The sequence below is a fragment of the Acartia tonsa genome, chromosome 8 (genome assembly GCF_053477335.1).
Source record: "Acartia tonsa isolate MP-2025a chromosome 8, ASM5347733v1, whole genome shotgun sequence".
Taxonomy (NCBI): domain Eukaryota; kingdom Metazoa; phylum Arthropoda; class Copepoda; order Calanoida; family Acartiidae; genus Acartia; species Acartia tonsa.
The window spans coordinates 39882483-39954571 of NC_137267.1; the positions used below are offsets into that span (position 1 = coordinate 39882483).

General features: G+C 33.3%; 4 protein-coding genes across 5 annotated transcripts; all 4 read right to left on the minus strand.

The window, feature by feature from the left end:
• Window positions 1-1520: 1520 nt before the first annotated feature.
• LOC145326934 (sodium/potassium-transporting ATPase subunit beta-2-like) lies at window positions 1521-6480 on the minus strand. Its single transcript, XM_080170383.1, has 6 exons — window positions 6260-6480; window positions 4697-4826; window positions 4205-4272; window positions 3775-3869; window positions 3004-3082; window positions 1521-2429 (listed from the first exon to the last, which is right to left on the minus strand). Exons 1-6 carry the CDS (start codon window positions 6350-6352, stop codon window positions 1932-1934), a joined length of 963 nt encoding a protein of 320 aa, XP_080026509.1. The 5' UTR covers window positions 6353-6480; the 3' UTR covers window positions 1521-1931.
• Window positions 6481-14906: 8426 nt separating this feature from the next.
• On the minus strand, window positions 14907-46413 carry LOC145326936 (solute carrier family 35 member E1 homolog). 2 transcript variants are annotated; one of them, XM_080170386.1, is made up of 14 exons: window positions 46362-46396; window positions 24265-24330; window positions 23712-23779; window positions 23091-23182; window positions 22685-22748; window positions 22170-22219; window positions 21843-21918; window positions 20878-20922; window positions 20235-20355; window positions 19570-19651; window positions 19237-19347; window positions 18361-18490; window positions 17698-17822; window positions 14907-15225 (listed from the first exon to the last, which is right to left on the minus strand). In XM_080170386.1, the coding sequence occupies exons 2-14, from the start codon at window positions 24291-24293 to the stop codon at window positions 15169-15171; spliced, it is 1050 nt and encodes a 349-aa protein (XP_080026512.1). In that variant the 5' UTR covers window positions 24294-24330; window positions 46362-46396; the 3' UTR covers window positions 14907-15168. The 2 variants fall into 2 exon arrangements, with proteins under 2 accessions (XP_080026512.1, XP_080026511.1); XM_080170385.1 differs by having other exon boundaries at window positions 14908-15225; window positions 46280-46413.
• mRpL14 (mitochondrial ribosomal protein L14) lies at window positions 46406-50729 on the minus strand. The gene is made up of 6 exons (XM_080170387.1): window positions 50615-50729; window positions 49665-49732; window positions 49211-49280; window positions 48465-48581; window positions 47722-47849; window positions 46406-47281 (listed from the first exon to the last, which is right to left on the minus strand). The coding sequence occupies exons 1-6, from the start codon at window positions 50694-50696 to the stop codon at window positions 47147-47149; spliced, it is 600 nt and encodes a 199-aa protein (XP_080026513.1). The 5' UTR covers window positions 50697-50729; the 3' UTR covers window positions 46406-47146.
• A 2932-nt stretch (window positions 50730-53661) lies between these two features.
• LOC145326935 (rac GTPase-activating protein 1-like) lies at window positions 53662-64534 on the minus strand. Its single transcript, XM_080170384.1, has 17 exons — window positions 64331-64534; window positions 63580-63781; window positions 62967-63107; window positions 62417-62498; window positions 61651-61769; window positions 60383-60500; window positions 60039-60120; window positions 59622-59692; window positions 59121-59212; window positions 58495-58602; window positions 57748-57834; window positions 56889-57125; window positions 56433-56510; window positions 55905-56015; window positions 55176-55325; window positions 54629-54757; window positions 53662-53882 (listed from the first exon to the last, which is right to left on the minus strand). Exons 1-17 carry the CDS (start codon window positions 64462-64464, stop codon window positions 53721-53723), a joined length of 2103 nt encoding a protein of 700 aa, XP_080026510.1. The 5' UTR covers window positions 64465-64534; the 3' UTR covers window positions 53662-53720.
• Between the last annotated feature and the right edge of the window lie 7555 nt (window positions 64535-72089).

Consider the following 72089-nt stretch of genomic DNA (forward strand, 5'->3'; position numbering starts at 1 on the left):
TCAGACGGTCAACTTGGTAGCCAGTGCCCCAGCCGCTGCCAACAACAACCAGAATGCCCCGTTACTGACCGGCCCCGCAGCGGCTGTGCCCCACACCAACCTGACACCTGCTGGCGCCGAGCTACGTGTTCAACCAAAGCCAGCCTCTACCTTCTATCCCACGTTGGGAGCCCATCAGCCCTGAAAATCACCACTAGGATTCCATTGAATCATTATCGTTTGTATATATCTTAGCCCTAAGGAGCGGGCCGAAGGCCTCAACCACTGTCGGAAGTCTGGCAGGGAGACCCCCTCCCAGCCTTCCGAGGGGAGAGTTGTGGTAACCGTGAGCCATGCCTATGGCAACCCTGACCGGGGTTCGGGGAAGGGCCAAAGGCCCTCCCCCGAGTCCTGGGGAAGGGGTCTGCCGACCCCCTCCCTATGCCTAAAATTAATGATTGATTCTGACAGCCTTATTATGGTTAAGCTGTATTGTTAATTCCCCCCACCCTTTCCAGGGATGGGGGATCATTATTGCCCAAACTGACTATTGTATATGTATTATATTGCTTTTATTTATGATTATTTATTCCTATCTGTGTAGCTATTGTTTGTTGTATATAACTTTAGTAATCCTTAGACCTTCAATAAAGGAACAACTGAATAGACTCTGTTTATTATTTAGTGATTGCTAGAGAAGCGTAGCTTCTCTATAGTATAGGTGTCCACGTCTGTTCACACTGCCGTAGTCATTTGAACTCTGGTGTCTGCCATTTATCCTAGGCGGATACCACACTTACATATTCAGTTTCTTAATTTCATTGGATGGGAATTGTAAACCATGCAGAAATAGAAAATCCACAGAACTTTTTCATGCGATAAAGTTGACATTATGGCATTCCATTTAAAAAAGGCTTGTGTAAGAATATTTTTTTTAATATTATTTCTCGACAATGATAATATGCATATTTTATTTCAAATTTTGATATTTTTCAACATAACAAATATTTAGAAAAATCAAATATTTTTTATTAGTTTGTTTTGATCAAATTTTTAAGTGTTTATTTTACGGAATTTTGTAGATCTTTTGTGTTAATTTTGCAAAATGTACACAAACGGTCATACAAGTAAACAATGTCATTAAATCACGCAATTACACTCTACATAAACATCATTTGATCATATATAATTTTCAATAAAAATTTGGCAAGGGCCTTAGGCTTCTCATTTATCAGTTGTTTTTAATTTTTCTTTTCGCAGAAAACTGTCTCTAATACGATACAATAAACAACTATTTTTGAATTATTTTAAAGACAAAAGGTTGCAGATAAATAAAAAACATAGGATTTAATTCCTTTTGTTCAGACAATTTTCCACGAATATTTAAAAAACATAATATTGATATCAGTTTTGTTGGCACAGGCCTTCGGTCCCTCGGGGCTAACAAAACTGATTTTTATATTATAATTTTTCATTTTATTATTCGTGGAAAGCTGTCTAAAATACGATGAGATAGGTAAATAACTATTAAAACAACAATATTGAATTAACTCAAAATTTATTAATTTAATAAGTTAACAACAATTTTGATAATTAACAAGAATAAACAACAACAAAAATATAAAATCAAACTTAAAAATCATCAGAAATATTCCCTAATGGTACATTTATATCCAAAGATTATAATGAATCTTTAATAAATTCAGGAATATTTTAAATATTATTTTTGATGATATTAAGTGATTTTTAAAAAGAAGGAAATGCTTCAATGGTTTCCATAAAACTATATTTTTTTTCATCATAAAAAGACATTATTTTATTTATTTGATAATGCCTTTTTTTGGTTACAATGGATTTTCTACTGTAGGTAATTAATCTAGAAGGGTTTCTTGGTTTTCATACATAACAAATAATGCCATTTTTTTTATAAATTAAAAATAATGCTATTTAAATTACTTGGCAGTTTTTTCATTATGTACAAGTACCTCAAAATGGGCCTTGCCAATTTTGTCCCTACGATCATAATTAATATTGCCGGCGTAGGCACGGCACTCAATATGGAGCAACCTGCCGGCCTCGGGGTTCAAGAACTGTACAGCCACCAGGGGATTAACGTAACCATCCTGGTTAGTGTAAGGATAATATTTGCCGTGGAAAGCTGCGGACTCGGGGAAGTATTTCAAATCACCCATAGCCTCTCTATCCGCAGGATTCTCGCCGTGACAGTCAATCCAGACCTGGTTCAGATCATCGCCAGTCAGCTTTTGCTCCGCAATCCTGGCCTTGACGTCGGCGGGAACCTCGCTAGGCATGGCGTCAGGGTCGTTGTAATAGTCATGGACAAGGTTGTAGATCTTGTTGAGCTTGAGGAAGATGCAGGGCTTGCCCTTGTCATACCCGTAGTTGCCCTCGCCGCAAGGACCAAGCTGAGCAAGATCGAAGTTGCAAACCTGGAGTATGGAAAAATAAAGTTTATAATTTGTCATTTGATTACATAAATTCACCTTTTCTCTCCCTCTTAATCTTATTTTTCTATCTCATTTTCTTCCCCTTTTTCCTCCTTTCCCCTCTTATTTAATGTTTTATTACTTTTAAACAGCAATTTCTATCTATCAAACTATTTACCTATCTGTCTGTCTGTCTATTCATCTTTCTGTCTTTCTATCTATCTAAGTATCAATCAATCTATATAAATATCTTTATATGAGAGGTTAACTTACAAACAAATTATGAATTTTACATATTTATTTAGACATTACAAATTGTTTCATGCATGTGCACTCTTCAGATGTCAACGTAAATATCTTTCTCGTATTCATTCGAATCCGGTGGATAGGAACCGGTTCTCATCCATACGAAAAAACTATGTCTAGCATCGTATTATATCCAGCTTTCTACGAATATAAAAATGGTTTTCGTCTTATAATTGTACATTCTATATCCGCGGAAAGCCGTTTATAATACTATGCGAGAAATAACTATTATATCTATCTATTAATATATTTATCTATCTATATATTTTACCTGTCCAGCCGCAGGTCCAGATGATGGGCAGTCAACAGCATTGTCTTGTTTCTTGTAGGCCTCCAAAAATTCAGTGGACCTACAAATTGTAGTTTTAGCAGGGATTTCGTAGTCGTTTCGATAAGGCAATGTAGATAAATTATGCACGTTTCCAATTACGATTACACTTGTTATACATTCTGTAAATTAAATTCATGGTTTAGACAGTTTTCGGACAAAACAATACGGATTTTGCGAAAGTACGCAAAGCTGTAAAGTCAACGTAATTTGTAGTCCAATGACCACCCCCCCCCCCCCCAATGATACTTTACTTTAGTGTTAGCACGTTGCGTTGTGTCTGTTTGTCAGTTGTGCTTAATTTAATTACTTGTTGTCGAAAGGTACAAGTATTCTCATTAGCCAAAGTTTGTACATTGAAGTTAAAGTTTCAAAACCTTTGCCTTATAAGATATTAAAATTTATCAAATAGAAAGGTTTTGTGATGTTATATCTTTTATAATTAAATATATACACAATTGAAAGGTTCCGTGATTTTTTTTATTTTTAAAGAACATTGTATTTTAGACTTTCATAGTATAGATCAGTGTTATTCTCTCAAAACTGATTTAACACTTTAAATAAAATGGCCTAAAACTATCCTGGGATAACCTCAAGATATATGTTAAATTTCCCTGAAAAGTAAATTCTTCAGACAACAAATCTTACTACTTTATTTAATAGAATTAATATTAAAAGTGAGGAAAAAGTTAAATAATAAAACAAACCACGTACCTGTCTGCCCATTCCTTCCATCCTGGCATATCAGCGCTGCTGGCCTCATGGGCCTGGTTGTAGATAATCATAGAGGAGTCAACACGGGCCCATTCCTAAATACAGATTTAAATAATAAAGAATCTTCTCCCAAAATCTTGTACACAAGCTTGAGCCTTAGTTATCATAAATTTCTTTTTAAATCTGTCTGTCTGTCGATCTATCTATCTATATATCTATTTATCTGTCTATAAATCTCATAACTGTTCAGGTCTGACCCCCAGAGCAGGACTGCTGCCATTAATACTGTTGTATATATCTATCTATTTGTCTATATATCTATCTATATCTGTTCAGGGCTAATGCCCAGAGCAGGACTGCTGCCAATAATACTGTAGTATCTATCTATCTATATATATCTACGTTATTATCTTTCTATCTATCTGTATACCTGTTCAGGTCTGACGCCCAGAGCAGGACTGCTGCCAATAATACTGTTGTCTGTTTCCCAACGAGGCACCTGACAACAAAATCATTTAAAATCTAGCTTAAGTCAAATATGTAAATATGTGGTAAAATCGTCTCTTGTGAAGTTAAACTCATTGATGGAAAAGTTTAGACACTTTTTTTTACAACATAGCAAGTTATTTAAAGTTATTTAAAAGAACCAAAAGTTTTCCAGCCAACGAATTAAAATCGTGTTTACAAAATAAAACTAATCCAAAAATTGTGCAACGATCGGTCGAGATATTTATGAGATATTTCAAGACATGTTAAGCCGTTAATTTCTGCTTATAAGGTATTTTTAAAATTTTACAAACAAAATATGGAGTTCTACCCCCCCCCCCCCCCCAAAAAAAAAGAATAAAAAACTTGAACGTCCTTTCCAGTTTTTAAAAATGCTGCATTTTGATTACTTTTTTTTGCTAGATTTTGCAATGTTCCTTGTCATCAATAGTCTGGAAGAATATGAGGAGGCAGGCGGCCCAGAAGAGAGCCAGGAAGGTGTAGTAGATCAGGTAGAACACGGTGATCAGGGCCCATGACTTGGGGGTGCGGCCCATGATTGCGCCCTAACATTTTTGTTGGAGTTTTATGTCTATACAGTATACACGTCCCTGGCTTTTAAAAATATATTAAAGTGTGCTTTCAATCAAAACGCTTATCGAGCACAAAACCCCCACTTCCCTGTAAAAAAAATCACTAAAACACATACAAAGGAGACATATAGAGCTTCTTTACAAGGATAACTTGATAGGTCCAGTGGTTAGTAAGATCTAAAGGAACATAAAGACTAATTCTGAATTCAGATTTAACTATTTGACTCTACATGTGTCTTTCTGTAATATGATCTCTTAAACGTTTCTAATAGCTTGTGGGGGATAAGATTTTTTTCTCCTCGATTTAAATAATGTTAAAATTCTCATTTAGTCGCATGCACAGGGTCTTTTTAAAAGCGAAGCTTTTATATAATTAGGGTCGGTCCGTACGTCCGTCCGTCCGAGATAGATAGCTTTTATTCGTTAATTTAGGCATGTTAGAATTGTCCTATCGATTTCAAACTTTGCATGATGATTCCTGTAGTAGTTGGGTACGATTTAGAAAGCGTAGCAACTCTATAATCATTACCAGAATGTCCGTACTTCCATTTTAAACATGTTGATTTTTCTACTTTTTTAACAACAAATTTTCAAGTGTTTTAATTATCCGTTTGATCTGATTTTTGGTATATTGATTCCTGGGACAACAAAGAACAATATTATAAGCGAAGCAACTCTATAATCAAGTCCAAAAATGTAAGTATGTCCATAAACATTATCCTGTTTTTAAGCAGTTTTTCAACAAATTTACCTGCAATTTTGATTCGACATTTATACATTTATGTTCCGATTTTTCAGTTCAGATACTATACAAGTGTTAATGTCCGTTTGTCCTACCGTTTCAGTGCTTCGCTTTTATGGATGTTGTCATCCTTGTTTTACATTAATCTTAAATTTAAGGAGAATTTGACTATTTAAAATATGGAGAGATTCGGGGGGTATCCTTATCAAGAGGGGTGTGTCCGACACTCCTAATTTTGCCTCTGCTATCATTAAAATTATCTTCCTCGTAATACATTATTTTGAGGAAAATCATATTTTCTAAAGCTTTATTCCTACAATTTTTACATGATTAATATCGAAATATATTTCTGAATTTCTTAATGTTCTTGTCTTTTCCTTTTTCAACAGAACGTTTTCGAAAATAAGTTGCCACTCTATTTTTGCACTTTAAAATATTTTTGCAGAATTACTTGTACACAGACTAGGAGTCTTTATCTCCAATGATTCGGGGTTAATTGTCGTTCTTCTCCTCACCCTATCAAAAAGCCTATAACCTTCTCTAGACCAATAGAAAACTTCCCTAAAAATTATGGTACTAATTTCTCAAACAATCAAACAGACATTGTATTATTTTAGTATAAAACACTGGCCGTCACGCGCCCGACATAAAACTCCAAAATTGCCTTGTCTGGATCATACATAAACCACTTGAACGCCTCGAAGCCATGTCTCTCTGGCGGCTTGATGGCGGTGCCACCCAGCAGGTTTGCGGACATTTTGTTGGCGGTTGAGAGAAAAAAAAGCGGCGAGTCACTTAACGGTTGGCGGTTTTGGCAGTCGAATTTTTTTGTTCGACACGCAACACACACGGCCAGCAGAGGACTGAAATGTGAGCTGCTTGGCTTGCTTATGGGGCGATATATGCTGCCCCAAGCTTTCCTTCATATTAAGATTTCTCCAGGGATATCAAGGGATAAGACAATGGAATATATATTTATTAAAATTAATTAAAAAACTAAAAGGTTTAAGCCATAAAATGGGATTTTTATGTATTTTTAAACTTTGGGTATAAGTATGATTTTTATTCCGATGACCCCTTCCTCCCTGAGATTCTCCCCTTTTCCTCCCATTTCTTATTAATCACCTAGGTATATTTCCCCTGTTTTAAGTGTTTTTTCACAAAAGCAAAGTTATAAAACTTTGAACTTTAATTAAAAACTGTAGAACTGTAACTTTTCGTAATTAAACCAAAACCCCCTTACAATTTTTTACACCCCTCCTAAATCAAAATTGAGAGGGAAGTATTATAGAAAACTAGCGGCAATGTCCCTAACATCTAGGCACTTCAAAGCGGTAATAATTGGATTAAAAAATAAGCGTATCCCATCTCAAGGCTAAAATTTAAACATAAAATATCCTATGTGAAGCTTAACCAAACAAGGATGACAACATCCATAAAAGCGAAGCACTGAAACGGTAGGACAAACGGACATTAACACTTGTATAGTTTCTGAACTGAAAAATCGGAACATAAATGTATAAATGTCGAATCAAAATTGTAGGTAAATTTGTTGATAAACTGCTTAAAAACAGGATAATGTTTATGGACATACTTACATTTTTGGACTTGATTATAGAGTTGCTTCGCTTATAATATTGTTCTTTGTTGTCCCAGGAATCAATATACCAAAAATCAGATCAAACGGACAATTAAAACACTTGAAAATTTGTTGTTAAAAAAGTAGAAAAATCAACATGTTTAAAATGGACGTACGGACATTCTGGTAATGATTATAGAGTTGCTACGCTTTCTAAATCGTACCCAACTACTACAGGAATCATCATGCAAAGTTTGAAATCGGTAGGACAATTCTAACATGCCTAAATTAACGAATAAAAGCTATCTATCTCGGACGGACGGACGGACGGACGTACGGACGGACGTACGGACGGACGGACGGACCGACCCTAATTATAGAAAAGCTTCGCTTTTAAAAATAGACACAGTTGTGTATTTTAAAAATCCTAAGCTTTAGGCAATAAAAGCTTACTACTTTATATAAAAGGATAAGAGGGGTGTCATTTTAGTGTCAGGGGTTTGTATCCACCCTTTATCTGCACGCCTTTGGCGTTAGACTAGTTGTGTACAGAATTTTAAAAATTATCATTTGTTTACTGTTCTACATCTTAAAATCAATTTACTATTTTGTTTGCAGAATAAGGTATAGCCAACAAGCGAAGTAAATATAAAATAATAATTGGGGGGGGGGGGGGGGGGCAGATAAAAGGTCGTCAATTCTACCATGTGTTGCCCCTTAACGACAGCTGAAAATCAAATTAATTTAATTGTTGCTATAAACGGATTTTTACTTTTTGTATAAACACCCACCTTCTTTATTTTCCCCTTTTTTAAAATTTCTAACATCCTGTCTCTGGGAGAAACTTTAAGATGGCACCTATTCTGATGTTCATGCAATGTAACTATTATTAGAACAGCATTACTAATCAAACCAGGGTTTCTAATAGTAATAAGAAATGTCGATGTAAACATTAGACTGCCAAAATTTCGACATGCCTGCAATAAAAACCAATTTTGTTCAATTAAGAAAAGTTTGGCTAATTTAATTTTTTGTTAAAATGTATATTATACTTTATTTTAACTATTCAAATTTAGAAAGGAGACATCGAATTTTCTTTGATATTAATTTGAAGTCAGCTATGATATACATATGCTTTTACAGTACGTTTTTCATGGCAAAGAAAACATAAAACCAATAAAAAGCTTTCCTAAAAGTGTAATCAAATGCTAAGTATCCCATAAACATTAAAAAAAATCCAACGTATTACTTATGGTAAAATCCCCCCCCCCTCATATTTTGCTTGAAGCTCATGACGCCGGCAGCTAACATATGGACAGGGATCCTATTCTTCAGGGATAAGACAATGAACGATACATCAGTTCCCCCCTCCCCAACGCCCCCTATCATTAAAAACAAAATTATGTAGATTGCAATAATTAGTGGAAAAAATCAACATTAGACTAATCGAAATTATCAACACAAACCACAACAAATGATCGAACGAGTCAAAATGTGAAAAGTCTTACCTTTCAAGATGCTTCCCCTATAAAAGCATGCCTTATTGTCACAAGCATCATAATACAACCTTACCATATAGGTATTGATCTTGAGTGGATTTTAAAAGGTGAAGAAAGTTCGCAGAGGGTGGTTGACAACCACCCCCCCCCACCCCTCCTCCTGCACCCACATCACTCACGACTCTGGTCAATTAACATAAAGTTGCTACTGAAATTATACCCTACAAGGTTTAAAACCGATAGAACAATTCAGACATACCTAGATTAACGACCAGAGCTGGATTAATTAATAACATATAAACGGACTATGTAATAGTTATCTATTGCAGCTTTCCGCTGATATTTAAATGAAAAATCATAAAATTAAAACCAGATATGTTAGCCATGAGGAGCTGAAGGACTGGTCTAACAAAACTAGTAATAATTTTATGATTTTATCTTGAAATTCGTGGAAAATTGTCTGTAATTTGAAGCTATACAAAAAATTTTATTATATCAGAGAACCAGTTCTAATCTAGCGGATATAAATCGGTTTCTAAGCTATACTGGTTAAAAATAGCACTATCCCTCAATCCATGGAAGCTTCCTCTGAAACAGCAGCTAACATCATTTACCGGTCAACTCTCTCTAAGTACATTTGGACAAATGCCAAGCAGCAGACTACGAAAACATGGCAGGGATAAATATTGACGAAAACTAAACATATTTTTACAAGGCATTTGGAAAAAAATATTAAAAACGAAATTTATTATTTTCAGTTAAAATGGATGCTTTTTTTTGGAAAAAAAGAAAATATATTTTATGATGCAAATGATAGAAAGATGGCTTCCATAAAGAAAATAAACTTGAATTAGCCTAATTAACACATAAAAACCTTGGGTTTAAATGAATAAAAGTTTAAAAGTCTAACTTAAATTTTGCAAACATCATCTAGAAACTATAAGTTAAGTTTCAATGCCAAAAATACAAAGCTTAACAAGTAAAAACCAAGGGATTTTGAGTTTTGTTTTGGGGCTTGAACTGTTGTTAATTTTATATTTTTGACAATCTAAAAATATTGGACGGAAATTTGGAGAACAAGGATGACAACATCCATAAAAGCGAAGCTCTGAAACGGTAGGACAAACGGACATTAACACTTGTATAATGTCAGAACTGAAAAATCAGAATGCGAATGTATAGAGTCAAAGCAAAATTGTAAGTAATTTGTTGAAAAACTGCTTGATACAGGATAATGATTATGGACATACTTACATTTTTAGGACTTGATTATAGAGTTACTTCGTTTATAATATTGTACTTTGTTGTCCCAGGAATCAGTATACCAAAAATCAGACCAATCGGATAATTAGGTCACATACAAATTTGTTGTTAAAAATGTAAAAAAAATCAACATGTTTAAAATGGACGTACGGACATTCTGGTAATAATTATAGAGTTGCTACGCTTTCTAACTCGTACCTAACTATTACAGGAATCACCATGCAAAATTTGAAATCGATAGGACAATTCTAACATGCCTAAATTAACGAAAAAAGCTATTTTAAAAAGTAAAAAAATCAACATGTTTAAAATGGACGTACGGACATTTTGGTAATGAATATAGAGTTGCTACGCTTTCTAAATCGTACCTAACTACTAGAGGAATCACCATGCAAAATTTGAAATCGATAGGACAATTCTAACATGTCTAAATTAACGAAAGAAGCTATTCGTGACGGACGGACCGACCCTAATTATACAGGGTGTTTTTTTTTAATAAGACAAAAATATTACTTAATTTAACCCACTTGCTATTGACAGAAGTTAATAATCTATATCTTAATTTTTTCATTGGGTTGGGGAGTTTTGTATAAAAAAAAATACTTAGAGATTTTCATCAAATTATGCCTTAAAAACCGGTTTTTCCAAAGTACCTATTTTTGGAAGATTTTTGGATCATGACAAATTTAAAGGGTGTGCAAATAAAATTTAAATTGCACAGCTTGTGTTAATAGTAGAAATGTGTTGCACACCGTTAGAATCATCATAAATTCAGGATTTTAGATATTAAAGAACTATTCCTGTTCTACGCATAGTTTAGGAGCTACGTGGTAAAATGTCCCAACTGACTTAAAACTTTTCAACCTTTCTCACATTATCCATCGTAGCTTCTATACTACAAAAAGCATAAGTATGAACCATATATTTCCAAAAACTAGAGTATACGACGATTCTAATGGTATGCATAGCATTTTTCTACTATTAACACAATCTGCGCAATTTGAATTTTAAAAATGTATGCATTTTTGCACACCCTTTAAATTTGTCATGATTCAAAAATCTTCTAAAAATAGGTACTTTGGAAAAACCGGTTTTTAAGGCATAATTTGTTGAAAATCGCTAAGTATTTTTTTCTCAAACAAAACTCCCCAACCCAATGAAGAAATTAAGATATAGATCATTAACTTCTGTCAATGGCAAGTGGGTTAAATTAAGTAATATTTTTGTCTTATTAAAAAAAACACCCTGTAGAAAAGCTTCGCTTTTAAAAATTAGGGAGGGAGGGGACATTGGGCTATTTATTACATTGGTTCCCACGGTTTTTATAATATTTATTCGTTAGCTTAGCAACTTTGGAGATTTAAAGAAAATTGATTGGTTGCGTTACGAATATCCCAAAGTTAAAAAGTCTTGCACTAAAAATTCAAATATCAATACTTCTTTGAAAATAAACACAAAAGCTTTTATATTCGTCATAACTTTAGATACAGTTACAATTTTTAAATTCCTTCCATCTGTATAAAAGCAAAGCTTTTCTATTCATAGAGGGCAACACATCTACTTTATAATTCATTTTGTCTGTCCGTCTGTCAATCCGTAAGGTGAGATGTGGCTTTCTCTGCTGTTTTTTTTTGTGAATATAACTAATTGTGAATTAAAGCATAATTATACTGGAATTATAAAAAGAATGGGGTATAGTCTCTTTCGTGGCAGCGCCCCTTAAGAGGCGATTCTTTTTTTACAGTAGCTTTTCTCTTATTTCTAGCCCCTGCGGGGTGCGGGGGGCTCTAACCCTAGATTAAAAACACCTAAAACAAAAAGAAGCAGATAAAATATATTTAGACGTCATAAATAAGCAGAAAGTTTAACACATTTATTACACCAGTCCCTAAAGTTCTATAAGAAAGTTTTCTTATTCGTTGATTTTAAAACTTTGGTGACTTTTATTGATTGGTTCATTAAGTTTATTGTCTAGACGTTTCCTACAGAAGTATTTTTGTTTATCATCATTGTGGATATGCATCAATTAATTGGCCATTATCTTATCCCTTTAGATCCCTGAATTTTATCATCTTATCCCCTAAGATCCCTGATATTTAAAGTTTCTGTCAATAAAGTCAGTAAAATCCAGATCTATTAATTATATACGTATTTATTTCAATTATTTTGGTTAGCAAGGAGGGGTAGAAAATTGTCAAATTCTCCGCTACTATATGTTTAAGTCAGTTTTTACCTGTTGTGTTACATAGTACATTACATAATACACATAATCCTACTTTTAGCAGCGCCCCTAGCAATTACTCCCCTTCCCCCTAAAGACCCTAGGTGGGGGGTTGTAACCATATAAGGGAAGAGTTTGGGGTAACACCCCCTCCGTGTACTATCTTAACCTAAAAATATATTTTATATTAAATTTTGAAATAATTTTAATCCTTAAAAAATTCAGATTAGGTTACATAATTCAATTGCCCATATCTTTCCCTACTCTACTATACAGAATCTATAGGATAGGCAAATGAGGATTTTTTTGTTCTTGGCGAGCAAAAACCGATTTAAGGTTGGTGTCTGTGTGTTTGGGGGGAGTGTCAAACCGTATTTGAACTTATTTTAAAATTTGTTTAAAAATTTAAATAAAAGAATATAAAATTTATCCATGAATATTTTTTTTTTTTTTTGGGGGGGGGGAATGTCTGGATACCATTTACCCCAATAACAAGTATATAACATTTCAAGTAACAAAAATATTGCAGCTTTGTTTCTAACTAAATGCCTTTTTCATGTGCAATTTTCTTATTCCTTTTTTCTTGTTTTCTTTCGCTGTTTTTTCTCTCGAAATCTTAATAAATGTTATTCAAAACTGCAAAAATTTTAAAAAGATTTTCTGGGAGAAAATTTATTTCTCTTGGGGGTGGCACAATACCCCGCCAAATAGCCTAAAACCTACCCTGGACCTATGGATAACTTCCTTGAAAATTTAGGAACGAATGGCTGAGCCGTTTAGGAAATTTTAGCGGAAATACATACATAGTATATACAATCGAGAGACATCCTGTTATTTTAGTTAATGGGGTTATGCCCAAACAAATCCAAAAAATGCTTAGCTCATCAATTTTTAGTCATTGATAATAACTAACTAAACTCCCCTTTACAAAAATTCTAATTATAAATCCAAGGATTTTCAGGGATAAGACAAGGACAATGGACTATGAATTGAATGATTAACAAAATTAACTTGGTTGATGTAGATTTAAATTATTGGTGAAAAAGTTTAGAAATTATTAGTTTGTACCCGCCAATTATAATTAAATGAAAGTTTTGACTCCGCAAATGAAGAACGTGATTTAAAATTTAGGTTACCAGTGTAATTTACAGTCTAATATCCTTTCCTTCCCAGAATTGAATCATAAAAAATGTATTTGGCTTTTAGCTACTTTACAAAAACACTGACTTTATGACGTCAAAGTAAAGTATGTCCTAAAATTGTTTATTCAAAACAAGGATGACAACATTCATAAAAGAGAAGCTATGAATTCAAACTGTAAAACAAACGGACAATAATACGAAGCAAACAAAAAAGTATTTTACAAATAATATGTATATAGTATTAACAAAATTGAAAGTAAGTTCAAAAATTGCTCTAATACAGAATTATATTTAATGACATACTTACCTTTATAAAACAGAGATGCTATGCTAAAAATAGTGTACCTTATTGTCCTAGGAATCAATGTTATAAATGTTTCTAAATCGTACCTAAATCAATTACAGGAATCATCATTCAAAGTTTAAAATAATAGGACACTTCTAACATGCCTAAATTAACGAAAAGAGCGAAGCATTACGTATGGATGTACAGACGCTTTTAAAACAAAGCTTCGCTTCAAACAAGCGTACTTTTACATTTACAATGGAATTTTTTAGGGAAAAATCCGCCGTTTTCTGTAATTTAAAGTATATTTAAGAAAGTGATTTTTAAATATTCAGGTTAGAACTTGAAATAACCAGGAATCTCAAGGGATAAGACAATTAAGATGAATAGATGTAAATCCCATACGATGATTAACAAAAGTATTCCTGTTGTGTTTTGTAATCATTGATTGAAACTATTGCACTTTGCTAGTTTAAAATAACCAATCAGTGTATTTTAAAAATGCACCAAAAACTTTTGTGTTTATAAAACTTTGGGTATCAGCGTAATTTACAGTCCAATGTCATATCCCTATCTGGTAATAATTAAAATGATTGAGAGCGCAGCTGCTCTACAGATATCCCATTATGCGTAAACAGAGAGGGTGTAAACGATAAAGGAAGTTTTCCAAAAAAAAAGGTCCTAGGACAAACGCAGGAGTTCCAAACTTTGGAGTGGACACTTAACCTAACCTTACCTATTTTAGACAATCTACAGGTTTTTTAAATGCCTAACCCCTACGGGGAGCTTATTTGTCCATTCATATCTTAACCTAATCTAATACGTATACAATTATTTAATTAAATTAATATTTTCACACTCCTGCGTTTGTCCACTCCGACGTTTGGGACTCCTGCGTTTGTCCAGGATCCAAATAAAGGTTTCAGTGACTTGTGTAAAAGGTTATCTAAGTGACGAAAAACATTTTGAATAGGTTTTTTTCAATTATTTTATTGAAAATGAAAAGGCGACATAAAATATTGTCAAATATAAAAGTAACAACATATAAAAATAAAAATATACATTTATCTTTGTAAAAAGTATATAAATATTATAAAAATTGTTAACAAACAAAATAGACTTCTTAATAAAAGTAACTTAAAATTAAAATCTAACAATGAATAATTATAAATATTAAATAAATCTAAATATCACATGTGTTAAAATGATTTAAATATTTTTTTTAACCTAGCTTATTGTAAATTTTAGAATCCTATTACAATTAGGTAAAACTTCTTCACTCAGATTAAAATTATTGAACACCTCTAGTTTGTAAAAAAAATAAAAATTCAATAAAAGAAAAGATTTTTTAGATCAAAGTGTTTTATATATAGAACAAAAAATACAAAAAAGGGCCACTTCTTACCAAAGGTGTCAACAATTTTGAAAATAAAATTACATTTTTTTCTTCATTAGTTATGAGCAATGAAAATGATCTATCTTGAATCTTGATGTCTTTTCATATATAATTATTTTATTTTATAATACTTTTGAAATCACCATAACCTATTAGTTGCAAATATAAATAAAATATTTTCATGATTCTATTGATTTCTCTTTATCTGTGTGTCTAGATATGATAGTGGGGTTGTTACTTGAACCTGAAAATAAAATTTTATTAAAAGCGAAGCTTTTCTATAATTAGGCTCGGTCCGTACGTCCGTCCGTTCAGTAAAACGAATACCCCCCCCCAAAAAAAAAAAAATCTAACATCTGCTAACGTAGGCCAAACGGATGGTGACGTTACTAGAATATCATAAAAACCGACCAAAAATGACCTTTAAAAAATAAGACCTATACCTAGTTAACAAATTGCGCGATAAAAAGACCAATATAACGCTCATATTTTTCTATTAATACGTTTTCTGTTCAATTACGGTTTTTATATTTTCTAGAATACCTCAAGATATTGTGACAATGTAATTTTTGTCGTCAATTTAACACCCCTGTCCTGAATAAAATGTTTATTTAAAAAAACATGCGCATTCAGTTTTTTTTCATTTCCTGATTTATTTTTGTCCCCCGATTCCAAAAATGTCTTTCCTGAAATCCTGGCTGTTCTATAAGATCTCCAAAAATGCTAATTACTTTTGTCACTGATTTTTCAAAATTTGAATCTGCTAATGATGGTTTTGACCATTATCAACTGTTAAATGTCAGGACTTTCGTTCCCCCCTCCCCCCAAAAAAACTCAAGTAACTGTTTTTTTGTGCTTTACCAATAAATACAAAGTTGTAGAACTTGCTAGTCCTAAAAATAATTGACATTATTGGCATTCATCTAGGACAAACTTTTCTGGACATTTTGAGACAAACTAAAATTGTGAAGTTTAACAGTGAATAATGGTCAAAACAGTGATTGGTTGGTTTAAAATCTCATCTAATTCTGTTCTCATTGGTTTGTTCCAGACCACACCAATATGAGTCCTTCCTTTAAAAAGATGAAGAACATCATTGAAACTTGTGGGTTCAGTTACTTTCAACCCAGATAATCTCTACTACCACACCAAAATAAACATCATAAAATCACTCTGTGGCTCTAACTGGGGCTAGGACAAGGAGACCATGACAGCGACCTACAAGGCCATTGCAAGTTTGTTGGAATATGCTTGTCCTATATGGAGTCTTGTCATTTCAGAGAACAGTTAGAAAAAGATACAAAGATCACAGAACCAAGCTTGTTAGGAGAAACCAAGTTTAAGTCCCTACATAGACTACGTTTTGGTTGACAAATGCAGTTGCAATTTGTCTGAGTGTAATCGCGCAACCTTCCCTGAGATGCCCTTGGGTTGTAAGGGGGGAGATTTGTAAAAAGTTAGGATTCTACATATCAAGCAACTTATATCATGCTTTCCCCTGTCAATTGCTCCTCATTCATATGAGAGTGCCATTAACAAGGGTGGCTTAATATAGAACACCTGTCAAAACTCTAGGCCAGGGTGATGTAATAATTGAGTATCTTCCATGATAATTGTGGTTCAGATTGAAATGTAACAAAGAATACACTCAGCTGTGCATAAAGCTTACCAATCTATGATTGGTCAAAGGATTCTCACCTCCCATTTCTGTGTGCATCTGAATCCTAACTTCAGAGAATCAGGGCTATATACATACATACATGTCAATTATTGTTAGGCCTTGCAAATTCTACAACTTTGTATTTATTGGTAAAGCACAAATAAAAATAATTACTCAAGTGTTTTTGGGAAAAAATTCTTACATTTAACAGTTGAATACGGTCAAAACTGTCATCGGTAGGTTCAAATTTTTGACTTATATTCTGTTAGGTCTTTATTGGATTTTTGTCTGATGTATAGGTCCCCCTGTTACGAGTCCTTCCGGTCTAAAAATGGTCACAATGTTGCTAAGCACTGTTTTATTTATTTGTAATGCAGATAATCACTGCCACTGCTGTAACAGTGTGCCTTAGGCATATGTCCTTCTACAAACTATTGTTAGGCTTGGCAAGTTCTACAACTTTGTTTTTCTTAGTCAAGTCTGAAAAACGGCTCCATCAATGTCTTTTCTGGTTAAAACCAAAAATGATGTTTAACAGTTAATAATGGTTAAACCGGCAGATATTTTTTATTGATTCTGTCAGGTCTTGTTGGCATTCAAGGAATGTATAATCTAAGGTGTGTAAGACCCTTTTTACTGTTCACTATAACATGTTTTGACAAAATTTCACATTAGTTATTTGAAAAAAATATTGAAAAATCAGTGACAAAAGTAATTTGCATTTTTGGAGATCTTATAGAACAGCCAGGATTTTAGGAAAGACATTTTTGGAATCGGGGGACAAAAATATATCAGAAAATGAAAAAAACTGAATGCGCATGTTTTTTTAAATAAACATTTTATCCAGGACAGGGGTGTTAAGTTGCTCAGGTATTGGTCAAGACGTTCCTCCATGATCAAGAGTGGGGATTGGATAGTCATAAGGGACGGGGGGTATCATTATATTAGCAAGCTGGGAGAAACATTTTATCAGGGTATGAGAGAATCTCTAACAATATCTACGTATTATATATACTTGACATAGTCTACACACCTGAGACAAAAGCATTAATTTACCTTTGGATCGAAAGTGAGATGATTTTGCCACAAGGGCCTGGATGGAACCGGTTTAGACATTGACAAGGGGAGGCTGTCTTTAGCTTGGTTCTCGCGATATTTTGCCAGGTTATAACAAAATACACCTATAACAAAACATTATCTTAGAATCAGGAATCTAAAGGGTTTGACCATGGCCGACAAATTGATGTACATCCCCAATGATTATGTACAAAATACCCCTACTGTAGATTACAATTAATGATGGAAACTTTTGGACACTCAACTTAATGAACCTACCAATAAGCCAACGAATAAGAAAATTTTATTATAAAACTTTTGGGACTAGTTTAATAAACAGTCCAATGTTCCTGTCTGTCTTTTTATCAAATATAGTTCTTTTTTTATATTTCAATAATGGAGAGAAGGGCAGTTTCCACGCAAAGTGATTAGTAGAGCACGGAAAACCCCTCCCCCTTATTTTGCTTTATGGACAACTAAAAAAAGGTTTTTTTTTAAATTTTTCTAACGTCGAAAGTTCTTAATAAATTGAAGGATGCTGTATCCTTTCCCCAAAATTGCAAAATAAATTCCAGGCAACTATAGCAAGGAAGAAATTCATATTGGTCCAGTGGTAAGTCAGACCACGTGACAGGCAGACAAACAAGAATTAACCTTACTTACCTCCAATTGCAAGAAGCATTCCGCATACATTTGTAGCGGTTACAGGATTCTTCAACAAGAGCAGAGAAACAGTGATGACCGATATTCTTTTAGTTACATTTGCCACGGCGTATGTCAACGGAACAACCATCTAAAAATATGGATAAGTGGATTTAGAATATACGTGGATTTCATAACCGGGGGAAAATTTTCGTCAATTTAGGTTTCTAATATTGAACTCATTTTTTGATCAGTTTGTTCAATTCAGTAGAATGAATGGGGATGGGGTAAAGGGGTTGGATGGCCGGGTATTGTTATTTTAGCCCGCCGCAATTAAGTTTCACTTTATTAGAGAACATGAAAGTCAGGTGTATCATCGAATGGGACAATGTACGAAAAACTAATTTACCTCCAATCAGTGTTTCGGAGCCGGAACCGGAAGCCGCCATATTTTGCTGGAGCCAGAGCTGGAGCCGTATTTTTCGTTAATAAACGGCTCCGGCTCCGGACTAGATAAATAAAGAGATTTTTTATAAATTATAATTTTGTAACTCTGTTTTTTCATGTGCAAATGCCCCTTTTAAGTTTTTCAAGTCCATTTATATCAAAAATTTAACTTTTAAAACCTTCAAAAGTCAAAAATAGACTTGGGAGAAAAAAATATGTAGAGTTTTTCTTGATGTTAGGTCGGAGCCGGAGCTGGAGCCGTATCATCACAGACGGCTCCGCGGAGCCAGAGCCGCACCAAAATCAAACGGCTTCGACACGCTGCCTCCAATTATGATACACAAAATTAGATATACCCATATAAATATATAAATTCAACCTTCTAAGTGACCTTTAAACCATTATAGTGACCCATCTCATATAAATCGTAGCTTTGCTACTAAATATCACCTTGAGGAGTGTAAAGGCCAAAATATTCTGTATCCAATGAAGGAAACCATCAATGGCTAACAGGATAACAACCTCCATACTCAAATCTTTTCGGAAACTGGTCAGATCAACCTAACATAAAAATTAATGATGAAATTGATTATGAATTTTAATATTGATATACATTATTAGGTGAATCAAACATAAAAGAAGAATATATTTCAAGGTACTTCAAACTTTAGTACCTACTAGTATAGTAGTAGTACTAATACCTTAGCCTAAAATAGACATCATTGAAATTATTAATAACATAGTAGCAGTAGGAGGGACCATTCTAATGTATTTCCCACTTACCAAAGTCCAAACAGGTAGAAACATTAAGGCAGAAATCTGTCCAAGTTTGTGTAGAAGGCGTAGATGATGCATACCAGTTTCTCTAAATAGATAGATAGATATTTAGTGGGATAGAAAGATAGATAGAAAGGTTATTTAGCTTAACGGATAGACAGTAAAACTATGTTGAGATCAGCTGTTTACCGATAATTATTTACTGAGGCCGATAGGTGGCGCTGGTTACGTAGAAACATGAACTATAAAACTTGAGCAATCTAACAGCTTTTAAAATTTTTGAAACTTTTTGGCGATTCCTATTGGAGGTTTTATGTACCCTACCCCAAAATAGTTATAAACCACCCCAGGACCTATGAGAATCTTAATCTACACTGTAAATGAGAACCGTATCAGTTCAGCAGTTAGCGATATCCTTCTGTACACACAGTGATCCTGTTACTCTTACATAAAGATTAAAGAAATTCCTGCAGTAGGCATTAAAGTGTACCGCGTCGCCTTTATGGATTATCATATAATATAATATCATTCCAGTTAGAATAATTAAACTTAATTTATGGCCCTTATACTGAATACATATTAATGAAAATCCCAGTGTAGCAATCAAGGCCTTCCATTCCGCTATTATGAATGTGGTTATCCTTGTTTTGTTCAAAATTACTGAAACTTACTTCATGGCCCTTTTACTGTATACATTCATTAATGAAAAGCCAGCAGTCGCTATCAAGGCACTACCAAGGCCAGTAACATCAAAGGATAATTCTGTCACAGTTGCAGTTGCTACGCCAAGCACTGAAATTAGGAAATGTAATTGCAAGATGTAAGAAGGTCAGGGATATAAAGAGAAGACAATGGCCTTCAAATTAAGTTGGTGGTAATCCCCAATGGTAATAAACAAAATCACCCTTTCTGTAGATTAATTGGTGGTTGAATTGTTTGGACACTTAACTTAATGAATCAATCAATTAAAATTCATTATTGACCCAAAAGTTGTTGAGCTAACGTATAAAAATTTGGAGACTAGCGTAATCGTCCCATCCGTAGTTGAAAGACGGTGCTTTGTTCGCCAAAATATACCTATCTTAAATTAAATGCATTGCAGAAAAGACTTTTACATGCTACAGTGAATACATAATAAATAAGTTTTCTATATACTATGGCCTTTTTGAATTGACAAAAATACTCTTTTTTCGTGTACAGACATACAAACCCTATAGAACGTCATCACTCTATAATCATTTAAAATAAACCTAAAGCATTTCAACATTTAGGTACCTAACTAAGTTTATTTCAAAAACTAATGTTAATTCTTACCTATTGGAAACAAGGACAAGTACAAACTATAGCTGTGTCTTTCTCCTAAAATATTTAAAGTGAATAATATTATAATATGTTGACCATCCTATTAATATCTATTACCCAACCATTTTCGCTGTGCATGACACGTGTCCTGCTTTAAACCATACTAGCGGCTTCGCCCCTAGCCTCTAGGGGTTTTCCCTAAGAGGTTTGATCAAACCAATTTTTCGTATTTAAGATTTAAAAGAAAGAAAAAAAAATCTTTGAGGGGGGATTTTTTTTTTTTGGGGGGGGGGGGTAGTCGACCCTACTTTTTAAATTTTAGTTTTAAAAAGAAATTTTTTTTTGGGGGGGGGGGATTTTTCATTTTTTTGGGGGGGTTGGGGGTCTCCCACCCTCCAAGAAAATAGTTATAAACCATCCCGGGACCTATGAGAAGCTACCCTGTAAAGGAGAACCCGATTTGTTCAGCGGTTAGCGAGATCCTTCGCTACAAACCAACAGACAAACAAACAAACAAACAGACAGACCTCGTTCTACTTTGTGTTATAGATTAATTAAACCATAAATAATTTTTTTTTTGCAAGAAAAACACTTAATAATCCCATGTTTTCAATAAACTGCATATTTTTCAATAGGGATTTCTTATTTTCTCTGTAAAATATCTTCATTAGACAATAGACATAGATGAACTTTCTTTCAAAAGGATAATAGTTCCTAAGGTAAACGAGCTTTTTGGATTAGTCAAACATCCAGTGCCGTCCACAGCGACTCGTCGAACGTGGGTATGAAACGAATAGGGGGTTATAAAAGAAGGTTCAGGCCAATTTCAATTTTAAGGATGATTTTGACACCCCTATATCTACCGCAAGCCACTGCATACATCCATCAGATTTTAATGGTTTCGTAAAAATGAACAGGTAAAATCAAATATTTCTATATACATATACTTTTATTTTCTATGACCAACAAAATATTACCTAACAAAAATCTTGAAATAAGAACAGTGAAGATTGGCATGGACGCTTTCACAGTGTGGGCATATGATACAGGTACCTGTAAATGAAATATAAACATTTTTGCCAACAAACAAGAAAGAGATTAATAGATTTACTTACAAAAAATCTTTGGAATTTTGAATTAAAATTTTTATATATTCTGGTGTGGAAATGAATAGAGAAGAAGGACATATGCGTTATTTAAAAAATCGTGTGCTTTATTAACCCCTATTTTATACATTTCATATGAAAAAACAGCGTAAACGAACAAATATTTTAACATATTTTTAGAAAATTTCAAATTCTTACCTTCCATAGTGAAATGTGGGAAAAGACACTAGATACAAACTTTCCAAACGCTGCGGAGACAAAAAAAATCCATTACCATGTTGACGATACAGTAAAAAACAAGGAAAACAACAGAAAATAGTATTGTGAACTTTTTTGGATTTTATTTACAAAAGCAATATTAAAATTAAAGAGATTTAATCAAATTTGCAAGTAAAAACTGGCTTAATTTCTTTTCAGTGGGTTATTGAAAATATACTTTTTCTCAAATTTATACCTATTAAGTATTAATTTCTGACTGCCCATACATAAGACTCTACTGCAACCACTAGAGGTGATGGAGGGGATCCCCTCAAACATTCATTTTTGTTTAGAAAGTATTTTTGGGGGGTAAAATCGCCCCCCTCTGTAAGTTATGAAACGATCTATCCAACCGTTCACGGATCTTTGCAGAAAAAAACATACGAAGAAATTTTGTTACTTCAGTATAATTGATTTCAAATACAATAAATTCACAAGCTTTAGTGGATTTTTTCCTAGTGGAAGTAGAATACTCTTGTGGTGAGACCAGGTAGACTCGTGTTCACGGATTTGTAACATCTGAAACATAGCATTGATTGATTGATTGAATAGCCTCGTGAAGGATCATCGTCCCAGTTTATTTTTTGTGTTCATGTTATGCTCGTATCATTATAGAGGAAATTCGCCGCCAGCCCAGGATAGGCCAGATAATAAGTAATAAAAAATTTCAAAATCGAAAAATAAATTCCTAAGAGGATAACGCCATTACTTTTACATTGTGACATTTGGACGGACCTACCCTAATTATAGAATAGCTAGGTACGACACTTAAAATATTTATTTTTATGTATTAATTTGTAAAAATGAGCAATGGGCATCTATTTCTCTAGATATGTATAATGTATATAATATTACATTTACCTTTAATAAAGGTGTAGAAAATAGGGCTATAGAAGCTAAATGCACCATTGTAACTGTCATAGGATAAGGAAACTGTGACAAAACTGTTTTTCCTGAAACAAAAAGGCAATAAAATCAACTACTTAAAGATTTTTAAGCTTTCTTCTTGTATTATTAATTCTCATTTATTGCTATAAAGGATGTTCATTGGTTCAAAAGAAACATAAAAGACTTAAAATTTGGGAAAGGATCGGAGGAGGGCCAATGAAAAATTGCCAAGCCACGCAAAAATCTAAATAGACAGGTACTAGGTAATATTTCCTACAATTTTGGCAGATAGACATCGAAAAACTGCATAGAACGATGGGAAATATTTGTTCCTTAACACTTTTAAATACCTAAATAAACCTAGAAAATGAAATCTAATAGAATTCGGCTAAAATAGGCTACTATTTTGTATGTATGTTACCAGCAGACAGATAGAGATTTTGAGCCTAGGTACCATTGTTTTAGAGGTCCTAAGGGCTATACAAATGACTAAAAAGAATACATTTTTAACAAATGTTGTAAAAAAAGTACCTAGGATAAAACTACATCTACCTAGTGTGATTTTTTTTCTTTTAAAAAATCAAAAAAAATTACCTAGAACTCCATTAGTAGAGCTGACTATATACCATCCAATACAGATAAATACGATTTTCAGAAAATCTCTGAAAAAGAACAACAAAATTAACGTAGAAAGTCTCAAAAAACGCGCGGCTAGAGCTAACTACACAGTAAAAACACACTTCTTTGTAGAAAATATATTTCGCTTTATTCAAGCCTTCTCAAGTCTATAAACAAACAACAAGCTTCATACTAGTTAAAATTAATATAAGTTTAACAAAAAACAGGTTAAAAATATTAAGTACTTTGAAAAAAGGAATTTTTTAAAACAAAATAAAATCCAAATCTTTTTACTTTGAAATATGGTGTATCTAATTGTTTGAGAGTTTATGTACAACTGAAATATTTATTGTAGAAAGTAAAAAACATTTTAGTATAACAAAACTGGTATGTATTAATTTTATGATTTTTATTTTAATAATCTGTAAAACGTTGCTATACATGATTTTTCAGTATAACTGAGAACCGGTTCTAATCCAGCTAAATATCAATCGGTTCCTAAGCCATACTGGAAAACAGTTTGACTAACCTGAATTCCTGTTTACTGAGTCGCACCATTTTGTTGCAAGAAAAAATTTCTGTTTATATCAACTACCTGAAACAGTTAAAAGATTAGGTAGGTAGAAGTAAAAAATAAAAAAAAATAATTTCCTTTTTCAGATAGATTAACATGGTACCATCATACATTCAATTATAAGAGTCATTTTATAAAACCAGATAACTGCCAAATTCTTATATTTTAATAGTTTGAAGGACAAATAAACAGAAAACTTTTGGGACTATCGTTCAATTTTGTTTCATTAACTGTAATAAGTATTTAAGTCACTCCAGGCTGCAATTGAATCAAGACAAAAGTAAGTGCCGAGCTCTGGGACCTATTTATGGTGAAATTAGACATAAAACCATGAGGATTCCAGGTAAAACCAAAATATTTCAGCGGAGTCTTTTTGAGAAAATTAGATTTTAAAATTTCAAGTTTAATTTTCATCCCCTAGGAGTTAACGCATAATCATAACAAGAAAAGCAAAGATTATTTATTTAAAATTTTGAACAAGTTTGCTTTTAAAAATTTCTTCATAAAACCACTCGTGAAGGGAGTTCATTAATTAATTTTTATCAGTTGCTTTGATAAGGTCACAGGTCTAAAATAAATCATATATAGAGAGGTTTTTTGATAGACTTAATAAAAGCAAAGTTGTTCAAAATTTTAAATAAATAATCTTTGCTTTTCTTGTCACGATTATGTGGTAACTCCTAGGGGATGAAAATTGAACTTGAAAATTTTAATTCTAATTTTCTTAAAAAGACCCCGCTGAAATATTTTAGTTTTATCTGGAATAATCATGGTTTTATATTTAATTTTGGAGATGCGATCCTCAATTTTCAAATTCTTTGAACGTACATATGAGACTTCTACAGAAATGCTTCGCATCTATAACTATCTATCTATGCTTGATATAAAGTCAACACTTTATAGATCATATTATGAATCTTTGATTGACACGTGCCCTGCAATTATCTAGTAGCACTCAGGGGCAAGACACAATTACTTTAGCTAGGCCCAAGGCATTATTTGTATCAATTTATGCATTCATAGGCCTATCTTTACCTATATGACACCATATATGGGTAACGCTAGCCTATTCATGGTAATCTGTATGTGATTTGCTAATAGTATATGTTTATTAAAGATATTATGTTTATAGTTAATGTAATCATATAAACAACCAGTACATATATGTATGCCTACAACCATGCCTGATTTACATCACATATTAACACACAGATATTTAATTGCACAGACAAACACTAAAATCCTGGTCCAGAGCTAATGTTATAGCATGTACCTCTTGAATTTATTCAGTTATTTATTAACTCTCCTACCATCAACTTCTCTTTCTGGCTTTAAAAGGTAATGACTTAGTTGTTTGGCATGCATTGTAGTTTAAATTTAGGCCCCTTAGTACTTAGCATGAATTGAGCTCAGGCCTTATGTTAGAACTCTAACACTTAGCACAATTCACTGCTTGGGACTTAGGGCACATTTCAGTCCTACTCTACTTATAACTTTAACACTTATCCTGTAAATATTTTCATACTTAACTTATGCACTTGTAATATAAATACACTTTATAAAAACATTTTCCTTCCTTAATACTTAATATACTTATATAATTCTGATCGAATATCAAAACCAACCATTTATTCTTAGGTTAAAGCAACATAATACTTCGCGTGGGTCTTTTGTTGAGCTTCCACCAGCTCAACCAAATTCGTATTATACTTGTGGGAATAGAGGGTTAAGCATTCTAAATAAGCGAACCGACGATGAGAATGTCTATGTGTATTGCATTAAAATTAGGTTTTAGTAGTACTCATAGAAGAGCGGTCTCCATACCTAAATATGGACAAACGCCCCATTCGCACACACAATGGTGCAACTTACCGGTTGTATCTTGGAAAAATTTTACTTCATAAATTTTTTTTCTTTTTTTTTTCCTTACCGTACCCGAACCGCCTAAGGCAGGTATTTTTACCAAAATCGAATAATTGTAGTTATGGCAAAATCGGATTTACCAAAACCTGTGAAACTATTTGAGAGCAAGGTTAGGACTATGAGGCGTTTGAAGAGATAGGGACTGAAAGGCACGACACAAATGCAATTGAGAGCCTCGTGTACGAGCAGTTGCACTAGCTGACACTCTAGAGGCCCTAGAGAATGCTAGCATATTTGTGGCCATTGGTCGCCGCCCTATAAGGACACTCGCACTGGTTGACACTCTAGAGGCCCTAGAGAATACCAGCACACCGGCACCTCCATGTCCGCCTCTCTTTAGTAAAACACTTGGGTTGGAATAATCTATGATTGAGCTATGTGCAAAATTTTGATTTTTTGGACTTAGTCAGAATTTTGAAATTTAGGAGTTGTGCTAGGTGGCGGAGTATATATAAATCTTCGGACTTAGTATGATTTTTACTTATTCGGAAATTCTCTAAGTGTTGAAATACTTGAATCTTTGATACTTAAACCAGAACTTATTAAGAATCAAGCATGGAGTAACTTTTCATTTATAAGCTATCAAAATACTATTTGTAAAGGACCATTTTGAACTGTCTTATTAAATGAAAACTTAGGAGCAAATCCTATAGAACACGGGAAACGCTGTTAGTTGGGATACATATTGTCTTTGGAGCCATGTTTCTGAAACAATATGCCGAAAGCAGTTAGTACTCTTGAGTCGTAGTAAAGGGCCAAAAGATTATTACAAACTTGTAGCATTTATACTCAAGTTAAACTGTACTAATACTTTGGTACCGTTAGAACCGATTTTCTGAGATTTGCACTTACTTATACATGCCTAGGACTTATATTCCTAATGTAATTCTGATTTATATGCGGATGTATCAAAATAACTATTGCCTCTAAAATTTTGAGTTAGACAAAATATTTCAAAGTTTCAAAGATATTCTCAACATCGATCGGTTGGAATGATATAAGTATAAACAAATTACTGTATGCAATCAGCAATAATTCCAGAGACTTCCTGATGCTCTGAGCAAAATACTCCACTTTTGGACTTAGCACCGATCTATTTCTTTTGTTACAGAGAGAATTTCGAATCTCTGGACTTACAGTAATTTTTATGAAATTGGAAACTTGGTTGGAAATTTACCAAAATACGGACTTGTAATAATTGCAATTTTTCCAACTAGATTAACAAATTTCATTTTCCACACTTAAGAGAAAATTTTGTTTTAGAGTATATCTGTCTTAGCCAAAATATTCCAAATTATGGACTTAGAGAGATTCTATTTCTTTTGGTGAAGGATAATTCTAACACTCTAATACTTTATGATTTTAAATTCCTTAACTTAGCGAGAGTTGCACTTAGTCAAAATATTCCAATAGTGGACTTAGAGCGATTCTATTTCTTTTGACTTAAGGACAATCTCTAAAGTAGCTTTGTGAATGGACTGTTAGGAAATTTCATCTCGGACAAAATATTCCACATCTGGACTTAGAGTGATTCTATTTCTTTTGTCCTAAGATAAATTCACTAATTTTTGTACTTAGTATAATTTCATTGAAAGGAAATTTTTTTGGACTTAGTCAAAATTCACTAATTTTTGTACTTAGTATAATTTCATTGAAAGGAAATTTTTTTTGTACTTAGTCAAAATTCACTAACTTTGTACTTAGGATAATTTCAATAAAAATTTTTTTTGACTTAGTCAAAATTTACTAATTTTGCACTTAAGATATTTTCAGAATTTTTTTTTTCCCTAAGCCGAAATTTATTGATTTTGTACTTAGAATAATTTCATTAGAAACTTTTTGGACTTAGTCAAAATTTTCCAACCTTGGACTTAGAGTGATTCTATTTTATTTTGACTTAGAAAGTTTTAATTCAATCTTAACTTAGAAAATTTTTGTTTGTATGTTCCTTACAAATACATACATAAATACAATAAACAGTTCTCTCAACAATAAGTAGGACATGAAAACTAAATTTTTACTTACTTTGTTAATGCTAACATTTCTATTTCATGTACCACCAGGATTCAGCAGTGAAAGTGAAGACAAGTAAATTACTAGTGATAGTGACCATTAGTGATATAAAAGTATAGTCAACAATATAGGCCCTATATGTACTGAATAGCACACTTTAAGAGACAAAGTTCTATAAACCAAACGCAGCAGGAGGTTGCAGCAGCCTACCTTGGGAGAGTAGGACGTCTCTAAAAGAAGTAGCAGAAGTACTACGGAAAAGTACCCTACTGTCTTTAAATATCCGGAATCATAAATTTTTTTTACATATCGAGAAACGTATGTTTACTTAGGCTTACTAGCACATAGACTATAACCAAGTAACATAAAAGTGTGTCTACATATAGCCCAGAGTTTTTATAACCTAACAGATTACTTTTAGATAAGTTAAAAAAAAAAGTGCACTAAAATCAGTTAGATTAGTTTTCAAAAAGTATAAGTATTGCTTAATTCAAAGTTGATAGGCTCCTTTGAAGTTTGATTGACAACCTCCACATTATAGGTTGGCCACCTAGTGTAGGATCTCACACTTCCTCAGAGTAAACTTGCACTTGAATATTGTATTACTACTAATTATAATTAGATTACATCCGGTTAGATAATTTTGAAAACAATCTTTACGTATATAAATATAGGTATATCTAAATTGTATATCTTACTAAAGTTATAAGAATTGAAGTCATAAGTGAAGCCCCAATTTTGCGCAAATTACATTATAGGATTGGAAGGAAACCCCTAATACAACTATAAGTAAGAGGTGGCGAGATCTTTGACATTCAGGCAAAATTGTTGCAATATTATTAGAATATAGACGATCCTTTGGGAGTGAACCTTAGTAAGTTATATTCATAATAGCCTTACAGGAATAAGTAGATCGTAGGCTATAAACACATATCCTTAGAGTGAAGTAAGAGTTCAACAAGGATTATAAATTGCTGTTTCTTTTCTCGACAACCATAATTTGCTAGGAAAGTCGACTCCTGAGCAAACTAAAAGTTAATTTGCGATAGTATATAAGCATACCCAAATTAACTCCGCTGCAAACATTACTTAACTTGATAACCAATTTGAATAGCTAACTAGCTCAAATTGACTCCATAAACAAACCTATATAAAAGTTAAGTAGGAGTGTTTCTACAGTTGAGCTTAATTAAGGATAAGGGTGCATTAGCGCACATTTTTAGAATATCAACCAAAAGCTCACACGCACGTATATACGACGTAGAAACAACTATAGGTGAAGCAGATATCACACCCATCTATAGCTAAACACATTTTAAAGCAAAGAATTGTTAACTTAAACAGATTCTTGATTGTTTTAAACTATACCCATTATTTGTACTCCTCTCGAACTTCCGCTATTTTTATTTTAAAAATAGTATAACATTTCACAGGCATCTAAAAGAACTTACAATTAGTTCTAAGACTTTACAACTATTATCATGTCATCTGCCCGCAAGCAAGGCCAGCAGGATGATGAAGCTGATAAGGAAACCACTCCTTGTCGGGGACGCTCGACAACACCTGGTATAAAAACCCCTTCAGCTAATACAGACACTAGAGACTCCGATGCTTATGAGGAAATACAAATATCCAATCTAGAAGAATCAGAACAAATTGGCAAGAGGAATATGAGCCCTGAATTGAATGCGATATCTCTGGCCTCACTATCAACTCAAGCTAACTTATCAGACTCGTGGAAAACTGTTTCCCACAGGCGGACAAAAGTAGCAGAGCCAGCAGAAGAACTTCTACTCTCACAGAAACTGAACACAATACAACTTGGTAGACCTAACACGAGTGGTTCACTTGAAGTTGGAAGGAATCTCTGCACAAACTGTACAACGAGTGTAGAACACAAGAGAACCCACAACACCAACACTTCGAAATCTAAAGAGAGAAGAGCTAACTACAGAGACAGACAAATTGCCAAAATAGAGGCCATCTCAAATTATCATAGAAGGAAATCCACCGTTAGAGAAATAGCTACAAAATCACCCAATCCCAAACCTTATCACAGGGATAACAGGGACAGGCATTTTCAAAGGAATACCAAGCGGGATTATCAGGCTTCTTATAGGCTATCACCTGGACGCTACTGTGTAGCATGTGGACAATATTCTCACAACATATCTGATGGATGTAGATTATTATGTGACGATACAGGGCGGTTATACCCAACTGTATTGACATCAGCTTTCTGCACAAACTGTTATAAGACATATGGTAAAGAGTTATACCATTCTCGACACTTATGTCCTGGAAGGCCAGCCATGATGGAATTATACCATAGTGGTAAGGTGAAACCTAGTGGTGTCTTCAGACAAACATATGAAGACTGGGCTAAATCCAATGCTGAGGAATCATCTAAAGATTGTAACCTCAGTGGAATCAAAGCTGCCACAACGGAAATAATTCCCAATGAGCCTAAAGACCAAGTAAGAGATAACATTACACCAGCAAAGGAGGAAGAAAGAAAATTATACCTTCATTGCTCTGGTTGTATGCCAGAAGAAATAGATTGTAAATATGACTATGACGTACGCATGACAGCCTTACTTGACTCAGCAACAGATAAAAACATCATATCAGCCAGGTACTATAGCAAATTGTTTGGCATAGTAATGAACGATGATAAGAATCAGCTGGAAGAAAGTCATGAGCTACCAGTCACATGTGCAGATCACAAGATCCCCGAACCCAGAGAAGTAACTCTCATGATTCGCCCCACATCATTTTCAAGCCGTCATTACCCAATTCTCTTTTCAATTGTAGCTGAAGACCATGAGGATGCCGCACCTATGATAATTGGACTGAGTGGTATTAGAAGCCTACAGCTAACATGGACGCCTGTCACAGACAAATACCGGTTAGCACCGTGTTTGTATTCTATTCTTCACCCTGAAGGACCGCTGAGCAGTATTTTCTGTTCTGAACTTGAGCTCCAGCTCTGTACAGGAGTAGTTAAAAAGATCAAAGCTAAAGAAACCCAAGTGATAGTAATGAATATCAACCACTTTTTCAACCTAGCACCTGGAACACAAGTGATCCTCAGCGATGATCATATTTCAAACGAAAATGCAGGAATTAAGATCTTACCTGGACAAACACAACTCATTATCAATGATGATGGACAACTCAGTGGCAGAGCTCTAATAATCAACAACTCCAATCACACTATCACCAACACAGTTATCACTGGTTACATAGAGTCCAGCGACCAATCTATTGTCAGAGAGGTAGTCGTTGATTTTGACTTCTCAGGATCATTCATATATGGACTACCTATGCTACCAGAATTAGACGAATCTGATGACGAATTGGATCAACTTGCCATAGCCCGAAACACACCAGCTATTAATTAGATCACTCTAATTACTAGTAACCAACCCAATAATACTCCTATACCAATCTGAAACACAAAATCAATAATTACATTGATTAACTTATTAAGCTGATAGATACACTTTAAATCATACAGCTATCGAACAGGGCACACTGGTGTCCTGGATAGGAAACAGGTTTATTTTGAGTTACGTATGACAAGACCTATATTTCTATGACCGGGCGTGTATGACGGTTCAGCACATAACTTTCATTAAATCACAGCTGATCATTTTTGTGGATTTTTTTGAGAATTACTTTTTTACCCATATTTTCATAGTTTTTCCCCCCAAAAAATCACAATATTTTCACATTTCCAGCTTAGTTATTCTAAATTCATGAAAAAAAAGTATAATAGATGACAGCTATAACAAGATCAATAACCTCAATTGAATATTCTAAGATTTGTAGGTAAAACATAGATCCTGGATGTGATAAAAGGTTCCTCTGAAATTCCACCAAAGAAGTTTAAACAAATCAGAATCAGCAATGATTTTGTACAATGTTTTCATTGTAGTATTGACAAGTAAATCACTTCTAGACACCAAGCATATGGAGGACTGGTAAAATTATTTCATTACTGAAACCAGGGAAACTTGATAATTAGGGTTCCAGCTACTGCCCTGTCTCACTTCTTTATCCTGCCTGCATGATTCGTCCCTACCTGAATGATGCTGTTAAACTTGCAGACCAACATTATGGCTTTCACACAGGCAGGTTTACCCCCATTGCTTACAGAGTATTAAAACCTTAATCAACAACAGCCTAAACAATAAGAAACCAGTTATCAGAGCAGTGCCAGTTGCCATTTATATTTCAAAGGCTTTTGACACTATAAACAATGAGGTTCTACTGCATAATATTAATGCACTAGACTTGAATGAGTACATGTACCTTTTTTATGTGAATACCTTAGAGGTAGACAACAATTTGATGTTATCAGAGGATCTAAATATGCATACAAATCTGCCAAACATGCTGACCTACAAGGAGGGGTCCTATACCATATACTATTCGAACTGTAAATTTCATAAATGCCAACACCTCACTCTAATTACATCTAATTTCCTCTGCTGACTACTTTAACAGCATAAGTCCCCTTATTTATCCTTATGTAAAGGACATAAAAGCTTACTTAGCAGTTCTTAATGATTGGTTAAAAAGTTAGAACCCATTCATTTCTTCAGCCAAATCATCTACAATAGTCTTTACCACCTTTTTGAATGAAGCAGGCACTGTAGTCATTGTTGAAACAGTACCATAAGTCAGACATCTTAAGTGACAATCTTTTCTATATCAACCATCTTGTTAAGGAGCCTAGAAACAAACTAAACCCCAAAAACAAAATGTTTTAATCTCTCTCCACCAGAGGGAAAGAAAAGTAAGTCATAGTAAATACATAAAAAGCAATTTGCCAGTCTCTGATATTCTACTGTAGTTCCATATTTAGTAATGCCAGCTGGAACAGTCTACTGTTTGCTGGAAAAGCTGCTCTGAGAACAGCCATCTACTGTCACATCATGAACCAGGAAGCATTCATTACCAGCAATATTTATCATGAACTGCAGTAGATCCAAACTCATTACCCAGAACAGCTAAAACCACCCTGTCCCAATACTTTCAGGTTACAATGTTTACCTGAATACCTTAAAGGCCTGAGTAAACAAGAATCTGGTGCAGTTTGTGTCTGACACTGGCAAGAATTTCACACAACCATCATCATTTCATTTGCAACCACAACCCTTCAAAACCTTTAAAAGCAGCCACAATACTCAACTAACTGTTTCCAATGATGATGAGCAGGAACAAACAATAACACAGGAACTATTTAGACATCAAGTCAGCAAGAAACCAATATTAAGCAAGATAGCTCATCAATATTACAAGGAAAACTTTATACAGAATCATTGCTGATTCTGAAGCATGTTAGTTTAAACTTCATTGGTGGAACCTCAGAGGGACATCTTATTTCAGCCAGGAACTATGCTATAACAATTCATGAGGCATGCATGAGGGACTTAACAAGTGAGTATTTTTTTTGGGTTGACTACCAAAACAAACTTAAGTTTTGTTTAACTGTTTAGACATTAATTCAAATAACAACTTCAAATAACTTTTACCCAACTTCTAGACTACAAATCTTAGATTAGTTAATTGATTCTGAAAGATCTTGTTCTGGATAATAACATAGTCAGCTGTCATCTATTATACTTTTCTTTGAATAAATTTTTTGGGGAAAAACTATGAAAATCTGGGTAAAAAAGTAATTTTCAAAAAAATCCACAATAATGATCAGCTGTGATTTAATGAAAGTTATGTGCTGAACCGTCATACACGCCCGGTCATAGAAATATAGGTCTTGTCATACGTAACTCAACAAAAACCTGTTTCCTATCCAGGACACCAGTGGGCACTCACATATCATGAGTGATCTTAATCTGATTATCATCTTAATGCTAATAAAATTTCCAGTCTCATCTACTCCTGAATACAGTAAATTCGTTGAACACATAGATGATGTTGTAGAAATTAGGTTAAGGTGTATGGTCAAGATTGAAAATTTCACACACTACTATTTCAAATCAACACAAAAAAAAGAGAAAAACTTGAATAGTAATATAGCTAATGTTTTATGGCATAATTCTAAAATCTTCATACATTCACATGTAGACAGAAAAGTCCTGAACAATCAACAGTGCCAAAATACCACTGGGACTTTGCCTAAAGACTATTATTACTTGTGAAGCAAATCTTACACTAAAATTCAACCTAAGACAGACAAGACAAAATTGTATAAAACAAAAATATATATTAGGACATGACCTAGATAGTACACTCCACCCCAGGAGCCCAGTATACTTAAGGAGTATCATTAAATTGATTGAACTATCTAAGGCCGAAGTCAGAATTATTGAGCATACATTTTGAATATTCTGAAGAAAGTTGTGGAAAATACGCACATAAAAGAGAGAAAACTAGTTTAAGAAAATTTCACTTGTTTAAGAAAAATTGTAACTTTTCCTTGGTTCTAAGTTTACATGCCTATCACAGTATAAATTGAAAGCGAACATAGAGGTTTTCAAGAGATATCTGGACTTACAGCTCACACTGAAATAAGACTTCTTATGAGCATATTCACAACAGTATGCGTAAACGAACCAATAGCATATTCGACCTCACTCATATTCTCAGGTTGAATAAGGCTTTTGTCTCAATACTAGCACAAGGGTGAAACTTAGAGGACATTAATAGAGTTTTGGCAGCCGGACCAATTTTAGTAGTTTAATTAGCATATTGACACGTAAAATAACCTGTCAAATGACGCTGGGACCACCTCTAACTTTTATGTAATAGTCTTATTATAAATTGCATTGCCAGAACTCACAGATCACTTTTATCACCTGATCTAATCCTTATATGAGCATACAATACTATATCGTTCCTGGTGATAAGACACCAAGCTTATCGTTGCATTTGCAAGCTAAGGAAAACGGTATTGGACCGCCTAAATTTAATTTTGATTATCCTGAAAACCCTATGAATTATAATTCTTAAGTAACCTTGTAGTTAACATTAAGTCTAAGAAACACATTTCGGATACTTATCCCATCAGCCTATAATAATGCCTGAAATATATGCCCAAATCCATATTGCGACAAAAGTGCATCTAGTTTGGATATAATTGTGATAAAAACAAAACTATCGATTAGGATCTGTACGAACAAAACTATACCTTTATTGCTCTTATTATAAGAGCACAGCAACAGTATATATTGTGATATGCCACAATTTCACCCATCAATGATTTTATTTAAAGATCTAGTAATTAAGCAAAAACCATTGCCTACCCTCAAAGAAAATTTCAGTCAAAACAAAATTAAGTTTTCTTTCTTGCATATTGTACTCAGACTTCTTTAAAACTTTAAAACTTCAAGCGAAAACTCCTTCAGAACTATAATATAACCCAAATACTAATGCATCTTGTCAACAAATGAATAACAGGTATATTACAGTTCTAACCAAAGTAGATTTGAACTGTTATAACAACAACACAACTAATAATAATGCCATAAAATATTTAAGTTATAAACCATATGAACTAATTATAACTCATACTATAAGAAGGGAACACTTTTGCTCTTCTTTCCTTACGCGATATTATATGCTGTACGCAAATTTTGATAAAACAGGGATATTTAAAAGTTTAAATAATAAAACTCCCCTATATCTACTTTAAAGATGCCAAAACCTGCTTTAATTGCTAATTAATGATAAAATTACAACTAAAATCACATAAAAATAAAAGGTAAACTTACAGAAAGTTCATGGAATTAATTAAAGCAATACTTTCCACATAAGACCAGTCCTAACATCACACATATCCTCTCACAGTATTAATAAATTGCAAGTTTTCAAAATAAACATGGTTGAAAGGAGATCTGATATAAATACAGACAAGTTAAATACCCTTTCAAAATTAAAGAGTTTCAAACCAATTGACTAATATTTTGACACTTTCATAAAGGATACAAAAGAGTAATTATAAAGTCTTACAATAAAGTCATGGACTAAAAGATAATTAACTAAACGATATATTTCCGCCTATAATTCTGGCCAAAGCAAAATCTGCAACCAGAAATATGTGCACAGTCATCTCTTTATGCACAAATAAGCAGCAGAATGATTACCATTATAACAAAATGCAAATTTAATTAATACAAAACCTATAATTCTGGACACGTCCAGAACTCATATCTATAAAACATTGAACATAAATTATAATATCAGATTTCAAGAGATATAAATCCATTCCAATAACAATCACTTGCGTTTCCGTTTACCCTGTAAACTCGGGAACAATATAATAGTATGTTATTCTAATCTGATAACAGAGATATCATAATTTATGTAGAATTTTCCCACTCAAGGTTATATATCCAGTGGTAAAATTTACGTCTTCTCTCTTGACAGGGGGAGACCAACCATATACAATACACGTCGACTAAATAAGTCGATCCCTTCAAAAATATTTATACACAAAAATATATAAAAGGAAAATTGTATATGTATAAGTTTTGAATCTGTATAGTCTAAACAGAGTCAAACGAGTAATACAAACTGTACAAATATACGCATGTCACTGTGTAACCCAATATATACAAAATTGAGTTAAAAGTTAAAATATCTAATACAAACTATGTAAATCACACAAGCATAAAAATATTATTGGACAACCTATATATATATGCCTTGAATTGAGATGAACTTGATTAGTTATTAAGCCTATAACCAATCTACATACAAAAAAAATATGTCAAAAACTTTAATTATAGTTAGAAACCGGAAACGCCCACTCAGGATCTAGCAGTAGCGAAAGTGGGATAATAAATAGATTTTGGAAAAATAAGTTAGTTTATCATAGAACTCCAAGCAGTGAAGACCTTATCTATTAGTGTAAGTGTATCAGTCAGAAAAGCAACTTTTGATTGTAGATATAAGCATTTATTAAATAACCTTAACTGTTTAACAATGTATCCTAAGATAATATTAATAATACTAAGTACGTACTACTATAGTACAACAGCAAACACAATGACAGACTTGATACCCACTCACTATCAAAGTGGAGAGTATATAGGCTACACAGCTGTAGCAATTCAGTCCATTCAAGTTGATATATCTGTAGGCAATACAGCGCCTGAAATAGCAATCTATGATGGCCTGAAGACTCAATTAGACATTAGCTACGATGGACGCACATTCACTTCAGCACAAACTAAACTTATAGGCAAGTTATATACCAAAAAGATTAAGGACTTGCTTATTGAAGTAATAAAACTTATCCGCAAAATCAAGGAAGCTATTGAAACAGTAACTCCCTTAATAAGTTCTAACCGCATTGAAGTGACTAATAACGTAAATAAACTTTCTTATAAGCTAGATCATGATAAGTTTGATTTTACACAGTTATTGCTTGCGGAGATAGTACCACAAATTGTAAGTGGTATAACTCTTCATGCCAAAGCAGCTAACTTTGTGCAAACAGCAGAATACTCTTATGTTGATAGCTTGAGCAACTTAGCCATCACAAACTTAGAAGAACTTAAAGCAGACTTAAACTTCAGACTTACTCTAATTCAAGATCTTGCAAAGACGGATATCACAGACTCTATTAAAACTTTTGTAAGGCAAGAACTTAACTTGGACTATACTCATAATCTTGGATTGGAAGTCCAAAGCCGTTTAAGTGGTGGTACAACATCATTCACCACTATCCTATCCATGGAATTAAGTTCTGAGCCAATAAAAATCTACAGATACGCACCAATTCCTTTTGATGAATGCTATATCGATTCCATCTATTACTTGGATAAAACCAAAAGAGTATATAGACAATCTTACTATAACGCTTATCTACCGGTTGAAGCTGACCAGTGCCTTAAGGGACTACTTAGCGTTAATGAAACATTGATAACCAAGCACTGCCCTTTGGCAAAACAGACTTATCCCTACGCTTATGTGCAAGATGGAATTGTCTTTACTAGCTTGAGTGAGAATACTAATCGCAGTTTAGAGAATGCATCAATAACTATTACATCCACTCCTTTTATTATAACAGGAGGATCATATAATCTCACATTGGGAGATACGATCACACAATTTGCATTAGGTTATGACCGACAGACCACGGCACGAACTTTACCATTTGCGTCAGAATCACTGTGCCCACCTAAACCTAAAGACCCATTGACCATTAGAACTATCTTCGCTCATATAGAAGAAATAGCTATATACGTGACGATAACAATTATCATGGTCATAATATTAGATAGGATCACTACATTCCTAGTCAGACTCTTGAAAAGAATATTAAGAGTATTTCAGAGGAGTTTGCGTATACGCGGTAGAACGCTTATCCCTCAACGACCAGATGCACATCATCATAACCTAACGGTAATCTACGGCAGGAGAGGTCACCCCGCCGCAACTACCGCTAGTTATCGACCTAGAAACTCAAACAGAATAGTCAGATAAATATACAAGTTAACATGATTCCTATGACTTGATTTCTAATGTATCCAGATGGAAAGACTTACGGACATTCCCAATGATATAAAAGACTTTGCCAAACGGAAAATATAATACTCTCGTACTTACCTATACAATATTGTACTTATATTCTTGTACGTTCTTATAAAAATCTCCACGTTATTATTATATGATTTATCTAAAAGGGTAATGATAGAAACGGTAAGAAAATAAACCACATATATAGTAACTATGATACCAAAAGAACATAGTAGGTAATGTTATTACTCATTTAATCGTTATAAAATAAGCGAACTTTAAAACTAGGCTAAACGCTTCATAAAGGTAACAATTTAATTTAATTATTATCACTACTAACGTGACAAACGAACAAGTAACGCTTATAGAGTAGCTACGTAAATAGAATTTTACACAACATATATTAAACCAGTAATTAACAAGTATATATGTAACTTAAAATCTCTATATTTATTTTAACAAAAGTGGATAATCTTTAGAAAAGGTATAAAAATTTGACAAATATTTCTCTTTGGTGAAAATTATAAAGTTAAGACAATTTTGAAAACAGAATATAAACTTTCATTTAACAAAATCTTTGGAAAACAAAATTGTGATAATAAGAAAGGTTTCTGACAAGTTTTAACAAATTTAGTTAATATATTTCTTTTTTTTGGACTTAAGCTGTATACTGGCACATAAGAAAAATTCCGAGATCATTAAAAACAATTGAGCAATAAATGCAAAAACTTATATATATATATAGGCACACAGCCTATCAACGACTCTACTTGAATCAGGAAAATTCTATTTGGTGGAAATAAAAATTTAGATTTAGCTTTAATGACAGGCCTAAAAAAAAAAAAAAAAAAATTTTTACCCCGAAACTTAAGTTTTACGGCTATTGTAGTAAGAATTAAAGGGATGTAAAGTTCTATAGCTTTGAAGAAGAATGATATATACTCTAAACCTTAATAAGTTAAACAATTCTTCCTTAATGAAATTACCCGATCAATGATACTACTTTAATTGCTCAAATATTAAAATTTACAAACAGTCTTTACATATCTCTCTTACAAGTACTTGAATAAGCATATTTAAATAGCTTTGTCTAATGTCAGTCCTTCAGTCTACTTAGATATCGGTTACAAAAAAAAAAATATATGCTATTTACAGGTCCTCTATATATATCACAGCACAATTAAAATTCACTATTAATGCACAGGGATGGATATAAATGAAAGATCAGAGAAAAGGTACTGAGGCGCAAGTTCGACTAAATATCTATATACATAACCCTTAAAAGCTAACAAGAATGAATAAATTGTGATATAAGGCTGAAATTAAAATTGTTAATATAATATTGAGAAAAGAAATTTAGTTCAACTATGACGAAAGTAATTGAGATTACACGAAGTTTTAAATTAGGGGAAAAGAAAATACAACCTTATACCATTATTTCCTTACAAACTAAGTTCCTTACAAGCTAACATGTAATGATATAACAAAATAACAATGGTGTAAATTATTTAGTCTTGTACAGTATGAAAGTCATAACGTCTAATATTTTACTAAATAGTAATCACTATTTTGACTAGTTACATAGATTAAGAATTTTGTCACACGTGTCTGAGCAGTTTTTGTCTAATAAAAAAAATTACAATGTCTATGACCAAGCTAACATTCGCCACTTCAACGCGTACGCTTAGGGCCGGCAGAACCCCGTCGCCGAGGGACACCTTCAGCATCGGACTCCTCCCTGCTATTATCAGACGAACGCACAACTGAAGTCAGGCTAGCCGTCTCTGAGGCAGTCTCTGGCGGAAGAGATGGGGTGGGCGTCTCAACTGTAAGACACAACCGCCCTAAACCTCCAACAATTCTCTCTGGCAATGGGAACCGAATCTCACTACCCATGGAACCGAACTGGCTGGATGGTATATCGATCTCGAACACGTCCACCAGAGGAAGTGTATTTTCCGCTTCCTAAAATAGGGAAGTAAATATTAGTTAAAACAGAAAATCTTAACAAATAATCAGGGAGAAATATAATAATACTTACCCATATAGATAATTGAGCAGCCCTGATACTTTTAGAAAATTTTTTATTAACTCCGCTAAAGTCATAATGCTAACCATTGGAAAGGGAATAGCACTATGGTTAAAATAACTTATAGCATATACGCATAGCTAAAGTCACCAAATTCTTTACCTCAAGTCACGTAATTTTAGCGACTAGTAATATTAAACGAATTTAGCAAACTTACCGCTGAAAGATCTGCTGCAGATGGGGAATCAATGCGACTAAGGCATAGAGATGAACTATAGCTGGATCCTTCTGCAGACCCTCCAGTACTGGGCGGGCTAAACCTTAGCATGTTTGTATAATGTTCCTCCAGATTGATTGAGTTGGTCGCCTAAAATATAATAGATTTTATTAGTTTAATCGCAACACCAACAAAGAATCTAGGAAAATCAGGAAATAAGAATGCCTAAAATCCTGTAAAGCTATATGATTAGGTAGCGATTCGACCCACTTTATAATAGAATTAAAATCTTAGATCGGTTCAAAATGCTTATGCAACCATACTTTTTAAGATTAATATTCTACCAATAAAAGAATTTTAGTTGCAAATACCTCTAGATACGTGTACAAATGTACAGCCTCTTTCTGAAAATTAATAGAAAAATTAAAGCATGGATACTTACATGTAGACGCTCTGTTTGATCAAAGATCAACGGACGGAAGCCAGGACTTCCCGACGGGGTGTCCAATCCCGCAGGCACATTACTTCCAGTAACTCGATCCTCAGTGGCAGACAGGCGGTGTACAGCAAACAGCCCAACTCTGGATCTCACTTCGGCTGGAGTCGATGGACTAGCAGAGGGAGCCTATAACAAAAAGAAGACATTAAAGTCTTGATCTAACATTTAAAACCCCAATGAGAAACGTGCGGCACGAGCAAACTCTCAACCTTCCCAGAGGGAAATAATATTAGGTTGCTAATTAAGATTTTAGTAAATGTTAACTGGTATCTCAATTTAATTGCGGTAACCGAGCGGATTTCTCTGGCGACATAAAACGACGACAAACGGTGAGCGATATATATGGAAGAGCCGAAAGTCAACGTTGAGGAAGTGAGAATAGGACAGAACAACCCCGCAACATCATGATGCTTTATTAGACAAAACGGGTGGCTAGAAAAAAAAATATACAAAACAGAAAAGAAATATACAACAGAAGAAACCTCACCTGTGTATCTGACAGAATATCATCCATCTCAGAGGACGCGGCTTCATACATGCCTGTATCCGACGGCTCCACAGTTGGCGACGTAACTCCAGATCTAGTCCTGTTGGTCCTGTTACCGCAGTGAAGAAGCTCAATGGTCCTGACGCCTATGTTTCGGAGGCGCGTACATACATCTCTTATCCAGCGAGCCAGCGACCTGTCTGAGGTGTTGTCTAAACGTGTTAGAGTCTCAAGCCCTACAGCACCGAAGAAGACCACTATGAGAGCACATGAAAACAAGCCTAAACCCAACAACATGTTAATTAAGCCATCCATGTTGAGTGCGTCCAGACTCGTCTTCTGGTCTCTCCTCGACTCGGCAGACCCAGAATCACCTCCGGCAACATCGTCACCAATGTCACCGCAGGAGTTCTGCATCACCGAATTGAGGAGAGACCAGATGATTTGTATCGTTCTACTAAGCATCAGTGAGAGATGCTCGTTGCCAAACATCTCCCCTTGATCCCTTTCGGACTCTACAGTATCAAAAGTACTTGTACTCCCATAGTCATCGACGTCAGCAAGGCTTGGCATCCCAGACGCGTCGCTGTACACTGAACTCGAGTCGTCTAAGGAGGTTTCGAGAAGCGAGGAATTGGCAAGAGTGGCCGCAGCCGCTCTCATCGATTCCTCGAATCTTTCCTTAATATTCTGATGCGCGTCGAGGCTGTCAGGAATATACATTATGAGCGGATGTAAATTTAAAATAAAGGACTAGTGATTCTGAAAGGCAATATAGTAAAGTTAATTTTATGAAAAAGACTGTACACACGAATTTTTTTTTAGTATTTTAAGCAACTGTGGTTGAGCTTCCTAACCATTAAAACTTTGATTTATTTATTTATAAGTAAAATTTATTTTAGTTAAAGAATATGTAATTAACCTTACATGATTCAACGCTTAAAAATAGCTATCGCTAAGCTATCCAAACATTAAAACTTTGTTTTATATCAGATTCAATTAAGTTAAAGAATATGTAATTAATTTTACATGATTCAACGCTTAAAAATAGCTATCGCTGAGCTATCAAAAACATCTTCATTATGATGTATCAAGCAATTAAAACGTATGTACTAGCTAAATCTGAATATTTTCAATGACATTTTAAAAGTACTTTCGATAAAGCTAGATAAATATAATTTTTGTAAGCGACCATTTTAAAATAAATATGGTTGAGTTACTCGTAACGTAAATAACCTATCAATTAGCGTCATTATAATTGAATTAAGTAAAAGGAAAATCTTATTTTAAAACCTATAGTAAACTTGTTTTAGAAGATTTGAGTCAGGACTCAATACATTTTGATTATAAAAAAGGGACGCAGTAATCAAAAGTTAAAACGAATAAAATGATGGAACATATCTGTGTCAATATAAGTTTTGCTTACGATGAACGACTTTAACTTTTGCAGACGGAAAACGTAAACAAAACAAGGTACGTCAATGCGCCTGATGATTCAGATATGTCCTATCAAAACTACAAATATTATATAAAACAAAATTGTCATAGATTGAAGATATACCCATATTGCTTCTAACCCACTTTCGATCAAAAATATAGTGATAAAGGCTTTATCGACGAAGAAAATAAGATTCTTGAGTCTTAAATAGAGGCTAACGAATGCAATAATGAGCATATCAACAATCTATAACATAAAAACATTCATATAAAACAAACCGGTTACTATATTTTATCACTTTTATATAAATTCTCTTAGAATTTAGCGGTAAATTAAACACCCGAACGCAAGCTCCGCTCGCAAAGACAATTATTAATGAAATGAGCATAATTACTGGGCCGCCAGCTTTTTATAACCTCGCTCAAATCCAACCCCTATCACTTTTGACCGCCCAAACATAAACAAAGGGTTGACAACTTATTGTTACGTAAAATTTAATTACGGACGTCGAACGATATATTTTGTAGATATTAAGTCTAAAAGGTATACTTGACAAGCGATGTAATGTAAGACATTAGTCTTTAAAATGATTAAGATTTATTCGTGTTAAAAATAAGATAAATACAGCTAATGCCAACAATGGTATAAACCATATGTACATATACAAAATATACAAACAAGGGTTACCAACTATTGTTAGTAAAATCTTATATTTATACATATATACGAGTAATGTAACCAAAGAAATTAATACGATATGTAAATACTAATTGTACTTATACATCTTTATATAAAATATTGTTTAAATTCAGGAAACAGTTATATTTAACAGAAATAGAGATAACTAATCAATCCATTATAGGTCTATCTGTAACGAAAAGAATTTCTATAATATCCCAGGGATAAAATGATTAATAAAAGATTATTAAAATTTCTTTTGTTTAGATTACCATAGCCAGGATACCCCAAGGAACCGGTTGGAGCACGCGCACTAACTCTTTTTAGGATCTACCATGGACCAGCCTGGAGATAACCTAGATGATCATGGAGTATTGGAGCCCTACCACCACCCTACCTTGGACGGATTGCGGTTGTGTTCCTGTCAACACCTTGACACTATAGACGAGAACAACAACATTATCACCACACCAGAGTACGATGGATTCTCAGAGAACCTGTCCATCACCATCAGGAATTTCTTGTTAAATACAGCCCTGAATACCAGAGAAGATAGTAGAGTGGAGACCGATAGTGACATCAGCTCCAGCAGCACACTATCCCTCTCTACAAATGACCTCAACCAACTCTACTATGACCTGGAAAATCACTCAATCACCTTGGACGAGAATGGTAACGAGGTAGCACAAGTGGACGCCCTTGGCTACATATCTACCTCACCCCCAACCTCAACCTACACTTCGAACGAGAGCACTTCACCACCTAGTTCATCATCAGAAGAAGCTGAACTATCCAGAACAACCAACGCAAAAACATTTATTGATGTGACAATGTTAGATAAAACTAAACCCCTCAAGAAAAGAATGTATTCTATTTGGGAGGTTTATCATCTTGTATACCCAGCTATGAAAATACGCAAAGCTTACTTTCTTAATGGAAAGCGTATTTAACTTAGCTTGGAATACATTTATAGTTTATTATATATGCCTATATACTGGGACTACTAAACTTTTTCTTTTTCTCTTTTTTCTTTTTTAACAACTTACCCCCATTGGAGATGCGATCCTCAATTTTCAAATTCTTTGAACGTACATATGAGACTTCTACAGAAATGCTTCGCATCTATAACTATCTATCTATGCTTGATATAAAGTCAACACTTTATAGATCATATTATGAATCTTTGATTGACACGTGCCCTGCAATTATCTAGTAGCACTCAGGGGCAAGACACAATTACTTTAGCTAGGCCCAAGGCATTATTTGTATCAATTTATGCATTCATAGGCCTATCTTTACCTATATGACACCATATATGGGTAACGCTAGCCTATTCATGGTAATCTGTATGTGATTTGCTAATAGTATATGTTTATTAAAGATATTATGTTTATAGTTAATGTAATCATATAAACAACCAGTACATATATGTATGCCTACAACCATGCCTGATTTACGTCACATATTAACACACAGATATTTAATTGCACAGACAAACACTAAAATCCTGGTCCAGAGCTAATGTTATAGCATGTACCTCTTGAATTTATTCAGTTATTTATTAACTCTCCTACCATCAACTTCTCTTTCTGGCTTTAAAAGGTAATGACTTAGTTGTTTGGCATGCATTGTAGTTTAAATTTAGGCCCCTTAGTACTTAGCATGAATTGAGCTCAGGCCTTATGTTAGAACTCTAACACTTAGCACAATTCACTGCTTGGGACTTAGGGCACATTTCAGTCCTACTCTACTTATAACTTTAACACTTATCCTGTAAATATTTTCATACTTAACTTATGCACTTGTAATATAAATACACTTTATAAAAACATTTTCCTTCCTTAATACTTAATATACTTATATAATTCTGATCGAATATCAAAACCAACCATTTATTCTTAGGTTAAAGCAACATAATACTTCGCGTGGGTCTTTTGTTGAGCTTCCACCAGCTCAACCAAATTCGTATTATACTGGTGGGAATAGAGGGTTAAGCATTCTAAATAAGCGAACCGACGATGAGAATGTCTATGTGTATTGCATTAAAATTAGGTTTTAGTAGTACTCATAGAAGAGCGGTCTCCATACCTAAATATGGACAAACGCCCCATTCGCACACACAATTTCACCATTGGTGCCAGAGCTCGGCACTTACTTTTGTCTTGATTCAGTTGTGGCCTGGCGAAAAGTGTTACCTAAATAAATATAAATAACAAAGTTTCATCTAAAGATAAAGGCTTGTTGATTGTAAATTTTGTTCAGATCAAATTTTCTCACTTCTACAAACATTTTTTATTGTTAGGAGCATCACCGTAACATCATTATTTCTGAAACATACAAAAAGATTGATAGATACCTAGGTGTAATAATAGATTGTAAGTATAAGCTTCTTGCGGTTCTAGGACTAACGCAGGAGTGACAAACGTTGGAGTGGACAAACGCAGGAGTGTTTAATTATATTTAGTCAATTAAGTATTTCTTTAGAGGTTAGGTTTGGTTAAGATATGAATATGCAAGTAAGCCCCCCGCAGGGGTTAGACATTTACAACACCTCCAAGATGGTTTAAAATAGGTTGGGGTTACGTTAAGTGTCCACTCCTGCGTTTGTCTCGCTACTTTAAAAACAAGGATAAATATGTCAATAAGTAGCGCTGTGATAACAGATTAACATAATTCTTTAAAAGAAAAAGAACACTAAATTATTACTTAATATGTTGTTGTTACTTAATACGAAAAGCAAGTTTAAGCCAAACTAAAATCAAAATATTTCGTGTCAGGTATAACAACTTACAAATCCAAGTGGCTACGCTAATATCACTTAACAGGATGCATGATTCCAAACTAATGATTGATTATTAATAATAATGTTATCCATAATCTACAATAACGTAAGAAAACTATACTTAGCAAATAACAGAGATAACATTTTACAATCATACTGTAATAGAATGACTCATTTTCAATAAAGGTGTTATCGTTTAATTTAGGAGGATAAAAGTAAACTTTTTGTTTACAATCTATAAATAATAAACCAGTCTTATTTAAAATATGACCAAAAAGAACTAAACCCATTTTGTAGCTATTGAGAAAAGTTTGGTGTAATCCGCCTTTTTGGGGTCCGAAGCTTTTTGTAGGATGGGACGGATACAGTTAGGTAGGGGGGCGGTTATTCGGTTTCCAGTGGGGTTACCGTTATCCTGAAAAATAATTTGGGTACATTTTCTCTGTAGTAAAGTCTTCATGAGTTTGGGAAGCAGGGATCTACATTCTACAGGGACAAGACAATGGCCGATAAATTGATGTATATCCTAATGATATCCAAAATTACCCCTTCTGTATAATTACGATTATCTAGTGATTGAAACGTTTGGACACTCAATAAAACGAAATTCAATAAAAGTCCCCAAGATTGTTAAATCAAAGAAAAGAAAACGTAATTATAAGACTTTGGGGACTTTGAGTGTGGTTCCAATTTTAACAAAAAAAAACTTTACACGGGGTGTGTCACGTGTGTGTTTGGGGAAGGGTAGTATACACTATTCTTAATGTTTTTTTTGCATTGAAATATTATTAGCTCGTTGTTGCTAAAATACTCAAAATTAGGTACAATGTCATCTTTAGAATGAAACTTGCTTACCTCAATAAAAATTACATTGTTAGTATCATATTTAGGAATGCCATGCAGCTGATTTTGTCTCATTCCAACAATTATTCCTTTCTTAGTTTGGCCACACACAGCTAGTAACACTCGGTCTCCCAGTTGACCTAAATAATAGACATAGTAGATCTACATGGTCAAACTTGAAAAGAAAATTCTAGTAACTTTGTTTATTTTTGTTATATACTTGTTCTAATAATACGAGCGACAAAATTTTTCGACAATATCATCTAACTTTATATAAGAAATATGTACAAATATTCATTGCTGACTTATTAAATAAGTTTTTTCATATGCTTTACATTTTACGAAAGAAGAATCTTTTTAACGAAATAATCTACAAAAGAAAAGCTTTATCCTGAGAAATTTTAGGAGAACGACTTATAGTAACAGCTTGTCTATCCATTCCATCTATCCATCTCCTTACCCATTTCTCCATGTCTTCTTTTTCTATGTTTTGCAGAGTAAACTTTAATAACTTTAGAAAGACGACCCTTACTAACTGTTTGTCTATCTACCTGTCTGTCAGTCTACCAGAGCTTTCATTTATCTACCTAACTATCTATTTACTTACCCATTTCTCCATGTATCCTTTTTCTATGTTTTGCAGAGTAAACTTGGATAACTTTAGGTGGACGCCCAAGCGTTACTGCTTGTCTATCTACCTGTCTGTCAGTCTACCAGAGGTTTTCATTTATCTACCTATCTATCAATCTACTTACCCATTTCTCCATGTCTCCTTTTTCTATGTTTTGCAGAGTAAACTTGGATAACTTTAGGTGGACGCCCAAGTGTTACTGCTTGTCTACCAAGGGCAGAATTATCCACACATTTCAATCCTAAAAAAATATGAAGTATTGGACATTGAAAGTGTTGCAAAATATATTTTGGGGTGGCCCCTCCTTTTTTATAGGGGGGCCCTTCAACCAGGAGGACAAAAGTTGGGTTCTACTTGAGTTCCAAAAACCCAACTAATTCATAAAATTGCATATCAGTCTTCATTGGGGAGGTTAACGGTTTGAATCTTGACCGAACGCGTAATAACCTAAGGCGGTAAAATTTATATGTCAGATGTGCGACCTTCGGAGTACCATGGCTCAAAACAGGCGCAACTCATTACCATACCATGCACAATTATGACTTTCATACAAGGGTTGGTTGTCTGTTGGAACGTTAGAACCAACTATTAAGATATGACCCTACGTTGTTCTCAACCGTACCTAGAAGGTATTTAGGCATGGTACAAGTTCATCTGACAAATACCTATTTTTTTCGTTAAATAACTTTTAGAATTAAAATCTTATTATGTGCCTAAATATTTATCAAATTTCAAACTAGCAGTGTTTAAAATATTCTTCCAAAAAAAAATAATTTTAATCTACCAAATTGTTATAGTCCATTGTCTAATTCCTCAGGATTCCTGCTATTTCGCAAAATAAAAAAAAATTCAAAAATAAAATGAACTTACTTGTTTGTTTCTGAATACCAAAAGTATGATTATAAATAGAAACTTTGTGCTTTCGATTTGTTAAATTAGGCTGAAAAAAAAACATAATTAGTTATAGCTTAGGAGTACAAAAAGTGATATAAATATAAGTTTTAAGGGGAAATAGCCCCCCCCCCCCATTATCTTTCAATTTTGTTTTAAATATAAATTAAAATCAGGAGATATGGCGCCGCTTTTTTTATAGTGGCATTTTCTCTTGGGATGGTTGTTGTTCCCTCCCCATAATAGCTAAACCTTCTCAGGACCTATAAAAGGCTACACTATAAAGGAGAACCATAGTGGTTTAGGACCTATAAAAAGCTTCACTATAAAGGAGAACCATATTGGTTCAACGGTTTACAAGATCCTTCTGTACACACACAGACAGACAGAGGTTCATTTTTTCTATTTTCATGTAATGATATATCATATTTACCTTATAATTTGGCCAAGCAACTAAAGGAGCAATATGGGGAAGCCTCCAAAATTTTTCTTGTAGCCAACCTAGAAATAACAAATATTATTACCTACTAATGTAAAGTTTTTTTTGTTTGTACATAAGATCTCACTAACCACTGAATCGAATGAGATCTCGATTTAGGGAAAGATTTTTGGACCTCATGAGGGATTCAGGCTATTTCATTTAGGTCATAGTGTATCTTTAGAGTTAGACTATTCTCATATATCAATGTAAGGGCGCAGCCGCTAGTATCATAAAAGTTACTGATTACTATTAAGTTTATTAAATCAGATTGGCCGACCTAAACACCATGAACACTAAACAGATGAGATAGGTCGTACAACAAAAGAAAAGTTGTTTGTCTGAGAGGTGTTACTTCTAGGGTTGGCAATACTTTTCCTAATCCAGGATCCGGAATCTGCCCAATTTTTAGTCAATTTTGGAATCCAAATCCGGAATCCGTTTTTTAATAGCGGATTCGGATTCTTAATTGTAAGGCTAAAATTAGCGTCTTGAGTTTTTTCTTTCAACTCCTTTTTTTTGAAGGCAAAGTTTTTCATCATTATATATACAATCTTTTAAAATCTGGTTCGATTCTCGGAAGTGAATTATAGAGAACACCAAGAACATTAATTTTTAAGACATATGTAGCACTTACCTTTTAAAATTAAAAAAAGCCTTTTAAAATTATAATAGTGCTAAAATCCGGAATTCGAATCCGGAATCCGCAAAAAAAAAAAGAATCTGGAATCCGCGGGAATCCTCCATTTTTTAGACGGATTCTTGAAAGAATCCGAATCCGGTCCAAAAATTAGACGGATTGCCATCCCTAGTTATTTCACTAATTACCTCAGCTAATTACCTAGCTAATTACCTAGCTAATTACCTCAGGTATAAAAAGGTTTTAGGATTTTAAAATACAATACCTGTTTGGCTGAAATCTCTGACAGGTGCAACAATATTCTTGCACAGACCTTGTAGCAGTGCTCCGCCACTCCGGAATAACATTATTGCTTGTCCTTGTTACAATTATATCTGCAAGTATATTAGATATGTATAAAGATGGTTATTTAGCATGACCATTTAAAAATCAATAAGATTTTAATATTTTTTGAAAAAACAATCTAAAGGGTTAAGACAATGAACAATAATTTGATGAACATCCCCAGACAGATGGTTAAAAAGTTTAGACACTGTCCGCTTGAACTAACTAACCAAGATTTAATTTAAGTAGATACTTAAAGGTTTTAACACCTCCATTCTCCATCTTATTAAAATACTTACATTTTTTTAGTGACTATCATTTACAGTCATTGTAAGGAAATATTTTTTTTGTGTTTTCACAGAAAAAAATAAATTAAGAAAATTAATAATAATAAAAAGCCATGCTAACAAAATATAATTAGTTGCACATAATGTATAATTAAATATTAAATGTAAAATATGTATACAATTAAAATTATCTACTTAATACAGTATGAATCATTCATTAGAATAATTAGGGTTGGTTCTAGAAACGTTCTGGCACTGTAGTTTAAATTGATGACCAATGTACATCCCCAATTATGATAAAAAAAATTACTCCTTGCGTAAAATAATTAGTTGAAAAGTTGTAACAAAACCAATCAACCACAATTCAATAAAGATATCCAAAGTTTTAAGCCGTTGTAATAAAACTTTGGGTACCAGTGTAATGTATCCTTTCTCTGAGTTTAAAAACAATGATAATAAAACTCATAAGTAGCGTAGTAAAAAAATTTGAAAGAAAATAACTTTTGGATCTACCTTTGTTAAAAGGAAGCTGTGCTACTAATGTAATGTAATTCTGTTTATAAAAGCTAGCGTAAATCTGCAGCACCAAAACAGTTCTAGAAACCACCTTTAGTCAAATATCATATGTTTATATATACAGATTTGTTTCAATAGAATATGTTTTATTCATAAAATTAGAAGAATTGGTTAAGTAACTTTGTTTTTAAGATATTTAAGTTGAATGAATATTATTAAAAAAATAATCAAATATAAGTAGATAAATCATAAAAAGGTACAAAATACATGACAAAATTATTGTAAAAATAAAATTCAGACTATTATTATAATATAAATTTTTAAACAATCATAAAAACAGTGTTTCTTTTAATCTCAGCTTCTACCAATAACGAAATAAAAAATCACGAAACCTATACGTGTTTTACAGCTGTCGTTGGGGGGCAACACATCGTAAAATTGACGACCTCTCCATTTGCCCCCCAAATATTATTTTAGATTTATTTTGCTTGTTGGTTATACCTATTCCTGTTTTAATCTATTTGAGCTTAGAATGATATTAAATCAATCTACTTCATCTATAATTTACCACTAAATAATGATTTCCAAGAAGATAAAATTGCACCACGAAAGATTTTGTTTGGGACTATATAAATCAACTAAGAGAAAAATGTTGAAAACAGTTTCTGTACATCTTAAATCCTTTAAACACAAAAGGAAAAAATGCTCCCTACTTTAATTTATATTATGAATAATCTAAGATGATAAAAATACTTTATCCAAAACTTCAGTTAAAAATAAAATATTAGAAATTGCAAAATAAAAAAATATTCACTTCACAAAAACTCCTCCTTACCCCTATAGGAATTTTCCTTTAGCTTTAGGACATAATAACTGCTTCAAATTAACTAAGGTCACATATGTAGTGTAAGGGATAAATTAAGTTATTAAGTTCTTGATATTTTGTGTCACAGCACAATATTTAACTATCCTAATTAAAACCCTACTGTAACACTAACACATGTAAAATAAATCTAGGAATTATTTCAATGTTGACAAGTATAACACCTGTTAAATAATAAATTCAATAATCAAATTAAAGTTTTTATACAGTGAACAAGGATGACAACATCTTCAAGAAGCGTAGCAGAAAAATCAATGATAAACAAACGAATAAAGTGAATTATATGAATTATAGTAATGATAAATAGAAAATCACGAAACCTTTATGAATTAAAGTATTAAAAGTGTTTTGTAGCATGAACGATAGACCTACAGAATATGTAAATCATTTACTGAACTCGCAATGGTATTAGGAATCTTCATAACAAAATTCAGCAGTCTATCTTAAATGTAACTGAGAAAATCACGTTTCCCAAAAAACTTTAACATTGACGGATATTTGAAATTATAGATTAGCTAAGCTACTAAAAATGTACTTAAAATATTTTAAAGGATTTTTTAAAGAATTAATTAATCATTTGAATTACCTATAAAACAAATCACTTTTTGATACATCAACACACAAAACCCATAATACAGTATAAAGCAAATTATAAGCGTAATCTTAAATATTAGGTACGTTATTTACAGGGATCTTAAGGGATAAGACACTGGACGATAAATTGATGTGGTACATTCCCAATTATAATAAACAAAATTAAATTGTCTTTAGAATAAAAGAGCCACATAAAAAGTTTGGATAATAAGAGCAAGAAAAATAAAAGTACCCAAAGTTTTGTTATAAAATAATAAATTGGAAAATATGATTTATACCAGCATAATTTACGGTCCTAGGTCCCTTCCTTCCTCCCTGGTTAGTTAAGCGTAATTATTTACAGTCTTTAGTTCAATTTGTAAGCGTATTGTTTTGTTAATAAAGGTACATCATGTTTAATCAATCAATAAGAAATAAGAATTTTTCATGCAAATCTTAAAGAATGGGCGGAAATATTACTAAAAATATTGGCACAAAAATGTAAAAAAAATCCACACAAAAAATCTTAGCAAACCCGCAATTTTAACAATTTGAGCAAATTATGGAGAAAAATATTCTAAATTAAAAATACTACAATATGTCTTTTATAGTAGAAGTAAAAATACTTATTAATACATAGGGGGAAAAAGGTCTTTTGTTAAGAAAATAGATAATAAAAAAGTATGAAAAAACTTAAATGGCACTACTAAGAACTTGTTATAAATTACAATACCTTATTTTGCATCTATTTTAATATTATTTAATTCAATGAAATGAAAATTCAATGCTTATGATAGGAAGGGTGATCTGAAAACAGTGGCAAGGTTCTTTTTCCTGTTGGACATCCTGCCAGGCGTAAGCCCCAGGTTCATATCCTGCAGGTGGCCACCGCCTCCAGGTTTGTACCAGGCTGGAGCCTCGGGCGTTTTCGGACTCTTGAACATGTTATCCTAAAATTAATATATTTACCTAGTAACGAAGATTATTACTCAATAATTTTTAGGGAAACTACTCTACAACCCGAAATGACAGTCCATCTGTCTGTTAAATACACATGGGGGAAACGTAATCTCTCAGCTGCTATTCAAAATAGACGACTGAAAGTTTTTGTAAATATTTCCTATGTAAATCCTTCTGCTACTATGTCAGGTGCGCGACATAAGAAGTTAAGAACAGGGAAAATGCCTTGGCCCATGAAGAGGCGAAACTCATCGCCATGCACAGTTAGGACTTCTCAGACAAAGATGGTCTGTTGGATGTTACTTAACCTAATATCAATGGGTGTTGGAAGAACCGCAACCAATGACAAGTGGATGATGATCTTGATTATCTAGATTAGGGGATTTTTTTCCCCGGCTTTTTTTGAAATTCAACTAGTGCAGTTGCAATTCTTATGCCTTTTGGTGAAAAAACACTTGTGTTAAAATTTTAATCATTTTGGACAAGTATTATGCCAAAATTTCAAAGTGAAATTACTGGGCATAATACTGGTACAAAATGGTTAAAATTTTAACACAAGTATTTTTTCACCAAAAGGCATAATAATTGCAACTGCACTACTTGAATTTAAAAAAATCTAAATGATTACTTAAAAATCGAAGGAGTATCCAGCCCTTACGAGGTAAGATACCCCTGTATATAACATTTGAGGATGTAATTCACTTGTCTAAATTAAATATTAAACTCGTATATTTACCTTATCGTAAAGGTTATCCCCATCCGAGTCCACATAGCCAGACCAAAAGTCTCCGTCGATATTGAGAAGGGTTTCCATGCATTTTGTGGTGACACCTAATTCAGCCATTACTGCTATAGGCTCGGGGTCCTGCATGAGACAAAATATGTAAAAACAGTTGAGATAAGTTTTATATAACTTAGAACACTTTCTATGAATATTGAATATGCCTATTTCATTTCTGCAATAAAAGTTCAGAATCGGAATTTAATTTTGTGGAAAGTCTACCTATCAGGTAAGTTATAATAAAAGACATGGAGGGAAGGACATTGAACTAATATACTGGTTGGTACCTAAAGATTTAAATACATGCTCTCTATTTCTTTGAATTAAAAATTTTGGGGTATTTATATTAATTTTAAATTGATTGGATCATTCTAACAGCGTATAGACTTTTCAACCAATAATTTCAATCTAAAGAATGGGTAATTTTGGTTAGTATCAATAAAATTTACATCAATTATTCTCTATTTTCTAACCTCTTAATATCCATGAAACAAAAGAGTACCTTTGAGCTGTAACCAACAATGGTGGGAGCCAGGATCTTGGCCAAATTTTGTATGGTCATCTTGTTGTCTGGACACTGGATAATGCGCTGGAAATGGAGGATAAGGTAGGCCAGGGTGTCTCTGTTGGCGGCTGGCAGGTCGGCAATGGCCTAAAACAGATAAGATAAATGATGGATCTAATAAGTGTTTTTATGTATAGGGATGAGATACCAGGAAGGAAGGGGATAATGGGCTGTTTATTACACTAGTCCCCAAAGTTTTAGAAAACTTTTTTTATTCGTTAAATTAACAGCTTTGGGGAATTGAAATTAATTTTGATTGGTTGTTTCATTAAGTTCAGCGAAAATACGTTTCAGCCGCTCATTGTAAACTGTAGAAGGAGTAATTTTGTGTATCATTATTGGGAATATACCTACATCATCCCTTTAAATCCCTGATTAGATACAGCCATAGGTGGATAGAAAATGTTTTTGGTTATGAGTTCTACGTCCTGATACCAGATGGATCAGATTTTAGACCATCTTTATACCTAATCTGAGATTGCTTATGTACATTGTAACTTACAAATAACCATAGCCACCAGCGAATTGAACTATAAATACATGAAACAAATATTGCACAGTATAGCAGATATTACTTAAGACTATACGTGGATAACGATAGACCATAAGATAGAGGTAGTATTAGGTACCAAGATACTAGAGATAGATAGCTAGATAGATGCTAACCTGGTAAATATCTGATTCAGATTCAGTTTGATTAGGATTCTCCACAGCCTGAGTAAACTGTGCCCACTGATGGTTAGGTATCAGGGTGTCACGCAGTCCCCGTAGGAAATCCTGAAAATAAAGTTGTTAAGTTAAATAAAATTCATGGGATTTTTGTAAGATAATCTTGTAATTTATGCTTTGATTGACAATGTTTCAGAAAATTATATACTAAGCAATGGTACAAATGTTTCCCTTAAAAAGCCAAGTCGAGCATAGAACTCACCCCACCCCCTTACTTTGGAATAAATTAAAATAAAGGGTATTTTTTCAATGTTACCTTAGGCTAGGTTTGGTTAGATTACATTGGTAGCCCCGAAGGGATTAGGTATAAAGAAAATAAAGCACAACCCCAAAATTTTCAAAAATATTAGGGAAAACTTCTCTGCAAGTAAGCCAGTTTAAGGAAAAGCACCATTGTTTCTTAAAAATAAAGTGCTTTTAAAATGAAATAGATAGGTACCTAGATAAAAGAAATAAACAACCCACCTTTATACATCCGCAGAGAACATGGATATCATCAACTTGATTCAGATTAGGACATCCCTTTCCACGCAAGAATTTCTCCTAAATAATATTTATTAAATACCTAGGAATTTTTCGACAACATATTTATGTTGATTATTTTAGAAAAATGACCAGGCTAACATTGCTTGATTCACTTCTCCAAGAGATAAAATGAATTAAAAATGATTGCTAAATTCGAAATTCTATGTCATAGAATAGTGCATTTACTAGGTATTTTTATTAAAATAGGTTAAAAACATTATAACTTTGAAATATAAAATTTGAAAAGTTCTAGTTTATGAGTTTTCTTAGGTAATATTTCTTGGTCAATAATTAAGAAAAGTTCAATATCGATTTTCTTTTACGACAAGTGAACATTTACAAATAAACCATAATCATTGAGAAGCTGTACCACTAGATATTCTTTAATATTATTACCTTTAGTTCCTTCACCTCTCTCTCGCTGCCTGGCACCCTGTACAGGCCAACCTCGACGAGGCCGCGTCTCTCCAGCTCATTCACACAGTGGACCAGGATACCAGGTACAAGGGGCGGCTGGTGGGGCGTGTAGTCTGTCAGCCCGTACAGGTGGTTCTTGCCAGGCGTGTGCTTGGCGCTCCCGATGCCGATACAGGGCAGCGGGACGTTTTCTTTGCAGCCCTGATGTGCTACAGCCTAAATGATAAGATTTTACGTAGTTTCTAGTAGCGAAGCTACCCTATAATTCACTTTTCTGTCTATTCGTCATTCAGTCAGTAACACTATGATGCTAATGAAGATATACATCTGAATGTTTTAGTGAAGATTCCTATAAAATATGCGCATCTAATCCATAGGTACATTGTTTTATATTCCATGATGTTTTGTGCTTCGCTTCTACTAAAAGTGTTCATCCTTTTTTTATTATATGTATGAGGAAGATATACAAATATGGATAAAATAAGAATGTTTTGGTATTTTTAGTTTATTTTTCATCATTAAGTGGAGATTTTTAAATGTAAATTCGAGGATGTCAGCTTGTACCGACAAAGAAGTTGATTCGAAACCTATTCGTGATTTTCAGCTGTCGTTGGGGGGTCAACACATAGTATAATAACGACCTTAACATCTGCCCCCAAAATCTTTTAGATCTATTTCGCTTGTTTGTTGATTCTACCTTATTCCTTGGAGGATATATATAAAATATATATATTGTTATAATTGTAAATTAGAGGTACCTTTAGATAAAATATTTTTTTTCTGTGTAATTTGGACAATTTATGATCTTCTCAACGGCTGGAGGATAAAAAAAACCTACCTTACAATCAACACATCTGTAAACAGTGCCACGGAACCCGAACCTTTTGCCACAGGGGCCACATTTTTCTCCTGTCTTACTTGTTTTCTAAAAATATAAGCGTTAATTTTTATTGATAAAATTTACGTATGCTTTTCTGGAAAGATTCTTCTTAACAATGAGAATCAGCTCGACAACTATAGTTAACTAACTCTTCAAATAGTTATAGGGAGAAACATTAATTTTTCTGGGTTTTTTTTCTGACTATTTAATTGCCTAGGTATGAAGATTCATTCACTATATTGAGCAATATGTTTATTTTTATTCTTAATAAATATATTTAAATTAAATCTCCTTTTCTATAAATAAAAAAAGCTTCATAATGATAGTGTAATTGTAATACTGTGAAAGCAGCGTTGCGGAGCCGTTTGATTTTGGTGCAGCTCCGGCCTAAAATCAAGAAAAACTCGACATATTTTTCTCCCACGTCTTTTTTTGACTATTGAAGGTTTTAAAAGGTTAATTTTTGATAAAAATGGAATTGAAAAACTTAAAAGGGGCATTTGCACATGACAAAACAGAGTTACCAAATTATAATTTATAAAAATTTCTTTGTTTATCTAGTCCGGAGCCGGAGCCGTTTTTTAACAAAAATTACGGCTCCGGCTCGAGCAAAATATGGCGGCTCCACGGCTCCGCAACACTGTGTGAAAGTATAGCAAAGTTCCAAATAAAATAGGCTTAAATAAAGGTGAAAAAATATTCTACCTGTTCAAAAAGATGGCGACGAGAATTGATTCCAGCGTTGGAGTTTGATCTGAGGACTGATGGGGTTTTAGGCGTTTTGGCAGGGCTGATGCCAGCGTTTCTTTGAACCTAAACAAAGCTTTGTAATAAAAAAAGTAGTGGTTCGGAGTAAATTGGCGATTACTCCCCCTCCCCCGCAAAAATAAGAGGTAAAGTGGGTTCCTACCCCTAATTTTTTGGAAGTACATTAGATGCACCCTCCCCCCCCCCCTCCAACAAAAAAAGAATTTAGAAGTATTTGGAAATCTATAGGAATTTAATTTTTTTCGATTAGACAAATAGTGTGTATAAATAAAATGAAACAGTTCGAAAAAATACTGAGGATTGAAAAAGCAAATATGTAACTGATGAGTTTTTGAGTTTGATATTTGCTTAGGTATTACTTTTATTATTAGAAACTGCGTCGACACTGTGCTATCCCTGAGCGACAGATGGAAATTACATATATGTATTGTTCAAAATTAGGAATTAAATATATGCAGCACTGTTAAAAATTGGCATCAAATATTATATATATAATATGCACTGTTAAAAATGGGAATTAATTAAAATAGATGTACTGTAAAAAAAAAAAATAGGACTCGAACCTGATGTGCTTCTTGCCAGCACCCCACAGCCTCTAGGGGAGGAGCGGAGGGTGGAGGCAGTATGTAGTCATCTATATTTCTCTCATTGAAAGCCTAATCATTTACACATATACATTATAATACTATGGCGGTTCCTCCCTACCAAGAATCTATAGAGGCTCTGACTGTAGGAGAGATAAAATAGAAAATGGCCCAAAACCAACCCAAAGGATCATTTTATAATATTTTATTCGATTCAAGGAATAAATCATTTTTTCAATGGGAGGGAGCTTTGAGGAAAGGATATTGTGTAACACAAGTATCTAGGACACTTGGAATCAATTTCTAGAAGCTATACATCATTCTTGTATGTTTATAAGTTTTTAGTGTCCTAAATACTTAGATTACGAGATCTCCACAAAAAATATCATATATTGGTAGGTATTGAAAATATTTGAGTAGGTGGAGGAGATTAATTCTAACGAGCTATAATAATAATGAATCAATGATATAATGTATATTCCTCTTTATTTCTTTCATTGTTATATGCTTCTTGGTGCTGTTGTAACATTTTCTGTTGCTCCATACTTTTTCTAAACAAAAATAACATTGATTACGTAAAGCGCTTTAAGCTTTGTTCCACATTAAAGAATGGTCAATTCAAGGATCTTAATGGATAAGACAATGGACAATAATAATTGGAATAATACAACAAAATTCAGTATAAGTACCCAAAGTTTCTCACAAAGAAATATTTGGAAATTTGGGTACCAGTTTTATTAACAGCCCAGTGTCCCCTCCATCCCTGTACAATATCAAAGTAAGAGTTGATTGAGAGACTTAACAATCAACAGTAACAATGATTTAAAGCTACTTGAGTAAAACATTTTTTAGAAAGGACCTAAAACCAAACTTTTTAAAATTATAAGGGTCACAAACCTGATTGCTCTGCGTGCGGCAATCTTTTCCAAGGACTTTCTGGTTGTTAACTGTGGGTTGGATGCTTCTGTGTATTTGGCTCCTTAAAAAATGTTAAGAATAATTTATTTTAATGCTTTTAGTCTTTAAACAATAATTTTAAATGATTTGTTTTGATTAATCTATTATTACCCCTACAAGGGTTCCTAAACTGAATTTATTTCAAAATTTAGGATAAGGGGGTTCTATGCTTGACAAGACACCTTTGAGGGAAACCACCGATATTTTCTTCTTTCTTAAAACTTAGGTTGCTTATCATTACATCTGTCTTTTTACATGTATTTTGACTGTCAAAAAATATGTACCTGACATATTAAGAATTCTATCAGTAGAGCCTCTGGATCTCTTATTGCTTCTCCTCTTGTTGCCCAACAAATCTTCAGATTTTCTCTTAAACTGTTTCCCAGATCTTGTTCTGGAAGCCTAAACAAGGAAAATTATGAACATAAATAGCGCAGCAAATAAGCTAAACATGGTATTTCATTAATACTGAACCTAAGTACATGATTAGTATAGGAAAGCTTGATCTTCTTAAGTTTATATGACAATGAGATACCTAATTGTTGCTGCCCCCCTACATTCCAGGGGTTAGTATAGATTTAAAGAACCTCCTAAGTACGAAGTATAGCACTTTCAGACCTGCCTTTTCCTAGATCTTTGTATTATAGATTGCACCCTGCGTTTAATTGTTTTGAATTGTAATATAATAACAGGAGGAGTGTGATGAGGAAATGGTGTATTATCTAAAAAGAATTTCCACATACAAGCAAATAGACCACAACCTTACCAGGATCAAAACAAAGCTTCCTTGAAAATTTTAGACAAAGTGGTAAAAGACATTATTGTATTAATTTCAATTTTTTATACTTACAGATCAATTTGCCCCATTAGAATGAATTTAATATATAATATTGTATAAGTGTTATTTCTGACATGTATAAAATCATGAGAAATAAAAATGTCAAGTGTTTAATTCTTTTAATAGCATAGCCATTCTATTATTTGAAATGTCCGTCTGTTAGCTGTGTTGAAGGGAAATTATTTTTTTTCTCGGCTTCTATTCAAGATAGATGACTGATTTTGGTATTATCCCCTTAGAAATTTTTTTTTCAATTTTGAAAATTTGAGTACTCCCCCCAGCGAACTATGAACTCTGGCCGAAGCGCTCGGCTCCCTAGCCTGCCTAGCCGCAGCGCATGGCCCCCTTGCCTGCCTAAACGCAGCGCTCGGCTCCCTAGCCTAAAACCTAACCTAACCTAAAATAGTTGTTCGTCGTTGTCGGGGGGGGAGGGAGTTCTCAAATTTTCAAAATTGAAAAAAAAATTCTAAGAGGATAACGCCCTAATTGTTTGTTTAGATTAGGTATACTATGTACATTGTACATCAATGAGAATCCAAAATTAAAATTTTTTTTTATTTATATTTATGTCCACTGAATTACCATGTCCATTCATGATATTTTATGCACTTCGCTACTTATGGATGTTCTCATCTTCGTTAAATTAATCCTTTCAAAACTAACAATTTATTAGTTTTCTACGTTACAAGAAAGCCTTCTATAAGTGAAACTTACCTCTAAATCGCAGGTAGGATCCCTAGTGGCGTCGAAACTAAGGTCTGAAACGTCGAGAATGGATCCTGTCGAGTCTATTTCTTGGACAACGGATAAATCAGCGTCGATAACATGTAAACCTAGAAAATAGGTAAAGAATTAAGTACCTATTAGGGTTCAGTTTCATAACCATTAAACAACGTTTTAATAAAATCTTTAGTCTAAGTAAATAACATTGAATTATAAAACAAAAAAAATCTTAAATATACATGGTCGATTGGTCCTTTTATTTCGCTATACATAAATAAGTTACATGAGGCAGACATTAACACCTACACATTATTCTAATAGTTAGTACTATCATTGAGATAAGAAAATATATCTTCATTTTTTTAAATCATGATTTAAAAGGGTAGTTATGTTCTTTAAGAATTATGAAAAATATATCATTTGTGAGTGTAAACTTTATTCTGTGTGCGTACAAAGAGAGTTTACATTGGGGGTGAGTAGGCCTGACACGGAATAGTTATTTATAGCATCGTATTATACAGCTTTGCACGGATACAAAAATATACAATTTTAATATTGAAACTAAAATTGTTAGCCCCGAGATGCCGAAGGCAAGGGCTATAAAAACTGTTTTTAATATTATGATTGTACATTTTTATAATCGTAGAAAACTGGATATAAATAATAAAAACGATACGTGTTTTTTTCAAAATAGCTGAGAACCGGTTCTAATCCACCGGATCGTAATCTGTTCCGAAGATAATGGTAACACAATTACCTGGAGTTTCAGCAGCAGCTGCCTGTGCCAGTTTAGCACCACGTAGATTAGACAAGGATGATTCTATGCGTTGCAATTTAACCCTGATTGTTAAAAACACTGTCAAATTTTTTTTTAAATTTAGAACCTATACAGTATACATGTATTTCCGTATTTTTTTATCGTAATGCATTATCAAGATGTGTTTTCTTTTTTTTCCTTTACTTACTAAATTCTAACTAGCCACTCTCCTATAAGTATTTTTTTTTTAAATTAGGGTCAGTTAGTGAGGCAAAATTATTTTTGTGAGAAATCCTCCAAAATCGCATTAAAATCTACAAAATTACCTAAACAAAATCTTATGGTAATACCTACCTAATCCTTAAATGATTTTATTTAATTTTTGTCGATTTGTATGCGATTTTGGAGGATTTTTCACAAATATATTTTTGTCAACTAAGGGAACCTAATTTTTTTAAAGAATTCACCTCGATTTATTTTTTTATATAAAAAATAAAAGTTTGATGTAGCTCCGCTGCTTATGACGTCATCTTAAAGTTGACATGTGTTTCCTTGTGTCATTATTGAGTGTATTTCCGTGATCTGACAGCAACATTTCTCTCATCAGGTCAAATTTATTCATTATAATATCTTTCTCTTGCTCCACTCTTCTGGCTTTCTGTGTCGTCTCATGGAGCAGGGTTCGAGCTTGCTATAGTATGGTATATTGTAAATCATATTTTAAAAAATAGCGCTTAGGTAATAGATTTATCACAACAGAACATCTAGCAGACGGTGAAATTTTTTTCAGACAATCTATTTAATTTCTCCAAGTAAAGCTTTAAGCTGAGAAACTTATTTAATGAATTTGGATAAAATGAACAAAATGGCTGCTCTTTCCTTACCATAAGTGTATAATTTATACATGCTGTGTTTTTTTTAGACTAATTAAGGGATTGTTAATGTTCATCTTGACTTTCAATATTTATGGCATTGGTATTGTAGGGCTCAGAACAACTATAGGTAAACAAAAACTATTTGCGCAGTTAATAACTAAAGGTATTTTTGTTAGAAAATTTTCCTTTCTATTTGTCTAGATTAGAAGGTCTTTTTTAGTGTTATGTTGTACATTCAACTTTCAATATAATAGTTCTAACAAAGAAACATTTGAATATGATTCATCCCTTAAGCTTCTCTTCTAGCACACGAATCTCCTGGTGTGATTTGATTAATTCTGAATTGAGACGAATATTCTCATTGGCCATGTCTTCTTTCTTCTTGACCATCTGGTGTGTGGACATGACAAATTTTAGAAACTGTTCCTCGCATGATTCAGATAATACTTTGTCATGCCGCACAAGCTCATCAAACATTAGCACCAAAGATCTAAAAAACAGTTTTTAATTATCAGTAAGAAGCTGATCAGGGATGGAAGAGACATTTGACTGTAAATTATTACGTTCCCAAAGTTTTATATTATTTCTATCTTTCATTGGAATAAAAGCTTTGTGGACTTCAATAAATCTTGATTGGTTTGTCCAAAATAGCAGTGTTCATATACAAATTTTAATCTTAAGTGATAATTAATTTAGTTCATTTTAATTAGGGATGTTTATCAATAAATTGTCCCTTGTCTTATCCCTTAAGATCATCTATGTGGTATTTTTGAGATATTTTGACAAAGGGAAATGTGAACAGTGTAAACATCATGTAATCCAAGTATGTTTGACAGTATAAAAAATCTTTCAAAGCTTAAAAAAGAGACAATTCTAACATGTAATTCTAAGAGTTTAGCACATTTAGAAAAAATATACCTATAGCTTTCCATTTAAGGTACTAAGCAGTACATGAATTTTAAGCTCTATAGAAATTTTAAAATGTACAAGACACATACATACCCCCCCCCCCCCCCCCACTCTACACACTTATATTTACCTGGTTGTATCTTCTTGTTTATTACTATTATAGGAAGGTTGGAGTATGTTGGAATTTTGACTGGAAGAGGAGGAGGAGGAGCCTCCTTTTCCCCGCGTTTTAGGCGGGGGTGGAGGGGCCATACGTCGCGACATTTTGCGCTACGTTATTGTGTAGGTAGGTTGTGCGTTCTTGTTTTTAAATCTGAAAAATTGTGAAATAAACTTATTATTTAAGGTAGTTGGGTACCGTCTCGTTAAAATTTCATTCACCACACCATGCAAATTCTATTGAGTTCTCCATTTTAGTGTAGATTCACATAGCTCCATGTAAAGATTTACCAAGGCAATTTTATTTCTAAATTAAATCTTGGGATGCTCGATCTTAGGCTAGCGCGCTATTTAGTGCCCCTTCCCTTTAAATAAGAATACAGAGCCCAGAGATATTATTGGCGAAGTCATAAGTTTAAATATAACTGATCTAATGAAAATGTTACTTAATTCACACAGGAGTCATTAACATGCAACGCGCGTTAAGAATAATGGGGAAAAGATTTCACTATAGGTAATTTTCTTGCTGGTGGATACATGATCGTAAACGCACTTAACAATAAAGATCCAGCTGGTATTCGGGAATTAAACATTAAGTTTTATAAACCGTAATCCTAGCCTTTTATGTTGGTTAAGTACAAATAAGCATATAAGCGGCCCTAGCTTCATGGAGCATCCTATGTTGTTTAAAAGAATTAAAGTAGAAAGAAGGGGGGGGGGGGGCCGGGGGGGGAATAGCCTAAACCAATAAATACCTATTTAAAAGAATGACAGAGCCTTTAACCAACACGGGAGCTATTTACAATGTTTCTCTAGAGCTTCCCTTTATAAATATGTTCAAATTAATCAACATAAATTATTTTACTTTATTAACCCTTTACAGTCGGGCCCCTTGCCGCACCTTAATCAGTCGGGGGGGGGGGCGTTCAACGCCCCCCCTAATTATCTCAGTTCCTATTAGAGCTAGAGGGCTAAATTTTTTTGTGCAAGTCCCCTGTTTGATGATGAATTTCCGACCTTTTATAAGTCTAAGTCAATTTTCGCTTCCTTCACCCTTTTATTTAACAACCTTTGTTTTTAGGTCTTTATTTATTTAAAAATTTCAAACGGCTGTAATTTTCTTATTTTTGAAGCTAGAAGAAAAATTTTTTCCCAGAAAATGTTTATTTTTATGTAAATTTTACATTAGAAATATCAAAATATAAATTTCAGCGGCCGCTGCTGTACTTGGCAGCTGCCAGCCGCCGCAGTCGGCGGTCGGCGGGAAAACGGCGGCGGATCTTCATGAAATTTTAATACGTTGTGTAGACATGTGAGAAAAGCTTAAGTTTAAAATTTGAAGTCTCTAAGTCAAAAATTGCGGCCACAGGAGCATTTTAAAGATTTCTGGAGACCTGGAGGATCAGGACCTGCAGGATCATACCTGGAACCTGAAAAAGACTTGAACACCTGTATTTCATATAAGGATGAACTACTAGAGGATTTTTTAGTATTTTGGTATGATAAAATGCTTTGTTTTAGTCAAAAAAATATTTTTGCTCTTTACCTGGATGACCCTGCCAGGTTTGCTGGCATCCTGTGCCCGCCAGGATGGAGATATTCAAAAAATTCCAACTCTCAGTTATGTGTCATACCCATACTTAAAAAGTCAAGCAGTTTGGGCTCTTTATCTTTCACACACAGAAAATGAGATAGAAAAAACCGGATGGGGGGGCGTTCAACGCCCCCCCCCCCCCCCCCGACCGTTAAGGGTTAAGAAAGATTTAAAGATTTTGACATACGTTAAAAATAAAAAGTTTATAATAATAGAATTTAAAAGCTACAAAAATATAAAGAAACAGTCATAAATCTAGATAAACAATAAAGAAATGTTACATAATATTATATAAAAAATAACTTTAAATAGACTAAAATCACTTTTACTTTAAAAACACTTGTCTAGGCTTATATGTTCGGAGATATTTAAATTTGTTTGCTTTAACTTGCCACAGCTGACCTTATAATAGAACACGTAACAACCGGATTTTTTAACCTAAAATTATTATTTAAAATTTTTCCATTATAAACCTTAAATTTATTTTAATGCATAAGTATTACTTAGAGAACTAAATAAATCCTTTTAATAAAATAAAAATAGTTTCATGAAAAATATTATAAAGAAAAATTTAAATTAAAAAATTCGGACCAAACACTTGATGAAAGTGTACACAAATATCTAAATGTCGTCTTTTATATTCAACTGTCCTTTTGTGATAAGATTTTAAAGAGGGCAATTAATCAAACTTTAAAAGTATATTTGTAGTTTTTTTGTGTTAGTCCATTAAAATTTCTTTCGGTCATTGTGCGATTCTGCCTAGGAGGCCAAATTATTGTGGAATAATCTTCAAACCTATATGGGAGGGAGGGGACATTGGAGTGCTATTTTTAAGCTAGTATGTACCAAACGTTTGATAAACCCGTTATCAATTCTTTTCAGTTGGCATAATTAAATTTTTTCGGAACTTTTTTTGAATCCTAATTGGTTGGTCCAAACCACCAGTTTGGGTACTATACATAATATTTATCCTTAAAAAGCCTAAAACTAATATTTTTATCATTTATAAAAAAAGTGCTTTGCTACTAATTTTTTTTTTGTTTTAAAGTAGGCACATTATTTACGAAAAAAAAACATTTTTCTGCATGAGGTCTCAGACTTTGATAAAAACTTCCAGTCCCCTTCATTTGGTCATAAAACTAAGGGCTGGGTGATTTTTAACCTTTTTAATCCATTTAAAGTCCGATTTTTCGCGCATTTTCTCACTGTGGTGTTTTCACAATGAAAAAAAGGCATTTTTTCATGATTTTCAAGTTTAAAATTTTTACATTAATTTTCAACTTACAGACATGTTTTATATATCAAATTAATCACCCAGATGGGTACAATATAGAATTTGTCTTTAAAATCACAAAAATCATGAATTACAGGGTGTCCCAAGAAAAATGTCAAAACAGGTTTTTTAAACTTTTGACACTGCACTGTGAGGAAACGAAGTTTGCCCATTTCTTGCCTTGAGAGTGAATATCATCCATTTTACAACACATATGAAGTAAATTTGGCGTGGTAACTCCAAATTTGGACACCTGAGAAATTTTTTAAACACCCTGTAAAAGTGATTTTTGCGTCTGTAGAGCTAAAAATTGGTCCAAATTGATTATTTTTTTCAAATTAGCATACAAAGTATCTAAGTGTGTTAGGCCATAGTGTTTTCTGACCAGATTACAATTTATATATTTTTTGGACACCCTGTATTTTCAAAAAAAAAGAAATTTTTTTTTTGTTTTTTTAAATTTTTTTTTGTTTTTTTTGGTTACCTAAAACTGTCATATAGATACAGATTTTGAATAATAACAATAATATTTGCCTATTTTACAAATTTACACACTTTTGGGACACCCTGTGCATGTTTTTAAAAAATGGTGGTTTTTGCCCCTTTTCCCAGCAAGACATTTCTCCGTGGAGTCACCTACGAGCTCGTGCAATATATGTACCGAGTCCTATGCTACCTCGAATCCCATTCGCCATGAATTAACACCTAATTTTTTGGCGAACAACGTTGGAAAATCGTCCTTTCAAGCAAAAGGTAGCATGCGAGGTCGCCATCGATATCGTAGCAGAGTATGAAGCGAAGTCGCACAATAGTAGCACAAATTAAAAATGCGTCAAAGGAGATCTCGACGGCGACTCGAAACATTTCTTATACGAACTCTTACATGCTCGAATCAAAGGACATATAGGGAGGGGTAGGGGCAACTAGGCCATTTTTAGGAAGTGTGGCACAGTGAGAGAGGGGAAGAGATATATAGAGAGGGGTTCCAGAGATGTAGAGAGGGAGGGGAAGAGAGATATAGAGAGGGGGAGAGAGAGAAGGAAGTGAGAGATACAGAGAGGAGAGGTGGTAAGAGATAGAGAGAGGGGGAGAGAGAGATGGGGGTAAGAGTTAGAGAGAGGGAAAGAGATATACAGAGAGAGAGAGTATACCAGATTTATCTTTCCTTCATAACCCATTTTAATCTTTCCATTTTATAAAAGTTAATTTTTACATTGTAGTGTAAAGATCATATAGGAATTGGCTAAATTTAATAATCACTAAGATAATTTTATATATTTGTTGTGATTTCAAAAAAAGAAAGCCTTTTTAAAAATAATTTTTTTACCAGAGACTATCAACACTATAAAATTTTATGCTTTACCATTTTTTATTGTTTTCAGTTTAAAAACAGATGATTTAAAACAATCTTTACAAATTATTTGAGTCCCTAGTGGCAAAATTATAAACTATATTTCTCTCCTATCAATTTTGATCATGGGTTGATTGTGTGTTTGTTTGTAAATGTTTGTTAACTATATAAAATGCTACATTTAAGCGACATCGCGTTTTTTCTTCAGCTAGTATTTACGAGATCGCCAATGTTAGCTGAAAAGCTAATAAATTATGAGGTATTAAGCTACTAGTGTAGGAGCTCGCAAATACTAGCTAGCTACCATCATACGAGCTCACAAAAGTTCGCCAAAATGCTACTCTTATAGATATCGAAAAAGGTAGCATGCTACCTTTTTTTCTTAAAGTTTCGCTGGGTTTGGGGGGAAGGAGTCGTTTTAGGACCAGAGACTATTTCTTCATTTTTGTACAACTTTTCAAGGCACATAATTTGTTATTTAGACATCAACCGCCTCCAACGAACCGTTTTGCCGTTATTCACCGCCAAAGGCGGAATTTTGACATTTTTTACCTTTCTCGAGGTTTTAACGGGCATTTTTGGTAAGAAGGCGTTGATTTTCATTTAGGCTATTTTATTTACTAAATTTCATGTGAAATAAAAATTTTTGTATATCCAACCCATTTTTGTCAAAAGGAATTTTAAATGGACGTGATTTATGTTTCTTTTATTACTAATGTTATATCAATTATTAATATTATATTCACTTCATTCACTTGTTTTAACAATTGAAATCCATCTTGACGAAAAACGGTTAGATGCACAAAATTTTTTAATTCACATGAAATTTAGTAAATAAAATAGCCTAAACAAAAGTATTTCAGAGTGATTTTGATAAATCAACGCCTTCTTACCAAAAATGCCCGTTAAAACCTCGAGAACGGTAAAAAAGGTCAAAATTCCGCCTATGGCGGTGAATAATGGCAAAACGGTTCGTCGGAGGCGGTTGATGTATAAAGAACAAATTATGTGCCTTGTAAAGTTGTACAAAAATGAAGAAATATAAAAATTGTAATCTGGTCAGAAAACACTATGGCCTAACACACTTAGATACTTTGTATGCTAATTTGAAAAAAAATAATCAATTTGGACCAATTTTTAGCTCTACAGACGCAAAAATCACTTTTACAGGGTGTTTAAAAAATTTCTCAGGTGTCCAAATTTGGAGTTACCACGCCAAATTTACTTCATATGTGTTGTAAAATGGATGATATTCACTCTCAAGGCAAGAAATGGGCAAACTTCGTTTCCTCACAGTGCAGTGTCAAAAGTTTAAAAAACCTGTTTTGACATTTTTCTTGGGACACCCTGTAATTCATGTTTTTTGTGATTTTAAAGACAAATTCTATATTGTACCCATCTGGGTGATTAATTTGATATATAAAACATGTCTGTAAGTTGAAAATTAATGTAAAAATTTTAAACTTGAAAATCATGAAAAAATGCCTTTTTTCATTGTGAAAACACCACAGTGAGAAAATGCGCGAAAAATCGGACTTTAAATGGATTAAAAAGGTTAAAAATCACCCAGCCCTTAGTTTTATGACCAAATGAAGGGGACTGGAAGTTTTTATCAAAATCTGAGACCTCATGCAGAAAAATGTTTTTTTCGTAAATAATGTGCCAGTAGTTTCATCTGTAAAATACCAATTAAACCTGTATTTTTCAGGGATCTTCAAGGATAACACAATGAACGATAAATTAAGATATACTAATTGCATTATAAATATGATACAATGATGAAAAACAAAATTGTCCCTTCTGAAGATTAAAACTATTGGTGGAAAAGTTTAAACATTGCTAGATTGATCAAATCAATCAAGATGTACCATCCCTCCTTGACCAAACTATAATTAGCTTAGCACAGGGAGGAAGGAGTCATTGAAATGTTAATTATACTTGTACCCAAAGTTTATTGACTGGAAAAATTGGGTACTTTTATTAAATTTTGATTGTTTCTTTCATAAAGTTGAGTGTCCAAACTTTTCAATATAATAATTGCTGTAATCTAAAGAAGTTATTTTGTTTGCCATCGTTGGGGTTATACATCAATTTAACGTCCATTGTCTTATCCCTTAAGATCTATGATAAATACAGGTTTGATTGGTTCTTACAGTCTTTACAGAACGTATTTTATACTCAATGTAATTTAAAGGGTATGGGAAGCTAGTATCGTTCTTGTAGCATCCATGTAGAAGCTTCAGCTTAATAAATAACATTGACCACTTACATTTTTGTAATCCTATATGTTTTTTTTATAGAAAAATTTATAGATTTTCTTTTTAGCACCAATATTCCTATAAAAATATGGTGCTTAAAGAAGCGTTGTTTAACTAATCTTATCTAGAAAAATGCTTTTCAATGCTGCTTATATTAACCCCTTCTAAACCACTGTTAAGTTTTGAATTAGATTCTCAATCACTTTAAAATGCAAAAACAGTTTTAAAATGCAAAAACAGTTTTAGTTGATAATGCAACAAGACCAAGTTATCTTGAATCTTGATACAGGGATATATATATATCTTTATATAAAAGTAACAGGATGTCTATCTGTCTGTATCGAATGATCTTGCTAACCACTGAATCGAAATGGTTTTCTTTATAGCTTCTCATAGGTCCTGGAATGATTTTAAAAAATTTTGGCTGAGGGTACCAACACCCTTCCGAGAGATATCACCCATGGAAAAAAATGCCCCCTCCCCCATTTTCAATTACTTTTCTTTTTAAAAATGAAATTGAAGATGGAAGGGGGGGGGTGATTATTGATACATTTCATGGTTGCTAGATTATTTATTAGCTCTACTCCTTATGAGTGTTTTTATCCTTGTTAAAAAATGGATGAATTTTGTTTTATAATGAATGAGTCAAGCCATTTAAAGTATTTATCAAGTTATATTACATCATTGCAATGCTAAAAAGAGTTAGTTGATTTTTTTCAATTAAAATCTATACTGGTATTGATATCAATTATTTGTGAATTAAATTGTGCTCTAAAGCTAGTTATAATCTATTAACTTTGACAAAGTGACTTTATTAGGTATAAATCACTATTTTAAGATATTGAATAAAATTTTAAACTAGCCTAAAACCATTCCATAGCTAAATAAAAAAATAACATAAAACCATCCCAGAACCTATGTCAAGATTCCTTAAAATGGAGAACTCGATCATTTTAGCAGTTATTGAAATCTTAAGCTTTAGATCAAATAAACCTTACTACTTGATATTAAACTTAAAATTTATAGACAACTAAGCCATGGATTTTTAGTAGCGAAGCTACTCTATAATTTACAATGTCCGTCCGTCCGTCTGTCCATATGTCAGTCACGAAGTGGGGGAAACGTGATTTTCTCGGTTCCTATTACAGATAGACAGCTGAAATTTTTAGTGAAGAATCCTATGGCATATGCCTATCTAATCTACACATTGTATTGTCTGTCTGTTATTTTGGTTGCTAGATCGAATCCTAGATT

What these genes read in the sequence shown, in the direction of transcription:
- LOC145326936 (XM_080170386.1), bottom strand. Translation starts at nt 24,293, where the DNA reads ATGGTGCGACTCAGTAAACAGGAATTCAG. An exon ending in CTCAGTAAACAGGAATTCAG is followed by an intron (nt 23,780 to 24,264) that starts GTTAGTCAAACT and finishes GTTCTTTTTCAG; the next exon opens with AGATTTTCTGAAAATCGTAT. An exon ending in CTTGTCCTTGTTTCCAATAG is followed by an intron (nt 20,356 to 20,877) that starts GTAAGAATTAAC and finishes TCCTAATTTCAG; the next exon opens with TGCTTGGCGTAGCAACTGCA.
- LOC145326934 (XM_080170383.1), bottom strand. Translation starts at nt 6,352, where the DNA reads ATGTCCGCAAACCTGCTGGGTGGCACCGCCATCAAGCCGCCAGAGAGA. An exon ending in TGGGCGTCAGACCTGAACAG is followed by an intron (nt 3,870 to 4,204) that starts GTATACAGATAG and finishes ATCTGTATTTAG; the next exon opens with GAATGGGCCCGTGTTGACTC. An exon ending in TGGAAGGAATGGGCAGACAG is followed by an intron (nt 3,083 to 3,774) that starts GTACGTGGTTTG and finishes TACAATTTGTAG; the next exon opens with GTCCACTGAATTTTTGGAGG.
- LOC145326935 (XM_080170384.1), bottom strand. Translation starts at nt 64,464, where the DNA reads ATGTCGCGACGTATGGCCCCTCCACCCCCGCCTAAAACGCGGGGAAAA. An exon ending in AGCTGCTGCTGAAACTCCAG is followed by an intron (nt 61,770 to 62,416) that starts GTAATTGTGTTA and finishes CCTATTTTCTAG; the next exon opens with GTTTACATGTTATCGACGCT. An exon ending in GCCGCACGCAGAGCAATCAG is followed by an intron (nt 59,693 to 60,038) that starts GTTTGTGACCCT and finishes ATTTTTGTTTAG; the next exon opens with AAAAAGTATGGAGCAACAGA.
- mRpL14 (XM_080170387.1), bottom strand. Translation starts at nt 50,696, where the DNA reads ATGTTATTCCGGAGTGGCGGAGCACTGCTACAAGGTCTGTGCAAGAAT. An exon ending in TGGTATTCAGAAACAAACAA is followed by an intron (nt 48,582 to 49,210) that starts GTAAGTTCATTT and finishes ATATTTTTTTAG; the next exon opens with GATTGAAATGTGTGGATAAT. An exon ending in ACAATGTAATTTTTATTGAG is followed by an intron (nt 47,282 to 47,721) that starts GTAAGCAAGTTT and finishes ATTATTTTTCAG; the next exon opens with GATAACGGTAACCCCACTGG.